Source organism: Apium graveolens, unplaced genomic scaffold (assembly GCF_009905375.1).
Source record: "Apium graveolens cultivar Ventura unplaced genomic scaffold, ASM990537v1 ctg7954, whole genome shotgun sequence".
Lineage (NCBI taxonomy): Eukaryota > Viridiplantae > Streptophyta > Magnoliopsida > Apiales > Apiaceae > Apium > Apium graveolens.
In genome coordinates this window covers 1,993-74,081 of record NW_027420769.1, presented here as the reverse complement: position 1 = coordinate 74,081, position 72,089 = coordinate 1,993, and the positions used below count along the sequence as shown (strand labels likewise).

At 34.2% G+C, this 72,089-nt stretch overlaps 2 protein-coding genes and 1 long non-coding RNA gene across 3 annotated transcripts; all 3 read right to left on the bottom strand.

Moving 5' to 3' along the window:
* Positions 1–14,770: 14,770 nt before the first annotated feature.
* Positions 14,771–21,861, bottom strand: LOC141704541 (RNA pseudouridine synthase 5-like). The gene is made up of 7 exons (XM_074507772.1): positions 21,783–21,861; positions 21,636–21,692; positions 16,258–16,286; positions 16,126–16,172; positions 15,963–16,053; positions 15,422–15,587; positions 14,771–15,012 (listed from the first exon to the last, which is right to left on the bottom strand). The coding sequence occupies exons 1-7, from the start codon at positions 21,859–21,861 to the stop codon at positions 14,870–14,872; spliced, it is 612 nt and encodes a 203-aa protein (XP_074363873.1). The 3' UTR covers positions 14,771–14,869.
* A 23,577-nt stretch (positions 21,862–45,438) lies between these two features.
* On the bottom strand, positions 45,439–52,536 carry LOC141704540 (RNA pseudouridine synthase 5-like). The gene is made up of 7 exons (XM_074507771.1): positions 52,458–52,536; positions 52,309–52,365; positions 46,926–46,954; positions 46,794–46,840; positions 46,631–46,721; positions 46,090–46,255; positions 45,439–45,680 (listed from the first exon to the last, which is right to left on the bottom strand). Exons 1-7 carry the CDS (start codon positions 52,534–52,536, stop codon positions 45,538–45,540), a joined length of 612 nt encoding a protein of 203 aa, XP_074363872.1. The 3' UTR covers positions 45,439–45,537.
* A 15,286-nt stretch (positions 52,537–67,822) lies between these two features.
* On the bottom strand, positions 67,823–69,466 carry LOC141704538 (uncharacterized). Its single transcript, XR_012567999.1, has 5 exons — positions 69,310–69,466; positions 69,178–69,224; positions 69,015–69,094; positions 68,474–68,639; positions 67,823–68,064 (listed from the first exon to the last, which is right to left on the bottom strand). It is a non-coding gene; the product is annotated as an uncharacterized LOC141704538 (long non-coding RNA).
* Between the last annotated feature and the right edge of the window lie 2,623 nt (positions 69,467–72,089).

Below are 72,089 nucleotides of genomic sequence, written 5' to 3'. Positions count from 1 at the left end.
TCCTCATTGGATTGAATAGTCACAAATCATTCAAAACACTATCAGAGTTTAAAGATCCACATCAGATAACAATCAGTATTTAATGAATTTTAATAAAAGAACAGATTTCATGAAGATAAGACAATCTGTAAACACTGATAATAAAGTCTGATGCATGAGAACAAAAACTAAGCAGATTTAGAGAAAGAACCTGAAACCATATCAAGTTCATTTACCAGTCTTGTAAAAGTAGCTTCACATAGTGGTTTGGTGAAGATATCTGCTAGTTGTTGATCTGTTGGAACAAAATACAATTCCATTGTACCTTCCATCACATGTTCCCTTATGAAATGGTACCTAATTCTGATGTGCTTTATCATTGAGTGTTGAACTGGATTACCTGTCATAGCAATAACACTTTGATTATCACAGTAAATAGGAATTTTAGAAAATTCTAACCCATAATCCAGTATCTGATTCTTCATCCAAAGAATCTGTGCACAACATCTTCCTGCAGCAATATAATCTGCTTCTGCAGTTGATGTGGAAATTGACTTCTGTTTCTTGCTAAACCAAGAAACCAATCTGCCTCCATGAAATTGGCAGCTTCCACTAGTATTTTTCCTGTCTATTTTGTATCATGCAAAATCTGCATCTGAGTAACCTATTAGCTTAAAATCTGATTCTCTTGGATACCACAATCCCAGATCAGCTATACCCTTAAGGTACTTGAAAATTCTTTTCACAACTATCAAGTGAGGTTCTCTTGGATCAACCTGAAATCTTGCACAAAGATAGGTAGCGTACATGATATCAGGTCTATTTGCAGTTAAATAGAGTAAAGAACCAATCATACCTCTATAGTTAGTAATATCTACTGGTGAGCCAGTATCTTTTATCTAACTTGGTTGCAGTGGCCATGGGAGTGGATGTAGTTGAAGAATCTTGCATTCCAAATTTCTTCAAAAAATTTCTGGTGTACTTGGATTGACATATAAAAGTACCTTCTTCTTTTTGCTTGACTTGAAGGCCCAGAAAAAAACTAAGTTCTCCCATCATACTCATTTGATATCTTGACTGCATTAGCTTTGCAAACCTCTCACAGAGTTTGGCATTTGTAGAACCAAATATGATATCATCAACATATATCTGTACCAAAAGTAAGTCCTTCCAAGATAGTTGCGGTATCCAACTGGGAAAGACCAACTACCCCAACATAGGTTATGAGCTTTGTGGGTTTAGCAGGATATTACCAGAGATTCTTGCAAGACTTTTCTAAGATAGCCGACCCATTGACTAGACTTACCCGGAAGATAGAAAAGTTTGTATGGACAGAGAAATGTGAGGAAAGCTTTCAGGAACTGAAAATGAGACTGGTGTCAGCACCAGTGCTCGCTCTTTCCGATGGAAAGGGTGAGTTTGTGATATACAGTGACATATCACATAAAGGATTAGGATGTGTGCTTATGCAGCACGGAAAAGTTATAGCGTATGCCTCTCGACAATTGAAGGAGTATGAGAGCAGATACCCGACGCATGATCTAGAATTAACAGCCATAGTGTTTGCCCTGAAAATTTGGAGACACTACCTATACGGTGAGAAATGCGAGATTTACACAGACCATAAGAGCCTCAAATATATTTCTACTCAGAAAGAACTGAACATGAGACAGAGGAGGTGGTTAGAGTTGATTAAGGACTACGATTGTGAAATTTTGTATCACCCGGGTAAAGCCAATGTGGTGGCTGACGCCCTTAGTAGGAAGGAAAGACTCAAAATGATAATGACATCTGAGGAATTAATTAAAGAATTTGAGAAAATGGAAATTGACGTGAGAGTAACCGGTAAAGGGACATAAGGATTATTTGAGATTAAGCTAGTGCCGGAACTGACGAAAAAGATATGAGTATGTCAGGAAAAGAAGATGAGTGAAGAAAGAGGAACATTGACTGGTGAGGAAGTGAGATGGGAGAAGGAAGAGAAAGGGATTATGAGGTATGCGTCCCAAATTTGGATTCCAAATGTGCAAGAGTTAAAGGACGAGCTGCTGTACGAAGGGCACAACTCCAGATATTCAATCCACCCAGGAAGTACGAAGATGTACCGTGATCTTAAGGAATATTATTGGTGGCCTAACATGAAGAGAGAAGTAGCAGAGTGGGTCAGCAAGTGCTTGATGTGCCATAGAGTGAAGGCTGAACACCAGTGACCTAGTGGACTATTACGGCCCCTGAAAATTTCGGAATGGAAATGGGAGCATGTAGCCATGGATTTTGTGACAGGCCTACCAAGGACAAAGACCAATCACGACGCCATATGGGTTATCATAGATAGACTGACCAAGTCCGCACACTTCCTACCAATCAACGAAAGGTACACCATAGACAAGTTGGTGGATATTTACTTGAAGGAAATTGTAGTGAAACACGGCGTTCCTGTAGCTATAGTGTCAGATCGAGACCCACACGTTAATTCCCGATTTTGGAGAAGCTTCCAAGAATGTGTAGGCACCAGACTAAACATGAGTACCGCTTACCACCCCCAGACTGATGGGCAAAGCGAAAGGACTATTCAGACCCTAGAAGATATGCTACGAGTGTGTGCCATCGACTTTAAAAGAAATTGGAATGACCACTTACCCCTGATCGAATTTGCTTACAACAATAGCTATCACGCTAGCATAGGAATGCCTCCGTATAAAGTTCTTTACGGAAGGAGATGTCGCTCTCCCCTATTTTGGGATGAAGTTGGAGAACACAAGATAATAGGACCCGAGTTAGTCCAGTAAACCAGAGAAATGGTGGAACTCAACAGGAAGAGACTGGTAGCAACTCAAGACAGACAAAAGAAGTACGCTGACCAGACCAAAAAAGATAGAGTGTATGAAGTAGGGGATTCAGTGCTGTTGAAGGTATCTCCGTGGAAAGGAGTAATGAGATTTGGAAAGAAAGGGAAGCTGAGTCCCAGATTCATAGGCCCCTTTTAAATTTTAAGGAGAATAGGACCTCTAGCTTACGAGCTCGCCTTGCCTCCTAATCTGCAACAAGTGCACAACGTGTTCCACATGTCCATGTTAAGGAAGTACCATGCAGATGTGTGACATGTAATAGAATACGAGCAGGTAGATTTACAACCAGACCTGACCTACATTGATCAGCCAGTAAGGATAATGGACCAAAAAGAACAAGTGCTGAGGAACAAGACTGTGAAGCTGGTTAGAATCTTGTGGAGGAATCAAAATGTCGAAGAGTTAACTTAGGAACTTGAAGACGCAATGAGGAATAGATATCCCCACTAATTTTCTAATTGATTCCGGGACGGAATCCTTGTTAGAGGGGAAGACTGTAATAACTCAAATTTTTGAGACATTGTAAAAATATTTAATGAATAGTAACCCTGACTGACGGGAAAAACGTTTTTGGCCCACACAATGTTGTGCATGAGAAAATGAGTTTTGGAGTTGATATTATAATTATGCGTACCAAATGAGTGTATATAAACGCTATTAGTTTTCAAAGAAAACGTACTTTGAAAAACAACCATATTTATGAATCATCGAGGATTACGGGAATCACAATATAATTACGAATTTAAAACCCTACGGATTTATGGCCAAGTATTATAATTCAAACCATAAGGAATAAATATGAAATGATTTACGTCGCGAACCGTTTACGAGAAATTATTACAAAAACGTTTAAGCGACCGAGCGAACGCGTAAACGATTAAATAAATGTAATGCACTAACTAACCATGGTAGAAAAGTAACCATGGTTACTTTATCAAATAGTGAGCTAAGGTATAGGATGATCAACCAAGGGCTAGAAAATAGTAAGCTAAAGGGGCTAAGCTAATTAGCTTAGCTTGTAAACTACAAAGGCTAGCTAGTATTTGTCCAAGGATTAGGCAACAAGAATAAAATCCTAGGATCTAAAATAGAGAATAACAATCAAATAAAATATATCACAAGCATTATTTTCAAGAAGCTCCCAAGAAGCAACACAAAAACACACACTCTCTCTCCCTAAACTCTCCATTCGGCTTCTTCCAAAAAGAAGAAGAAATCAATTTCAAATCTTCAAGCTCTAGCCATGGATATATCCTCCCATTAATTCTCAAGCTTTATACCAACCAAACTAAGGTCAGATAAATCTTTGAGCTCTTTTTATCAAGGTTTGATGGGTAAAATAAATTCAACAAAGATGATAATGAATAGTGTGAATAGTAACTCTTCTTTGGTTTCTTGATTTTAATGGTTGTTTTAGGTTCCAAAAACCATACTAGGCACTCCCAAGACTTCACCATCATCAATAACACATCTCAAGCTCTCAATAAAGGTATAAATCTTTAACCCAAACTTATTTAAGATTTAAGTTCATGATCCTTTTAGAACATAGTTGTAAACCTAGTTTTGGTGGAAGTATTGTTGTAATCTTGATGTTTAGCAAAGTAGATTTAAGGTTGATTGTTGCTGCCTCAAAAACATGATGTTCTCGAGAGGAGTTAGTGTGGTGATGATATTATGTTGATTGTTGGTGGTAGTATAAAGATTTAAGGCATAAACGAAACTCCGATCGTAACCGTAATCTCGTTAAAACAAACAAAACGTAACTTTAAGTTTCTGCAGAAAGTCCCGAAGATGTAAACTATAGTTTCTTCCAAAATAACCCTTGATTATGATATACAATGTTATAAGGATCGTTTAGGCGCTTGAATCACGTGATTCTGATTTACGGATCAAAAGTTATGGCCGTTTTACTAAAAGTGATTTACGCGACAAAAACTGCTACGAATTTTAAACTTTGAAAATAAAAAGGATCGACTTAAAAATATTTATAAATCATGAAATTTTTATAGAGATTAGTAAATTGAGTTTTCTAACTGTCATAAAAATTTCAAGTGAAAATAATGATTTTTCAATTTTATTAAAATATCGGAGCCGAGACCGCGCAATTAGAAAACCGTATAATCCATAAGCGGAGCCAATGATGAAAATGAAAACGGACTTAAGGTACCCCGGGAAAGGAAGTGACCATAATGTAAATAAGGACTTAAAGAGATAATAAGGGTAATATAAGTTGAGAGGGTGTATAATAAGTAGTGCATGAGTGCGAGTCACCGTAGATTAGAACGGGACCTAAGGAAACGAATTTTGTTTATGATTATAGATTTCCGAGAAGAACCTAGAGCATCCTTCAGCTCGAGATACCTAGGCAAGTTTAGGGACTCAACTCCATTTACTGTTGTGTTGTGAAATAATTGTTTTATTATCATTGCATAAATACCATGTTTGCTATGATACGTAATAATTGAATTTTTCGCATAATGTAGTGATGTTGTACGATAAGTATGTATCGTAAAATGTTTAATTCCGCTTTAAGCGTGACGTATAAGTATAAGACCGAGAGTCGGTCGGGATTTTAAGATAAAAACCCGATGATCATCCCGGTGATATTATAGGACGATTAATAGTCCATAGTAGTATGTTTTAAAAGGACTCAACGTCCACTTACAAAATATTAAACACCTCGAACTTTTATTAAAACGATTTCCAAAAATCGTATTCCCTCAACTATAATTTATCGTTCGAACAAGAAATATTTATCTACTATTCATTATTTATGGAGAAGTATTCTCCAGTGAATATTTATTTCAAACTCGATTAAATATTAAATATTATTAAATTATTTAAACATAAATTAGTTGAATAATATTATTTCAAATATTCTTTTAAAAAGTTTAATTATTCGAGGTTTAATTATTTAACTATTAATATTTAATTATTTAATTATTTAATTGTTTAATTATGATTTAAAAATTATAGAACCTGATTCAAAAAACTTTCTGATTTTCGGAAAATCATTCGAATAATTTCAGATCGTCGGAGAATATTATCTCGACTTATTTTAAATATTTTGATTATAGTTTCAAAAGAAACTCCCCCTTATATAACAAATATGTTGACAACAGTCAACGAATTGTATTCAAAAAAAATTCGTAAAATTTGGCGCACATCCTTAGTAGTTCCTCCGAAAATTCTCGAAAGTATATATATATACGTACATAACCAGGTGTACCTATCAACAAGTAATATGCTTGGGGAACAATACAAGTTCCAGATATATGATGAGATTCTTACAAGGACAAGGAGGAGTAGACTCTAGTACTTCGTGGACTGGGGAGACTACCAATTTACTACCACATGAGAAGGTATCTTATATATAGGGCTGAGCATTCGGTTGGTTCGGTCCAAAACCGGACCGAACCGAATATACCGAAAAACCGAATAGTCATTTTTTCTTGGACCGAACCGGACCGAAGTTATATTATGGACCGGACCGAACCGAACCAAAATAATTCGGTTCTGTCCGGTTTTGGACCGAATAGACCGATTTTTTTTTCAAAAATAAAATTGCATTAAAAATTAAATCACAAATTATAAATTTTAAAATATAATTAAAGTAATGTGATATGTGGAGTTCTAATACTCCATAAATATAATTACAAATTAAAAATTTTGATTATAATTTTTAAGATATATGTAAAATATATATAATACAAAATTATAGTATCTATGATTTGGTCTATTCGGTCCGGACCGAAATATTTGTGAAAAAAACCGAACCGAACCGAATTTTATTTCGGTCTATTCGGTCCGGACCGAATAGGATCAAACCGAACCGAATTTAGGACCAAACCGAACCGAATTAGCACGGTTCGGTTCAGTTTTTCGGTTTCGGTTCGGTTTTGCTCAGCCCTACTTATATATTGATAAATATGTGGAGTATGCGTACTTGAGAGGGATGGGCGCAAAACCGTGTCTTGAGAGGGATAGACGCGAAGTGTGTACCTGAGAGGGATGGAAACAGAAAGGCCCAAATGTGGCCAGGGTGATAACCAATAATAAAAATGGAATCTTCCATCTACATGTAGAAAATGTTACTATTCCGTAGTACGACTGATCATCATATGCGGTGGCTCCAGTGAATGTCATATTCTTCCAATTGGAATTGTGATGCAATACCGTAACCCAAGCCTAGGTGCTGGGTTTACCATTAAGGTATTTGCATGATAATAAATCCCCTAAAGAATTATTTTCAAAAGAAGGTGTGTATCACCACTGATAACTATTTTTGAATAAAATATAAATATCATATATAATGTTTTTACTTGAGTTTATCATATAGTCATTTCATACTGTACATTATTATGCTGGGCATTATAGCTCACACTTGTTTTCTTAAATTGATACAACACAACAGTGAATCAAGATACCTATCATGAGACACACATCCATGAAACGGGTACGAAATGGCCAGCTATTTCATAGGTTGTTTGGTGTTGTACCACAGGTAGACCGAATAAGCTGAATTGGTTTTCAGTTATTTTTAGTTCAGATTATTTATACGTATGACTTATATAAGGTAATAAATAAGCAACATATATTTGGCCGACGGACTAGCCTTACTTAAAGGTTATTCCCCGGTAAGACTTAATTACTTTTGGGTTGTACTAATTATCACTCTGTGGTTTGATTTACTCTAGTAATGAATGGCTCGTTTCCAAGACAATAACCTGTAAGTGTGTGTGATAAGTGTGGGGTCATTAAGTGTGAGTATTTATATATTGTGATGCGATGTATGTAGTTTATAGTGATTGAGATGGCGTGGCCTCCGAGATCCCTGACCCCGGATTTTGGGGCGCCACAAATATACATATAGGTGTATAACTTAGTGATACTACAGTTTAAAAAAAATAATGTAATGATTGAAATTTATATTTTTATTGTTATTTATGGGTGTGTTTACGAAAGATTACTATATTTAATTAAAAGGTAAATTTTAGCTGAGATCAATAATATACGAATTGTCATTAGTCCTTGAACTGACCAAATTCAACTATATATTTTTTTAGAGCCACAACTAACTATATTCAAATTTATATTAGTTTAATATATTTAAACCCGAATCAATGGTAAAATTTTATGTGTCAATGACAAAAAATTTATGTTAGCTTAAGGCCCTTTATATCAACCAAATCCAGCAAATTATACTTACTATTTTGTTTAATTTTATTTTAGCCTGGGGTGATTATTATTTTATTTTAGACCGAATGGATAATATATATTATTTTATTTTAGTTTGATAACATAATATCGACACCACAAATTTCCTTACAAATTTTTATTTTGTTATAATTCGTTTCATTAATATAATATTTTTAACGGGATCAATAATATTTATTATTTGATTTTAACCCGATTCTTCAAATACAACTAAATGTATGTATTTTTTTTAAAAAAAATTATTTAAAATCGGATCAATAGTATAATTTTGTTTAGCCCGATCGGCAGAAATTTATATATTATTTTTCTTTTAACGAAAACATATTATAATTATGTTATGAATATTTATCTATTTATGAAAGTATTTTATTTTAAATAATACTATAATTACGGTGACCAGACGAACTACCAACCAAACTTTCATTATTTCATCTTTAATGCTGAATCGGGTTAGAAACAAAATCAAAATTTGAAAGGTAATTCGTTGATCGATATAATGCCAATATGCTAAAACAAAATAAAATATATTATTTATTCGATTTAAAACATAATAATATTCACCAAGCTAAAATAAAATTAAAAAAAGTTAGATGTAATTAGCTGGATTTGGTAGATAAAGGGCATGTGGCTAAAAAAAATAATGTATATTATCGATTTACACTAAAATTAAATTCAAATTAAAGATAATTATTATATTAAGGGTAGTGGCTGCGGGTTACCTACGATAAATAAAATTAAAAAAAAATTAACATGTATCTAATTCATTAGTATGTATAATATAAGTTTAGAAGAGTGGGATAAGAAGGATCCGACCCTTATAGTAAAAATACGGAAGTTTGATAGTTTACTTGTGTGTACAATGTTTATAATTATACTTACAATTTTGTTTAATTTTATTTTAGTCCGTGGTGATTATTATTTTATTTTAGACCGGATGGATAATATTGATTATTTTGGTTTAGTTTTATGACATTATATCGACCCCAAAAATTTTCTTTTGTTATAGTCCGGTCCAATAATATAATATTTTTAGCGGGAACAATAATTTTTATTATTTAATTTTAGCCCGATTCTTTAAATCCAACTAACTATATGTAATTTTTTTAATTTTTTATTTAAAATTGGATCAATAGTATAATTTTGTTTAGTCCAGCAGGGTGAATTTTATATTTTATTTTATTTTAACAAAAACTATTAGTCATATTATAATTCTGTTATGAATATTTATCTATTTATGAGAGTGTTTTATTTTAAATATTATTATAATTATGGTGACCAAACCTACTATCCACCAAACTTTCATGGTTTCATCTTTAATATAATAGTATAGATAAGAAAAACACGGATAAAATCCGGCCCAATCTGCTCACAGACCTAAAATAGATCTCATATTTAATAGGAAGTCGACCCGACACTATTTTAAAAAAGTCTGACCCTATTTATTTTAAAAATTGGACTTTTTAAAAATTGAATAAAACCTGAACCGATAAGACTTTTGCGCATTTTTAATATCAAATACAAATTTACGATTTTTTCTTCAACTAAATTATTTCTTTGCTCTGAGTTCAAATTAAAATTTTATTATTTGTCGTCCCAAATTCTGGATACGACTGTCGTTTTGCCAAAAATTTTGATTTTTTTTAAGAACGGTTACTCATTTGTAAGGTTATAATTCATATTTGTCAAAAATAATTATTTCTTAGCATATTTTGAATTGTAGTCGATTGCTTTATTCATGTTCATCCCTAAATAAAACACTTATATATTAGCCTAATTATTCAAAAAAAAAGTTACAACCTTGAAAAAAAAGGAAATTATTTTTACAAAATTGTTTATAATTTTTTTTGAAACTATTTTTAAAAAAAATACATTATTCTTATAAAATAGTAATTAAAATTTATTTAAATGTAACATAATATTTTATTTTATATGTAATCCATGATTTTTATGTATTGGTTTTTATCTATTGATATAAAGTATAAGATCAAAACTTTGATTCCTAAAGGTAACTTACCAAAAAAGCATTCTATTATGTCATTATAAATTGAAACTTTAACTAATATTAAATAAATTTAACAAACTTCTCCTACTATATATTATATGTCAATTAAGGGTAAAAAGAGCCATTTTAATGGCCGTGAAATCACAATTTTGCCCTTTTGTTTTGAGAAATTATAAAAATGTAAATCAATTTTGCCCTTTTGTTTTGAGAAATATTTGTCTGAATTTTAATTTATCATATTTTTATATTGTAAATCAATTTTAATATGATTTGATTTTAAAAATATGAGATATTACTAATATTTTTGTATAATACGAATTAGTAGATTTTTTTTAAAAAAATAAAAATAAAAATACATGATTATTATTTTTAATTATATCAAGAATTCTCGCAGGATTCCCCATTCGAGTCGAGTGAGGACTGGAAAGGAATAGAATATTCATTCGGGGTGTAGGGTGAGTCTGGGGATCAAATAACACTTCCTGATCACGATGTGGCCCAATGCATATCCGTATAAACAAACTTCAAGTATTTTTGTGATAATAGTATAGTTTTAATTTTATTAGTAATTATGTTTATCTGCCTTAAACTAAGTATCTAATATTAAAATTATCGGGGGTGAGCCAGAATCAAACTGTACGACAAAAATAAATTTTCACCACTTAAGTTGTCTATACGTTTGAAACGAAAAAAAATTAAGAAAATACAGTTATGACCTTTATGTCATCTCATTTTAATTGCATATTTATTTATTTAAATTTTTATGAAATGTAATTAAATTTATAAAAATATATCATTCATTATTACGTAATTGATGTATGAATATAAAATAAAGTTAAAATAATCATTTCTTGTATTCGAAAATTAATTTCTCATAGACGTAAATTCGTTCGAAATAATATTTCGATAAAAATAGAGACCCGTGCCTAGCATGGCTTTTTACTTTAGTTAAATGTTAAATCCAAACCATAGATCGATCGGTAAACACAGGACAGGAGGAGCCTGATTCCTAAGCATAGTCGGACTATTAAAAGTCTCTATAAATATATATTGTATGAAGCCTTTATCGAACATCATCAAGTAAATTCTGAGCATCTATCGAGTTCATTCTAGATGGATTACGTAGCTCCTGCCATCGCAGCTTTCGAAAAACTCACAATAACAGATTCTTTTAGCCATCCCATCAATGCCTTAATGAACCTCACTATAAGCGAGAGCACCAACACTTCGAAACCTGTCATGCCAAGCCCAAAAATAACCCCAGAAGAATCATGCAGCCTTGTCAATTTACGCACTCTTCTCGGACACTACTATGGAACATGCTGTAAGCCTTCCATCTGCTTTCGCTTTCAAGACCCGTCTTCCATCCTTACTCCAGCGGTAAGAATTAGCCAGTATCGATTTCGTTATGCTTTGGTTAAATCGGGCATGCGAGAAAACTTAAAGATTACAAAAAAGAAGGGTAATGCTGTTGAATATGAGTTTAACACAGTACGCTCGCCATATATACGGGAAAAGATAAATCGCCTGCTAAGCAACATGGCCGAGAAAAAACCCGAGTACAGGGATAGGTTAGAGCTGGCTAAACTTTATATTCAGCAGGGTGAGAATCAAGAAGAAGTTCTTAGTATTGTTAAATCGCTGTACTAATTACTGTGCGATAGGGAAATTTGTTGGGATTTGATTTTATTACGATGAAATTAGGAACTCTTACATGTACTTTATGGCTGTTTTTATATTATATTAACATTGTGTTAATTACTGGGCAAAAAAAAAACTTTGTCTTAGTTACTTGACCTGGATTTATTAGTATTTACCTATTAATACGGGTTCATGTAATTCTCGACATGTCTTTAGTTTTTTAATCTATTAGCATTATACTTATTGGTTATCATTATCAATATGTTGAAATAGTTTATATAATTAATTGAGTTGCTATCAATTAAACGTAGGATGACATATCTTGAAAGGTATTATCAATTTTCAAAGTAATTGCAACTTGTTTACAAGTAAATTTGCTAATATTGCTTAGTAACATGCTTAAATCTTTTCACGAATGTACTTTGTAATTAAAAATATTGACTGTTGAATAATTACAAATAAGGAAGCACAATTATATGTGCATCCGACATAGGAAATTGCATTTGTCATCTTTTAATGTATCTACAATTGCTATTTCTTTATGTATACTAATTACATGTGTATTAGTCATAATTGCAAAGAGGGACAGGATATCTGCAATAAAATTTGCATATGTAGCAACAAGAGATCAAAAATACCTGTATGTATACATGTGCAGATTATACTTAAACTGTTTACAAAATTTTTATGTTCAACAAGAAATTTGGGAACTTTATCAGCGAAATATGTTTGGAAGAATAGCAGTGATGTCAATATCAGCAATTGAGGTTGGTGTTAAACATTATTGTCTTTTACAATTTGAAGTACTATACAGCAAACATTGTTAACTATATCATGGAATGAGCAGATCCACTTCAAGTTCGAGCTGATGCAGGAGACCCTGTACTTGACACTGTGAATCTAATTGATAGGTTCTTGGCCATTCACCCTGTGGTACGTAAAAAGCTCCAGCTAGTTGGGATCACAGCTCTGCTTATGGCATGTAAGTATGAAGAAGTTGCAGTCCCAGTTGTCGAAAATCTCATTAGTGATTTCTGACAGGGCGTACACTAGAAGAAATATGTTATCAAGGGAAGTGCGTTTAGTCCAAGAAGCATTGGAGGAAGAATTGGATACCGCTCCCTCAAAGTCTTTCTCCACCTAGAATTTTTTTTTGATGTATCATAAACAATCCTCTTTGATCTACCCAAATTTTGAGGGATAAATAGTGTTTAAGATTACTGGATGCATGATTTTTGAGCGTACTTTGAATATTCAACAGTAAACTTGTAGAAGGATATGGAAAGTTCACCGAAAAAATTAAAGAGATGTGTTAAATGGGAAGTAGGGGGAGAGAAAAAGAGTTAAAATACAAGTTCTACACGAGGATAACAAGATGAGTAATTTATAGGAGTAACATGAGTTGTGCTTGACAAAAATCAACCAACGGTTAAGATCAGAATTGAACGTGTATCACGAATATGGATCGCTTGATATGCAAGATGCAAAAGCGATCCGCACAAAACAATTTTGACCAATAAAAGATTATCACGCGGATCGCTGTCCACGAATATATGGACCACATGATAAGCAATTTTAATGAATGACTCAGATATGATGCAAGAGCAATCCGCACAAAATACTTTTGACCAATTAAAACTTATCACGTGGATCGCCAATATGAACCGCATGATAAATACTTTCAACGACTCAAATATGAAGTTGAAGCGATATGAACGAAATGATTTTGACCAATATAGATTACAAGATATGCATTTATAACTAGCTACTCATATTTTATAAAATGATTTCAACCAATAATTTTGATTCATACGATTTTCAACTTATAAACTAAATTAGTTGTTAACAAATAAATTGTTTTGTAAGTTTAATATATAATATGTCCAAGATTTTATCTTGCAAATAATTTATTAATTTGATAATATATTTATTTTTAAAAAATATAATTTTGATACTCTTAATAATATATAATTTTGATACTCTTAATAACTAGTATATGAATTATTTAATGAATCATATTTAACGCATATGATGAAATTACTAACATGAAACTACAGGAGTAATTAAAAATGTATATAAAAAATGTAATAGATTATATAACATTTTGAAATATAAATTCTAATTAGATTCAATAAGTTATGTTTAATCTTTAGTAAAACTTTTCTGTTTAATCTTAATCACCTACTTTTATGGGAAAAAAAGAAAGAAGGAAGAAATATGAGGATGTTCCAAGCTTCCCGGTTACTCGAAATAATTAAAAATGTTTGTTCCCAAGATACAAATAAAATCCAGCTTGGTCCTCCCACTAGTGTTTTAAAACTTCGCGATATGAATGTTTATATTTATGGCTTACTATAATAATTAGAATGGAGTATAATTTATAATTTGGTTAAACACTACTTTTTCCGAACCCCAACAACAGTTGTTATATTATTAATAAATTTGCTTTTAAAGGTTATATAATAAACTGTTAAAACTTAAAAGGTATATTGTTAAAATACTCATCTATACTATTATCTATACTACGTGGTTGCCACATACTGAAAGAAAAGATTCAGTATTTAAACTTATATAATAACAGATGAACTTAACTCCAAAGGGTTCACAACTATAGGAAGATTTGTTGTCAACACCACCAACAAAAACAACTTCATACAGTTATTTTTTTTTAGCTAAGCATGCCATGCACCTAAATATTTTGGACCTGAGCTACATCAGTTTCGCAAAAAATATCGATTCAGAATATATTTTAATGATCTTCTAAAGTCTGTTTAATTTGGCTAAAACAAATTTATGATTAGCCATTTGTTTGGTCTAAGACAAACAGAATCCTGATTTCTGTGTAGTTCAAATATAATAAAATGTATTTCTAAGGAGGATATTCGGAAACTGTTATCATATTAGGGTAAACAATTTCAAGATTCTTGGAACAGTTCATTAAAATAATGATTTAGAACTTTACAAAGGAATCTAAATTATTTTTCAGAAAATCTTGTGGGATCTTAGAAAATAATATTCCAAAAACTTATTTTCCAAACTCAGGTTATTTTCCTGTAAACAAATGGAGCCAATAAATAAATAAATCAGTAATATATTTTTCTAAATCAAACAACTGATCGAAAATAAGAAAATACTATCATTTGACTATTTTCTAGAGGTAAGACATAATTGCACTTGGACATCAATCACAAATAAGCATTTTTAAGTGCACGAAAATAGTATAGCATGTCTCTGACCAAGTACTCCCAAGAGTTGAGGTTCCATCTGCAAAATATGCGGATATACGAGCTTTTGCAAGCTTTGTCTTTGCACAAAGCAATATTCCTAAGACAAAAAAAGGGGGAGGGGGAAGACAATTGCAGGATTACCATTTTTTATTTTACATAAAAAGATTAAAAATTAGTTAAATTCACCACAAGTAAAGATTTAGTATGAATATTATCCACAAATAAGTCACAATAGTCTAACAGCCTCCATAGGTTATGAGGCAAGAAATAAAAGAAATTCTTGCCGTCCTCCAACTATAAAGTAATGTATCCAAAATCCAAATACATGAATGCATTTCTTAAAAGCACAATGGTACCTTTTAACCATTATTATCTCCGGCCATATACTTCGGAAAATCATCAATATTATTTCATACTATTTATTTTATTAATTAAATACAAAATTTCAACTATAATCTTAATTGTGCTTAATTTGGTCAGATACAGATATGATACTGAGAACATACCTGATGTACCTCTTCCAAGACGATGAACAGGGACAGGGTTTGTCTGTTGACATGCAAATATAGAACTTTGTTTGATTGCGTGCCACTGTAATTGAGTCAAAACAGTCCGGTGCTGGAATAGTCCTCCCGGTAAAACTTGGAGACCGGATGGCTTGTCTAGTGCAATCTGCATACAATATATACACCTCAACATTAAACAAGAAACCATCAAATAAGTGAACCTGACATCTATATATCTTATGTTTACACACAAATCATCTCATTAGAGCCACATTTGTAAGATAGCTTGCAAAGGGTTTTTCTTTTCGTCATACTTGTGGACCCTAAAGTAAAATAGAAGATTACAATACAACTTCTTCTGGGAAACAGAAGGAGAACCAAAGAAAGGCCATAAAACAATAAATTCAGATAAATATCTGATAAGACTTAAATGCACCCTATTTAACTTCCTATTAATCTGCATACATAGACTTTAAACTTTAAAAAATATGCAACTATATATATTATACTCTGGACGATGAGACTGAAGTTTGTTATATACCAAATGATCATCTTCAAATAGAACTCCAAGCAAGTATGGTGCATCAGGTTCTCTCCAAGGAATTCGATGATATTGCAATTCTGAAGCAGCACTAGTATCAAGCTTATCAAAAAACAGTACAAAGATGTACTAACTACTAAATCAAACCAATATACCACAATACCTTAGAACTTTGATAGGGTCTGTAACAATCGTGCCATCAACGGTTATCTGCAAGGGAATTCGCACTTTGAAAAACACTAGTTTCTACAACCCCAGACAATCAAAAGACATTTATGTCAATTTGAAAACTAACCTGTCCATTCTCGATTCTCTGCAACCATCTGTCAGTCATTCATTAAAAAAGAGAAAAATTAGAGTTTGCACACTAACATTAACATGCACTCAGGAGTGGGCAAAGTGTAGGTCCATAAAGCTATTATTGGAAACAAATAAGCTGAAACTATGCAGATACAATTGTTTGAACGTAAACTGAAAAAAAACAAAAGAGACTTGCATGAAGCTGTGTTCATATTTCTTATTTCATGAAGTACTCTATATAGAATATGCAGATAAAGAAAATGGCTACAAACAAGGAACTACTAAAACAAACTACTCCTACATGATCTCTAAGTCTATCCTGCTTCTCCTGGAAACTCTCCGCACAATTACGACTAAATCAAACTAGCATGCAAGTTACTGAATAATGAAAACAAATAAATAAAAAAACAAGTTTTATATTAAAATAAATCCAACAATCTCTCCCTTAATTTGAAACTTGTTTCTCCAGCTCTTTGACACCCAACAACTTTCTCATTCTTTCAAACTTAACAGTACTGAGTGCCTTTGTTAGAATGTCTGCACACTGCAAATTTGAGCTCACGTGCCTGATAACAATCCCTACGCTCAACGCATTCACGGATGAAGTGATAGCGTATATCTATATGCTTGCTTCTTCCATGGAAGACCGGGTTCTTAGCTAGATCAATAGCAGACTTGTTATCGATATACAGAATGACTGGACCAACATTTTCTCCTGTTATTTTACTCAGCAAATTTCTCAGCCAGATGGCCTGACAAGTAGCAGCAGTGGCTGCCATGAATTTAGCCTCACATGAGGACAAAGCAACACATCTTTGCTTTTGTGACACCAAGGTGATCAAGCTATTATTCAGATAAAAAGCCACGCCCCCTGTACTTTCCTGTCGTCCGTTTGCCCAGCTAAGTCACTATCTGAATAGCCCACGAGCATATTGTTGCCGCTGTTTTTCGAATATACCAGACCAAAATCCAAGGTCCCCTTCACATACCTTAGTATACGTTTCACAGCATTTTTGTGCAGCACCGTCGGTTTCTCCATGAATCAACTTACCATTCCCACCGCATACGCTATGTCAGGACGTGTGTGAACAAGATAACGAAGCCCCCAAACCATGCTCTTGTACTCCGTTGAGTCTACCTGAATACCTCCTTCATCCTTAGTAATACGTTCCTTTGGGTCCATTGGAAATTTTGTAGGATTACACTCTCCCAGTCCTGTTCTTTCCAACACCTTTTTGGCATACCCTGTCTGCTTCAACTCAATATATCCTTCTCCTTGTTTTACCTCTATTCCCAAGTAGTAAGACAGTTTACCCAGGTTGTTCATTTCGAATTTGCTGTTCATTTGCTGTTTAAACTCATTGATAGCAGTAACACTCGTCCCTGTGATCAAAAGATCATCTACGTATACACCAACGACAAAAACTTCTCCCCCTTTGCATTTTGTATAACTGCATGCTCGTGTGGACACCTTGTGAAGCCCATACATTCGAGACTTTTGTTCAGTTTAGCGTACCAAGCACGCGGTGCCTGACGTAGACCATAAAGGGCTTTTATCAATTTATATACCAGATGCTCTTGCCCACTTTTAACAAACCCTTCTGGCTGTGTTACATAGACTTCGTATTTCACCATTCAAAAAAGCAGTCTTCACATCTAAATGATGTACCTGCCAGCCACACTTTGCTGCTAGTGCTAACAACAAGCGAACGGTTTCAAGTCTGGTAACTGGGGCAAAAATTTCATCGAAGTCTACCCCTTGTTCCTGCACATACCCCTTGGCCACGAGTCGTGCTTTATACTTTATAATTTCCCCATCCTCACCTCTCTTTATTTTGTAAATCCACTTGAGCCCTATCACTTTTCGATCAACCGGTAGCTCTGTCAGCTTCCAAGTATTATTTTGTTCGATCGAATCCATCTCTTGTTGCATTGCCTGCCTCCAGTTACGTTCTTTAGCAGCCTGACTATAATTTCTCGGCTCATCAATGCCCATGAGAAGTAATTCATCATCCAATTCGATTTCTTCTGTTTCATTGTATATGTCAACCATGGACTTGAACCTCCTTGGCTCACTGCTATTTTCTGCATCTTCATTTTTGGATCCATGTGTGAATATTTGTGACTGGGGCGTTGTTGCATCACCATCAGAGTCTGCATCCGTCTGATGTGCATCTGCTTCAACCATTTCATCCTGTGTAAAACCATCAACAACAGTGAAAGTGTGTTGATGTTCCATCAATTCAGTTTGCTGGCCTTGATTCCATGTCCACGTTTTTCCTCCTCAAAAACTACGTCTCTGCTCACCAGTATGTTGTTATTCTTGGGATCGTATAAGCGATATGCTTTGGTTCTAGGTTCATTACCTAAATGCACAATCACTTTACTTCTGTCATCCAATTTTTTTAAGTGATTCCCAGAAACTTTCATGTGAGCTAAACAACCAACACCCTTACATGCCCAATGCCTGGTTTTGTTCCCTTCCATGCCTCATATATATGGGGTTCGTTCATTCATTGAGCGAGTAGATAATCTGTTGAGTAGATAAACCGAGTGCCTTATAGCCTCTCCCCACAAAATTAATGGTAACCCCATTTGTTTCAACAGACTTCGTGCCATGGCGACAACAGTGCGGTTCCTGCGCTCCACTACTCCATTCTGTTGGGGGGAGTACGGAGCCGTGTAATGCCGTGTTATACCACTTTCCTCGCAGAACACTTTTAAAATCTTGAGAACAAAACTCTCCCCCACGGTCTGTTCTGAACACTTTTATTCTTTTGGTTGTTCCATTTTCCACATGTGCCTTGAATTTCTTAAATATAGCCAATGCCTCATCTTTACTCTTAAGCATATAAACCCACATCCAACGACTGAAATCATCAACAAGAAGTAAGAATATTTGTTACCTTTGGACGTGGTTGGGGATATAGGACCGCATAAATCACCATGCACCATTTCCAATCCCATTTTTGCATGATAGTTGGCCTTTGGTGGGAAAGACTTTCTTGCTTGTTTTGACATTAAGCACCCTGTGCACACGCCCTTCGGCGGAGAAAATTTTGGCATACCATATACCATTTGGTTTGAGTGCATTAGAGACAAGGCTGGAAAGTTTACATGACCCAGCCGAGAGTGCCACAACCACGACAATTCCTCAGCTTTCAGCTTCAAGCACACTGCCTTCTCTGTTTCAATGATCATTTTATACAACCTGTTTGGTGACCTCTTTACTTTCATGAGGAGTTTTCCTTGAACATCATGTACCCACAAAAACTCTCCACTCAGAACAACCCTATTTCCATCCTCAGACAGTTGCCCGAGACTAATTATATTACTACGAAGTAAAGGAATATAATATACCTCATGCAATGTACGTCTTTCTCCATTTTTGCACACGAAGCTAATAGAGCCTTTTCCTTTGATATCTACCGTTGATCCGTCACCAAACTTCACCTGTCCAGTTATATTTTCATCCAACTCCCTGAATTTTGAACGAAGTCCTGGTCATATGATTGCTCGCCCCATTATCCAAGTACCACAGATTTGATTCCACACGATCATCACCTTGACCCAATTTTGGGACCACCTTTTCTTCGTTCAACAACATCATATCGTCCCTCTTCCCGCTGTGTTCTGTCAGTAATAGTGCAGGTTCATCTTCATTGATCTGGGCCATGTTCACTTCCTGTTTTTGATCCCGTTCTCGTCGTGGTTTTTTTGCATTCAGCGGCATAGTGCCCATATGCACTACAGTTGTAACACCGTATTCTGCTCTTATCACGCCCCCAACGAGTGCTTTCCTTTCCTCGAAACCTCTGGTTTGAAGATCCCTCAGCTGCCCCTTTATTGCCATTTCTTTTAATCCATTCCTCTCTAGTTAGTAACAGTTTTCCTTCGGCATTTTCCCTCTTAGACCACTCTTCTTCTGTGAGTAGGAGTTGTCCATCACTTTCACCTGCTTGCCCTTTCACTCGCTCCTCATGAGCTTTTTACGATCCTATGGCCTCCTCTACAGACATCGTTTCCAGATCAGCAATTGTTCTATGGTGGAAACAATTTGCAGAAACTTTGATGGCACCGCACGGAGCAGCTTTTTAACCACATAACTCTCCTTGATTTCTTCCCCTAGTGCACGTATGTTTGTCACCATTCCGTTCAGTTTCAAATATAAGTCATCTAGTATTTCACCGTCTTTCATGCACAGCGACTCAAATTCACTCTTAACGTCTGAACCTTGGCTTTTTTCACACGCTCCGCACCTTGACACATAGTCTGAATGGCCTCTCAGGCTTCCTTTGCTGTTTCCTTATCAGCCAGAGACAACAAGACATCTTCAGGAATTCCCTGATATATTGTGGCCAGGGCGATCTTGTCTTGTCTGTCATCAACCACACCTCCTTTCTCTTTCTTCTCCACTGCATTCCACACCCCCTGTGCTTTCATGAACACCTTCATCTTAAGTGCCCAGGCTGTGTAGTTACTTCTTGCCAGCATTGGATAGTTTAAACCATCGCACCCTCTTTGAGCTTATTTGTCTCTGTTGTCATCTTTGGCATATACTTGGGCATACAATGAGACCTAAGCTCTGATACCAAATATTGGAAACAAATAAGCTGAAACTATGCAGATACAATTGTTTGAACGTAAACTGAAAAAAAAACAAAAGAGACTTGCGTGAAGCTGTGTTCATATTTCTTATTTCATGAAGTACACTATATAGAATATGCAGATAAAGAAAAATGGCTACAAACAAGGAACTACTAAAACAAACTACTCCTACATGATCTCTAAGTCTATCCTGCTTCTCCTGGAAACTCTCCGCACAGTTACGACTAAATCAAACTAGCATGCAAGTTACTGAATAATGAAAACAAATAAATAAAGAAACAAGTTTCATATTAAAATAAATCCAACAGCTATATACCCTAATGCATTAGTATTATTCAACATATTTCTGTAGTTGATAAAGTTTCAATCATAGGGGAGATAAGAGTTACGAATTGAACTCTATCGTAGCAGAAGGCAGGAGCACCTTTGCAACAGTTAACAGAACTAATTATAAATAAAGCAAACCAGACGCTTAAATTTCAAACAAAATTCGCAACATCTAGACAACTTATAAATTACGCGAGATACTACTAACTATAAAGCTACAACAATTCCAAAACTCATACAATATCAATATATGGAACAACAACTTTAATTGCAAAATCTGAAGCTTATAAACACTACTTTCTGTGGGTCAATTCGTAAGGGTTTCTCTATTGTTGTCACAATGTCACTAGTTCTGGTTTCGACTCTCGTTCACCCGAGAAAATAAACTCAATTGTAATTTTAAAAAAGAAGATAAGTATAGTGATAAAGTGGATTATCCTTGCAAAGGAGCTGAACTCTTGTACTTGGTGGAGTAAAAATGAATAAGTGTGAGACCTGTTTATATATGTAGTGAGTTAGAATAATGATTACACAAATTTATTTTGTGTAAGAGAAAATAGAAATAGTTACATAGATATAAAATACCAGAATCAGAGGGTCGGACGCGATCGGAATAGAAGAGGCCGTCGTTTAATTCCGGCCAGGGTTCTCCGATTGTCCGCATTTCACTGTTGTTCCGGAATAGAGGACCAAAATTCCGGCCGATACGGAAAAAAACTACAAAAAAAGCCCATCAAGAAAAAAGTCCAGCCCGGCGAGGGCCTTAATTATTTTTTCTCAGTGTGAAATTCGAAAAATCCCAGATAAAGTTTAGTTTAGACCTGGATAAAAGTTTAGCATTTTAAGAAGTCTAAATAAAAATCTGATTTTTATATAAAATATATAATATTTTAAATATTCTTTATTAAAATTATATTGAACTATTAGAAGTAAAATAAGTTATATTTGATTGATTTATCAATTTGTTATTGTAAATAATAATTGTTAATTTTAAGTAATAATTAAGAATATTTGAATGCAATATAAAAAATAATTGCAATAATGCCGAAGTGAAGTGCGTTCAGCTAAATTGGAAGAAGGAAGGAGAAAAGATGAAACGATGGACTGAAATTGCACATTAAATATCTTTTATTAAAATTATATTACACTATTAGATGTAAAATAAGTTATATTTGATTGATTTATCGATTTGATATTGTAAATAATAATCGTTAAATTTTAAGTAATAATTTAAAATATTTGAATGTAATATAAAAATAAAGGAAATTTGTGTAATATGTCCCAAATTTAGGGGTCACTTTATAAATATATCCCATTTTATTTCAAAACTATTTATATGTCCTATAGTTAAATTTTACCTCAAATATAACTCATATATGTATATTTAAGTTGTAAAAATAATAAATATGTGCTAAAAATTACTAGAATACCCTATAAATTAGGTTTTAATTGATCACTATAAATATAGTCACTAGCTGCGTCCAAGAGTATTATTTTTTTTTTCTTTTTGAACACTTTGGATTAACTACAAATGATAATTCCTTTGATGCAACTCGTTGAAGAACTCTATAGACTCCGGATGTCTAATGACATTCCAGAAGAAATGCTAGAATAATCTGAAGGATGTAAATACCCGGGTTCAGATGAGGATGACGGCGGTTGGAGCATACATCCCGGTAGTTGACGCAGAGCTGATGTTGGCAGGAGTGATGATGAGGGTGTGTGACCTCACGCGCAGTGACAGTGACTGAGGGACTAGTGACTATTTATGGATCTTGAAGAAGGCTGGGTGACTTGTCACCAATTTTGATAGGATAGCTGGTAGTAGATAGCGTTCCTAGCCCTTCAGGGTGCACGCCTTATGTAGTTGTATTTTCAGTATTCAGAATAAGTAATGATGCATTATAATCATGCCCATGTATGAACTCGATAGTCGTTTTGTCCCCAAAATATAATTGGGAGACCCTATGGTATATATCTAGCAGTTATTAAGAAATTAATTTTCATATTATTGCACTTGATAAAAACATGCTAGATAATAAATGACATGCTTACATATGAATAAATTAATCCAATGGTAAAATTATTGCAACTATATTGATACATTTTCATTATCAGAACAATGTCACTTCGTAGAAGAGGACCAGGGCATAGCCCGCATCAATCTGTTAACCAACAACAGAATGAACCTGACCCTGTAGTAAATGAGGAAAGTGAAGAAGACCTAGACTATACTGAATATGATGAGGAAGAATATGTAGAAGAAGAGGCTGAGGATACCCATCAGGGAGGGAACCCCATGAATGATTTTATGGAACTTTTAAGAGCAAACCTGAACCAACAGCCCATTCCGCCACAGCCGCATGCTGCCCAACAGACTGCAGCCACTGCCTTCAGGGCATTCAAATCCCTCAAACCTCCAGAGTTTCTAGGTTCTGCCGACCTCGTTGAAGCACGGGCCTGGCTCAAGGAAATAGAAAAGTCCTTCGAGATACTAAGTGTGGAAGAACGATACATGACCATTTTGCTTCTTACATGCTGAAAGGAGAAGCTAATTACTGGTGGGAGTCCAAACGAAACTTCGAGACTGATGTTGTGATTCCATGGGATAGATTTACCCGACTGTTCTTAGACAAGTATTTCCCTAGGTTTATGGAAACTCATATGGAGATTAAGTTTCTAGAGTTGAAACAGGATAAGATTATTGTGGCATAGTATGAGGCCAAGTTCACCGAGCTGTCAAGATTCGTGCCTGAGTTTCCTGAATACCGAAGAGAAGAAAGCGTGAAGGTTTCAGCTTGGTCTAAAACAGTGGATCCAGAACCGAGTGGCAGTACTAGAGCTGACAGATTATGCCACCTTAGTGCAGAAAGCCTCGATTATTGAAGCTGGCAGTGAACAAAGTTTGAAGGAAAAGGAAAATAGAAAGAGGAAGATAGGAAGCCAAGGAGGAGGAACCGGGAACAGGATCCTTCCAAGCAGGTTCGTCAGGGGAGTGGTGTCCCAACCTGTGCACGACCCCGGATTCAGAAAGGCCCCAAGTGAGAGTGTTGGCCAGGGCGACGGACAATCTAGGGCAACATTTCATAGCCAACCCCGCGCCCCAATACCGGAGTATCAAACCTGTAAGAGGCGACACCTTAGAGTGTGCAGCCAGGCGAGAGCCCCTTTGAAATGCTATAAGTGTGGTCAAATCGGATACCTTTCTAACAACTACAACCAACCCAGCGTGACATATTTCCAATATGGGAAAGTAGGACACATGAGGAAGGATTGCCTGACATTGAAGCCCCCAGCCTCAGGGATGAGCAGAGCTGTATCCAACCGACCCCCAGCTACTAGGACCTTTAACATGACCGTTCAGGATGCTGTCCGAAACACGGACGTGATAGCAGGTACCCTTCTGTTAAATTCCGAACATGCAAATGTCCTATTTGATTCTGGAGCAACTAAGTCATTTATATCTCAAGATTTTGCTAAAAAATTAAACTTAACGCCATACCCTTACGTGAGGTATTACAAGTGGAAATAACAAACAAAGAAATAATTCATGTGAATCAAGTACACCCCAAATGTGAGTTGAAATTAGAAGGGAAGGTCTTTGAGGTTGACCTAATCCCATTTGTGTTAGGAGAATTTGATGTAATCTTAGGAATGGATTGGTTATCCAGTAATGGAGCGCAAATAAATTATGAGCGGAAGAGGGTGAAGATAAGAGTGCAAAATGGAAAAGAAGTAGTGTTTAGAGGTCAACGACAAACCCAGAAATTTTTGACCATACTACAGGCAAAAAGATTGTTAAGAAAGGTAACGAGGCCTATTTGGCTTATGTGATGGATACTAAGAAGGAAGTTCCTAACATACAGGACATACCCATAGTGAATGAATTCGAGGATGTGTTTCCAGAGAACTTACCAGGATTTCCACTCGACAGAGAAATAGAATTTGCCATAGAATTAGCACTAGGGACAAAACCAGTGTCCACGGCCCCTTATAGGCTAGCCCCGGTTGAGATGAAGGAATTAACTTCTTAACTGCAAGAATTATCAGATAATGGAATGATAAGACCCAGTGTGTCGCCATGGGGAGCGCCAGTACTGTTTGTAAAGAAAAAGGGCGACCGTATGTTAGGTCACACAACACTGTAGAAGGGGTTGAATACAGTGTAGAATACAATCAAATCGATTTCGAACACAAGTAACAGTAAACAAATATATTCAATATAATAAACTCTATTACAATGGAACTGTTCTCTCTTAGTGATGAACAAATATCACGAGAGCTGCTAGGTTACAATGTATGATCTTCTCGATAATGATAACACATATAGTGTAAACCTATGTCTGTGTTTATATGGTACACAGTTACAAGATAACTTCTAACTGATATGGAATATTATTCTGTCTCCCAAATATATCAGTCAGATATCTTATACAATTCTTTCAGTCCTCTAACTCTTTCCATGCATATCTTCTTTTTGTATTAGTCTTGATCTTCTTTCCTGTAAATCAGCTTCCTTCCTTAACTGTTAGTCCTACCGTACTTAAGTTCTGATATTCATCTTCTGATATTTATCTTCTGATAATCTAAGTTCTGATATCCTTAAGTTCTGACTTCCAGTAAATACTGATTCCAGTAAGTACTGATATTTCCTGTTTGTTAAGATCTGAAAAACTAAACATGAAATATATTAGACATGACATCTCAAAATATCTAACAATCTCCCCCAACTTATAAATTGTACAAAATATACAAGTTAATAGATTTGATGATGTCAAAAACATTTAAGTTCAAATGCAATAAGAGTTTAATAAGACTATTAACTACAACTTACAGTCCTTATAGCTTTACCAACTTCACTGGAACAATTTGAATCCATAATGATTCTTAACAAAATCTCTTACTAGCTTATCTTCTGCTTTCCTAAAAAATTCAACTAACTGTGCTTAACCTGCATCAGTTCTTTCATCTTTACTATCACCAATTTGACAATGGCTGTTCTGAGAGCTGAATTGATGTTCTTTCAAGTCCATCACCAAGTCTGATAACTCTAGGATGTGAAGAGTTTTCATTATAACATAAAGCATTTTCCTTTCAGAATAAACTTCTACCTTAGCAGAATTCTTCAGCATAGGAATTTCTCTTCCATCACCTTCAGTAATCATTGGTACATACTGAGAAGTCTTTGTTCCAGATATTCTGAATAGATCTCTTATAGCCTTCAAAATGTATTCTGACCATCTTCTTGTAACATCAGATTTTACTTCCAGAAGATAGTGAATATGTTGAAGTTCTCTGACAGACTTCTTTAGCACATCAGTATCAACTAGTCTGTAAGTTAATCCATCATAGAGAAATAAAATCAATTTCTCCTTTAGATTATCCTTATCATGAGCATCTATCACGATTGAGCAGACAACACTTGTCAAGGGTGCTTTTGTTTGATTTGTTCATATGGTTTGTCTATCAACATGAAAGGATCTGTTAGAGTAACTTCTACTCCTGCTTGTATCTTCTCTTCATCAGAACCTAATCCAGCTTTTTCTCTAGGTTGCTTGGATCTCAATCCAAATTTTGCAAGTTGATTCATCAAGAGATTGGATTTTGGTTCAACTGGAGTAGCTTTCTTCCATAACAACTTCTTCTTATCAGCAATTGTCATCTTTTCCAAATTAACTTGATCAGAATTTGTTATTTCTTCTGTAGCTTGCTGGTTCTTCATTCTGAACAACTTGAGCAGTGTCAGAGGTTATTTTAGATTCTTCAATTATCTTTCTTCTCTTCAGAATTTGAACAGTTTCATCTTCTATCAAATTATCATCATGCATTGTAGTTTGATAGACTGGAATGGAAGACCTTATCTTTTTCTTAATCTTTAAAGGTTCACTAACCTTTTCTTTTCCTTTTTGACTTAGGATCAATCTCAGTTTGTGATCTAGTATTGGACTTTGAAGTCTTAGAATTTGACTTTTCCCTGACCACAATGCCTTTTTCCTTAGGCCTTGGAGGTTTCTTTGTATCAGACGCTTTAGACTTAAGATTTGTCTCTCTCAGCTGCAAATCTAGCTTCTTCCTCCTTGAGAGTTTCCAAATCCAATTCTGGATTTTGTTTCAGAAATAATCTTCTAGCTATCTCCTCATCAAGTGTCTGGGATTTTAGGATTTTTGTAATAAACAGTAGTCTGCTTCCCCTTTAGCTTCAGAGTTTGTAAAAACTTCTGAGAGTCTTTAGATCCTGACTGAATCAGAATATCAGAACTTGACATCAGACTTTGTTTATCAGAACTTGACTTCAGACTTTTAGCATTCACAGCATCAGAACTTGACTTGTTCTGTGTAGAAGATTTTCCTTGAACTTTTCCTTGACCTTTACTCTTATCAGAGTTCCCTGGTCATCACCTTTATCATCCTTTTTCTTCAGTATTTCAGTAGGTTAGCATTTGGACTTAACTACCTTCTCCCCCTTTTGGCATCATCAGAAAGTAAGAGAGAAAGAAGAAGTTCAACTGAAGATTGGATTTCTTCCAATTGAGCTTTCTGGAAACTTGGTTAGCCAGGACCTCATCAATTTGGGCATGTTGCTTCTCTTGAATCTTCTCAATGGCTGCAATTTCTCAAGAGTAGGTTTGATATAATCTATTCTTGTCAAGCTGAAGCTGTAGATCTAGCTTATCAGCATGTTCCTTTAGTGTATCAACCTTCTCATGAGTAGAAGAATGTAGACCTTGAAGATGTTTGGTAGATAGAACAGTGATCTTGAGTGTGTCTTCAAATCAGCATTTGTGAGCAACTCATCAGCTTTAGCAATATGCTCTGTCAGAATGTTAGAACTTGGAATAAAATCAGTGTCATTCCACTTCTTGGTCCACTCCACACCTCTGTGAGTATCCTCCCAAGGAATAGGTGCTTCCTTTTCAACAAATTTCTTCACCAATTCTTCCTTTCCCAGAATGGGAACTGGAGTCTCAACAGAAACATTGTCTTCAGAACTTGAGGAAGACTCATTATGTTCTGAAAGCACAACAGTATGTGAAGCAACTGGAGATTCAGGAACAGCTTCATTTAAATTCTGAACATCAGAATTATCTCCAGAGCTGGTGTGGTTGATGTAGATGGTATCTCAGCATTTAAAATTGCAAAATGAGTTGGAGATTGCTGAGCTTCTGTAGATGGAGCTTCCAGATAAAGAACATTTGGTATATTCAAATTGTGAATATCTATCTCAGAGTTTTTAGTTTGTTCTTTAGCATCATCTGTAGCTTTAATAGGAGAGACATGAGGGGTTATAACTATATCAGTAGCAGTGTCTTTGGCTTGAGCTGGATGGGCTTCAATGATAATTGGTTCTTGTGAGATCAGAGATTGCCTGATTCCCTTCCTCAGCTTCAGTTGAATCCTAAGATATAGCTTGGCCTTGTACCTTTCTGCCCTCATTTTCTTTAGTCTCCTTGAGAGTGAAGGAGTTTGCTTTAGCACCTTCAGAACTTACAGATTGCTTTTTCAAAGTATCAGAACTTTGAGCTGCAGTTTCTTTTCTGAGAGGTAACATTCTCAGCTCCAACTATCACAGGTTCTGATGCATGAATCCGTGCTTCAACTATTTCTCCAAATCATCACAATTTATTATGACCATAATTTTAATCAAACATTCATCAAAGGATAAAGTTCAAATAGATGAAGTAAAGATTAACAAATTATAATTAGAAACATGCACGTCACATAATATGAGAGAAACAGAGACTAAATCTTGCAATTAAGGGAAATTTCATTAATATATCAAACGAGTACATATCATGAAATTTATAGATTACATGCAAAAATTACAAGATAGTCCTAGTCTAAGAATCTTAACATCAACAACCTTAGTCCTAGTCTAAGAAAACCTATCGACTAGTTCCTCCTGCTGTTGGCAAAGAGCCCTGTAAGACGGATGATCCGTTCTTGCTGAAGGAGAGCCTCTCTCCTTTCTTCTTCCAATTGATCAAGATGAAGCTGGTAGTCCATCGAAAGAACAAAAGGTTTGTGTGAACCTTTATGGAACAGAGTTCCAGAGCTCTTTAGAATGGCGGTGACATGCCACTCCTGTTGCCAGTCATCATAACTTAACTCTATATTAAAAGTTTCATAGTTCATGAACAAATTGAAAAGAACCATTTTGTTTATGAAGAAGAAAAATGATGAGAATTAAAAGAGAGAGTGAGTTTGTGAGAAAATAGAAGATGATTTGGCTGAGATGAATTGTCGATTTAAATAGCCAATGGAATACCAAGGGACGCGAGGACTGTTTAACGATTAAGAGTAAAACATAATGATGCCTCATCTCCCTAGACCAATGTGTAATAATAACAGTCAGTAAAAAGTAAAAGCAGGAGTTAATGGGCATAAGAAATAAACAATAATTACTGCGCACATGCAGTTTTTCAAGACAAACACGTTTACCACTAACCCATAATGATTATGACTGTTTTTATCTTACCCACATATATTCTGATTTAAATATGACTGTTTCAGTTTTTACCACAAATAAGTCAAGTAAAGAATAATGCCACGTAAGCATCAAAGATTCCATCAGGATTTAATATCAGAACTTAAACTTATATCAGATTTTAATAGTCATCAGAATATGGCTTCTGAACTCAAAAAGTGAATATCTTTTTTCTGTGATTCTTCATACAAATACTGACTTGTTTTCTCCAGAGTTTAATCATCAGAACTTCCATCAGAACTTGTCCTTAGAATTTATGCAAGTGACACTTAACTGTTTTTTCAAAAACAACTTAATCACCACAGTAATTTTCATCATTCATATGGAGTGAAAGTGTGTGCATTCAGCAGAATATCAGATAAAGATTAAAGTCTGATAAACTTCAGTACATCTTAGAAATAAGGCATAACTAAGAAAAGTGCTTAAAATCTGTCAACAATCATGAAGTCTACTATAGAACAAATTTATGCAAGAGTCCACCTCAACTATTTTTGCTCATTTTATGCATCTTTTGAAATTCCTTTTTACAGTGACTTCTCAGTGTAAGTGAGTCACGATTGCTTATCAGAATTTATGCTGTTGTCATAGTATTTCTCCAGTAATCAGAGAATGTGAAAAGTCACCAAGAAAATTTATTTGCTTTTCTAATGCATATTACTTAATACCAGCAATGCACTTGGGTCTTCCCTCCCACATATTTACTCTAGATCTCAAGGAGTACCTGACTTTTATTTTCTTTCTTTTCTTTTCTTTTGATAAGTGAGGCTTATCAACATTTAGTTCATCCTTAAGATTATTGACATCAGAATTTGACATATAAGAAGCAAGAATCTAGTTTTTGACTTAGTAATAAGATACACAAAGTAAACTTGACTAAGCTCAAAATCAGAATTTGCTTCTGTTATGAGTTTCCACATAAATAACTAATTCAAACATGGGATTTCTAGTATGTTAAAGACTACTAGGTCAGCGTCTAGCACAATTATCCTCATTGGATTGAATAGTCACAAATCATTCAAAACACTATCAGAGTTTAAAGATCCACATCAGATAACAATCAGTATTTAATGAATTTTAATAAAAGAACAGATTTCATGAAGATAAGACAATCTGTAAACACTGATAATAAAGTCTGATGCATGAGAACAAAAACTAAGCAGATTTAGAGAAAGAACCTGAAACCATATCAAGTTCATTTACCAGTCTTGTAAAAGTAGCTTCACATAGTGGTTTGGTGAAGATATCTGCTAGTTGTTGATCTGTTGGAACAAAATACAATTCCATTGTACCTTCCATCACATGTTCCCTTATGAAATGGTACCTAATTCTGATGTGCTTTATCATTGAGTGTTGAACTGGATTACCTGTCATAGCAATAACACTTTGATTATCACAGTAAATAGGAATTTTAGAAAATTCTAACCCATAATCCAGTATCTGATTCTTCATCCAAAGAATCTGTGCACAACATCTTCCTGCAGCAATATAATCTGCTTCTGCAGTTGATGTGGAAATTGACTTCTGTTTCTTGCTAAACCAAGAAACCAATCTGCCTCCATGAAATTGGCAGCTTCCACTAGTATTTTTCCTGTCTATTTTGTATCATGCAAAATCTGCATCTGAGTAACCTATTAGCTTAAAATCTGATTCTCTTGGATACCACAATCCCAGATCAGCTATACCCTTAAGGTACTTGAAAATTCTTTTCACAACTATCAAGTGAGGTTCTCTTGGATCAACCTGAAATCTTGCACAAAGATAGGTAGCGTACATGATATCAGGTCTATTTGCAGTTAAATAGAGTAAAGAACCAATCATACCTCTATAGTTAGTAATATCTACTGGTGAGCCAGTATCTTTTATCTAACTTGGTTGCAGTGGCCATGGGAGTGGATGTAGTTGAAGAATCTTGCATTCCAAATTTCTTCAAAAAATTTCTGGTGTACTTGGATTGACATATAAAAGTACCTTCTTCTTTTTGCTTGACTTGAAGGCCCAGAAAAAAACTAAGTTCTCCCATCATACTCATTTGATATCTTGACTGCATTAGCTTTGCAAACCTCTCACAGAGTTTGGCATTTGTAGAACCAAATATGATATCATCAACATATATCTGTACCAAAAGTAAGTCCTTCCAAGATAGTTGCGGTATCCAACTGGGAAAGACCAACTACCCCAACATAGGTTATGAGCTTTGTGGGTTTAGCAGGATATTACCAGAGATTCTTGCAAGACTTTTCTAAGATAGCCGACCCATTGACTAGACTTACCCGGAAGATAGAAAAGTTTGTATGGACAGAGAAATGTGAGGAAAGCTTTCAGGAACTGAAAATGAGACTGGTGTCAGCACCAGTGCTCGCTCTTTCCGATGGAAAGGGTGAGTTTGTGATATACAGTGACATATCACATAAAGGATTAGGATGTGTGCTTATGCAGCACGGAAAAGTTATAGCGTATGCCTCTCGACAATTGAAGGAGTATGAGAGCAGATACCCGACGCATGATCTAGAATTAACAGCCATAGTGTTTGCCCTGAAAATTTGGAGACACTACCTATACGGTGAGAAATGCGAGATTTACACAGACCATAAGAGCCTCAAATATATTTCTACTCAGAAAGAACTGAACATGAGACAGAGGAGGTGGTTAGAGTTGATTAAGGACTACGATTGTGAAATTTTGTATCACCCGGGTAAAGCCAATGTGGTGGCTGACGCCCTTAGTAGGAAGGAAAGACTCAAATGATAATGACATCTGAGGAATTAATTAAAGAATTTGAGAAAATGGAAATTGACGTGAGAGTAACCGGTAAAGGGACATAAGGATTATTTGAGATTAAGCTAGTGCCGGAACTGACGAAAAAGATATGAGTATGTCAGGAAAAGAAGATGAGTGAAGAAAGAGGAACATTGACTGGTGAGGAAGTGAGATGGGAGAAGGAAGAGAAAGGGATTATGAGGTATGCGTCCCAAATTTGGATTCCAAATGTGCAAGAGTTAAAGGACGAGCTGCTGTACGAAGGGCACAACTCCAGATATTCAATCCACCCAGGAAGTACGAAGATGTACCGTGATCTTAAGGAATATTATTGGTGGCCTAACATGAAGAGAGAAGTAGCAGAGTGGGTCAGCAAGTGCTTGATGTGCCATAGAGTGAAGGCTGAACACCAGTGACCTAGTGGACTATTACGGCCCCTGAAAATTTCGGAATGGAAATGGGAGCATGTAGCCATGGATTTTGTGACAGGCCTACCAAGGACAAAGACCAATCACGACGCCATATGGGTTATCATAGATAGACTGACCAAGTCCGCACACTTCCTACCAATCAACGAAAGGTACACCATAGACAAGTTGGTGGATATTTACTTGAAGGAAATTGTAGTGAAACACGGCGTTCCTGTAGCTATAGTGTCAGATCGAGACCCACACGTTAATTCCCGATTTTGGAGAAGCTTCCAAGAATGTGTAGGCACCAGACTAAACATGAGTACCGCTTACCACCCCCAGACTGATGGGCAAAGCGAAAGGACTATTCAGACCCTAGAAGATATGCTACGAGTGTGTGCCATCGACTTTAAAAGAAATTGGAATGACCACTTACCCCTGATCGAATTTGCTTACAACAATAGCTATCACGCTAGCATAGGAATGCCTCCGTATAAAGTTCTTTACGGAAGGAGATGTCGCTCTCCCCTATTTTGGGATGAAGTTGGAGAACACAAGATAATAGGACCCGAGTTAGTCCAGTAAACCAGAGAAATGGTGGAACTCAACAGGAAGAGACTGGTAGCAACTCAAGACAGACAAAAGAAGTACGCTGACCAGACCAAAAAAGATAGAGTGTATGAAGTAGGGGATTCAGTGCTGTTGAAGGTATCTCCGTGGAAAGGAGTAATGAGATTTGGAAAGAAAGGGAAGCTGAGTCCCAGATTCATAGGCCCCTTTTAAATTTTAAGGAGAATAGGACCTCTAGCTTACGAGCTCGCCTTGCCTCCTAATCTGCAACAAGTGCACAACGTGTTCCACATGTCCATGTTAAGGAAGTACCATGCAGATGTGTGACATGTAATAGAATACGAGCAGGTAGATTTACAACCAGACCTGACCTACATTGATCAGCCAGTAAGGATAATGGACCAAAAAGAACAAGTGCTGAGGAACAAGACTGTGAAGCTGGTTAGAATCTTGTGGAGGAATCAAAATGTCGAAGAGTTAACTTAGGAACTTGAAGACGCAATGAGGAATAGATATCCCCACTAATTTTCTAATTGATTCCGGGACGGAATCCTTGTTAGAGGGGAAGACTGTAATAACTCAAATTTTTGAGACATTGTAAAAATATTTAATGAATAGTAACCCTGACTGACGGGAAAAACGTTTTTGGCCCACACAATGTTGTGCATGAGAAAATGAGTTTTGGAGTTGATATTATAATTATGCGTACCAAATGAGTGTATATAAACGCTATTAGTTTTCAAAGAAAACGTACTTTGAAAAACAACCATATTTATGAATCATCGAGGATTACGGGAATCACAATATAATTACGAATTTAAAACCCTACGGATTTATGGCCAAGTATTATAATTCAAACCATAAGGAATAAATATGAAATGATTTACGTCGCGAACCGTTTACGAGAAATTATTACAAAAACGTTTAAGCGACCGAGCGAACGCGTAAACGATTAAATAAATGTAATGCACTAACTAACCATGGTAGAAAAGTAACCATGGTTACTTTATCAAATAGTGAGCTAAGGTATAGGATGATCAACCAAGGGCTAGAAAATAGTAAGCTAAAGGGGCTAAGCTAATTAGCTTAGCTTGTAAACTACAAAGGCTAGCTAGTATTTGTCCAAGGATTAGGCAACAAGAATAAAATCCTAGGATCTAAAATAGAGAATAACAATCAAATAAAATATATCACAAGCATTATTTTCAAGAAGCTCCCAAGAAGCAACACAAAAACACACACTCTCTCTCCCTAAACTCTCCATTCGGCTTCTTCCAAAAAGAAGAAGAAATCAATTTCAAATCTTCAAGCTCTAGCCATGGATATATCCTCCCATTAATTCTCAAGCTTTATACCAACCAAACTAAGGTCAGATAAATCTTTGAGCTCTTTTTATCAAGGTTTGATGGGTAAAATAAATTCAACAAAGATGATAATGAATAGTGTGAATAGTAACTCTTCTTTGGTTTCTTGATTTTAATGGTTGTTTTAGGTTCCAAAAACCATACTAGGCACTCCCAAGACTTCACCATCATCAATAACACATCTCAAGCTCTCAATAAAGGTATAAATCTTTAACCCAAACTTATTTAAGATTTAAGTTCATGATCCTTTTAGAACATAGTTGTAAACCTAGTTTTGGTGGAAGTATTGTTGTAATCTTGATGTTTAGCAAAGTAGATTTAAGGTTGATTGTTGCTGCCTCAAAAACATGATGTTCTCGAGAGGAGTTAGTGTGGTGATGATATTATGTTGATTGTTGGTGGTAGTATAAAGATTTAAGGCATAAACGAAACTCCGATCGTAACCGTAATCTCGTTAAAACAAACAAAACGTAACTTTAAGTTTCTGCAGAAAGTCCCGAAGATGTAAACTATAGTTTCTTCCAAAATAACCCTTGATTATGATATACAATGTTATAAGGATCGTTTAGGCGCTTGAATCACGTGATTCTGATTTACGGATCAAAAGTTATGGCCGTTTTACTAAAAGTGATTTACGCGACAAAAACTGCTACGAATTTTAAACTTTGAAAATAAAAAGGATCGACTTAAAAATATTTATAAATCATGAAATTTTTATAGAGATTAGTAAATTGAGTTTTCTAACTGTCATAAAAATTTCAAGTGAAAATAATGATTTTTCAATTTTATTAAAATATCGGAGCCGAGACCGCGCAATTAGAAAACCGTATAATCCATAAGCGGAGCCAATGATGAAAATGAAAACGGACTTAAGGTACCCCGGGAAAGGAAGTGACCATAATGTAAATAAGGACTTAAAGAGATAATAAGGGTAATATAAGTTGAGAGGGTGTATAATAAGTAGTGCATGAGTGCGAGTCACCGTAGATTAGAACGGGACCTAAGGAAACGAATTTTGTTTATGATTATAGATTTCCGAGAAGAACCTAGAGCATCCTTCAGCTCGAGATACCTAGGCAAGTTTAGGGACTCAACTCCATTTACTGTTGTGTTGTGAAATAATTGTTTTATTATCATTGCATAAATACCATGTTTGCTATGATACGTAATAATTGAATTTTTCGCATAATGTAGTGATGTTGTACGATAAGTATGTATCGTAAAATGTTTAATTCCGCTTTAAGCGTGACGTATAAGTATAAGACCGAGAGTCGGTCGGGATTTTAAGATAAAAACCCGATGATCATCCCGGTGATATTATAGGACGATTAATAGTCCATAGTAGTATGTTTTAAAAGGACTCAACGTCCACTTACAAAATATTAAACACCTCGAACTTTTATTAAAACGATTTCCAAAAATCGTATTCCCTCAACTATAATTTATCGTTCGAACAAGAAATATTTATCTACTATTCATTATTTATGGAGAAGTATTCTCCAGTGAATATTTATTTCAAACTCGATTAAATATTAAATATTATTAAATTATTTAAACATAAATTAGTTGAATAATATTATTTCAAATATTCTTTTAAAAAGTTTAATTATTCGAGGTTTAATTATTTAACTATTAATATTTAATTATTTAATTATTTAATTGTTTAATTATGATTTAAAAATTATAGAACCTGATTCAAAAAACTTTCTGATTTTCGGAAAATCATTCGAATAATTTCAGATCGTCGGAGAATATTATCTCGACTTATTTTAAATATTTTGATTATAGTTTCAAAAGAAACTCCCCCTTATATAACAAATATGTTGACAACAGTCAACGAATTGTATTCAAAAAAAATTCGTAAAATTTGGCGCACATCCTTAGTAGTTCCTCCGAAAATTCTCGAAAGTATATATATATACGTACATAACCAGGTGTACCTATCAACAAGTAATATGCTTGGGGAACAATACAAGTTCCAGATATATGATGAGATTCTTACAAGGACAAGGAGGAGTAGACTCTAGTACTTCGTGGACTGGGGAGACTACCAATTTACTACCACATGAGAAGGTATCTTATATATAGGGCTGAGCATTCGGTTGGTTCGGTCCAAAACCGGACCGAACCGAATATACCGAAAAACCGAATAGTCATTTTTTCTTGGACCGAACCGGACCGAAGTTATATTATGGACCGGACCGAACCGAACCAAAATAATTCGGTTCTGTCCGGTTTTGGACCGAATAGACCGATTTTTTTTTCAAAAATAAAATTGCATTAAAAATTAAATCACAAATTATAAATTTTAAAATATAATTAAAGTAATGTGATATGTGGAGTTCTAATACTCCATAAATATAATTACAAATTAAAAATTTTGATTATAATTTTTAAGATATATGTAAAATATATATAATACAAAATTATAGTATCTATGATTTGGTCTATTCGGTCCGGACCGAAATATTTGTGAAAAAAAACCGAACCGAACCGAATTTTATTTCGGTCTATTCGGTCCGGACCGAATAGGATCAAACCGAACCGAATTTAGGACCAAACCGAACCGAATTAGCACGGTTCGGTTCAGTTTTTCGGTTTCGGTTCGGTTTTGCTCAGCCCTACTTATATATTGATAAATATGTGGAGTATGCGTACTTGAGAGGGATGGGCGCAAAACCGTGTCTTGAGAGGGATAGACGCGAAGTGTGTACCTGAGAGGGATGGAAACAGAAAGGCCCAAATGTGGCCAGGGTGATAACCAATAATAAAAATGGAATCTTCCATCTACATGTAGAAAATGTTACTATTCCGTAGTACGACTGATCATCATATGCGGTGGCTCCAGTGAATGTCATATTCTTCCAATTGGAATTGTGATGCAATACCGTAACCCAAGCCTAGGTGCTGGGTTTACCATTAAGGTATTTGCATGATAATAAATCCCCTAAAGAATTATTTTCAAAAGAAGGTGTGTATCACCACTGATAACTATTTTTGAATAAAATATAAATATCATATATAATGTTTTTACTTGAGTTTATCATATAGTCATTTCATACTGTACATTATTATGCTGGGCATTATAGCTCACACTTGTTTTCTTAAATTGATACAACACAACAGTGAATCAAGATACCTATCATGAGACACACATCCATGAAACGGGTACGAAATGGCCAGCTATTTCATAGGTTGTTTGGTGTTGTACCACAGGTAGACCGAATAAGCTGAATTGGTTTTCAGTTATTTTTAGTTCAGATTATTTATACGTATGACTTATATAAGGTAATAAATAAGCAACATATATTTGGCCGACGGACTAGCCTTACTTAAAGGTTATTCCCCGGTAAGACTTAATTACTTTTGGGTTGTACTAATTATCACTCTGTGGTTTGATTTACTCTAGTAATGAATGGCTCGTTTCCAAGACAATAACCTGTAAGTGTGTGTGATAAGTGTGGGGTCATTAAGTGTGAGTATTTATATATTGTGATGCGATGTATGTAGTTTATAGTGATTGAGATGGCGTGGCCTCCGAGATCCCTGACCCCGGATTTTGGGGCGCCACAAATATACATATAGGTGTATAACTTAGTGATACTACAGTTTAAAAAAAATAATGTAATGATTGAAATTTATATTTTTATTGTTATTTATGGGTGTGTTTACGAAAGATTACTATATTTAATTAAAAGGTAAATTTTAGCTGAGATCAATAATATACGAATTGTCATTAGTCCTTGAACTGACCAAATTCAACTATATATTTTTTTAGAGCCACAACTAACTATATTCAAATTTATATTAGTTTAATATATTTAAACCCGAATCAATGGTAAAATTTTATGTGTCAATGACAAAAAATTTATGTTAGCTTAAGGCCCTTTATATCAACCAAATCCAGCAAATTATACTTACTATTTTGTTTAATTTTATTTTAGCCTGGGGTGATTATTATTTTATTTTAGACCGAATGGATAATATATATTATTTTATTTTAGTTTGATAACATAATATCGACACCACAAATTTCCTTACAAATTTTTATTTTGTTATAATTCGTTTCATTAATATAATATTTTTAACGGGATCAATAATATTTATTATTTGATTTTAACCCGATTCTTCAAATACAACTAAATGTATGTATTTTTTTTAAAAAAAATTATTTAAAATCGGATCAATAGTATAATTTTGTTTAGCCCGATCGGCAGAAATTTATATATTATTTTTCTTTTAACGAAAACATATTATAATTATGTTATGAATATTTATCTATTTATGAAAGTATTTTATTTTAAATAATACTATAATTACGGTGACCAGACGAACTACCAACCAAACTTTCATTATTTCATCTTTAATGCTGAATCGGGTTAGAAACAAAATCAAAATTTGAAAGGTAATTCGTTGATCGATATAATGCCAATATGCTAAAACAAAATAAAATATATTATTTATTCGATTTAAAACATAATAATATTCACCAAGCTAAAATAAAATTAAAAAAAGTTAGATGTAATTAGCTGGATTTGGTAGATAAAGGGCATGTGGCTAAAAAAAATAATGTATATTATCGATTTACACTAAAATTAAATTCAAATTAAAGATAATTATTATATTAAGGGTAGTGGCTGCGGGTTACCTACGATAAATAAAATTAAAAAAAAATTAACATGTATCTAATTCATTAGTATGTATAATATAAGTTTAGAAGAGTGGGATAAGAAGGATCCGACCCTTATAGTAAAAATACGGAAGTTTGATAGTTTACTTGTGTGTACAATGTTTATAATTATACTTACAATTTTGTTTAATTTTATTTTAGTCCGTGGTGATTATTATTTTATTTTAGACCGGATGGATAATATTGATTATTTTGGTTTAGTTTTATGACATTATATCGACCCCAAAAATTTTCTTTTGTTATAGTCCGGTCCAATAATATAATATTTTTAGCGGGAACAATAATTTTTATTATTTAATTTTAGCCCGATTCTTTAAATCCAACTAACTATATGTAATTTTTTTAATTTTTTATTTAAAATTGGATCAATAGTATAATTTTGTTTAGTCCAGCAGGGTGAATTTTATATTTTATTTTATTTTAACAAAAACTATTAGTCATATTATAATTCTGTTATGAATATTTATCTATTTATGAGAGTGTTTTATTTTAAATATTATTATAATTATGGTGACCAAACCTACTATCCACCAAACTTTCATGGTTTCATCTTTAATATAATAGTATAGATAAGAAAAACACGGATAAAATCCGGCCCAATCTGCTCACAGACCTAAAATAGATCTCATATTTAATAGGAAGTCGACCCGACACTATTTTAAAAAAGTCTGACCCTATTTATTTTAAAAATTGGACTTTTTAAAAATTGAATAAAACCTGAACCGATAAGACTTTTGCGCATTTTTAATATCAAATACAAATTTACGATTTTTTCTTCAACTAAATTATTTCTTTGCTCTGAGTTCAAATTAAAATTTTATTATTTGTCGTCCCAAATTCTGGATACGACTGTCGTTTTGCCAAAAATTTTGATTTTTTTTAAGAACGGTTACTCATTTGTAAGGTTATAATTCATATTTGTCAAAAATAATTATTTCTTAGCATATTTTGAATTGTAGTCGATTGCTTTATTCATGTTCATCCCTAAATAAAACACTTATATATTAGCCTAATTATTCAAAAAAAAAGTTACAACCTTGAAAAAAAAGGAAATTATTTTTACAAAATTGTTTATAATTTTTTTTGAAACTATTTTTAAAAAAAAATACATTATTCTTATAAAATAGTAATTAAAATTTATTTAAATGTAACATAATATTTTATTTTATATGTAATCCATGATTTTTATGTATTGGTTTTTATCTATTGATATAAAGTATAAGATCAAAACTTTGATTCCTAAAGGTAACTTACCAAAAAAGCATTCTATTATGTCATTATAAATTGAAACTTTAACTAATATTAAATAAATTTAACAAACTTCTCCTACTATATATTATATGTCAATTAAGGGTAAAAAGAGCCATTTTAATGGCCGTGAAATCACAATTTTGCCCTTTTGTTTTGAGAAATTATAAAAATGTAAATCAATTTTGCCCTTTTGTTTTGAGAAATATTTGTCTGAATTTTAATTTATCATATTTTTATATTGTAAATCAATTTTAATATGATTTGATTTTAAAAATATGAGATATTACTAATATTTTTGTATAATACGAATTAGTAGATTTTTTTTAAAAAAATAAAAATAAAAATACATGATTATTATTTTTAATTATATCAAGAATTCTCGCAGGATTCCCCATTCGAGTCGAGTGAGGACTGGAAAGGAATAGAATATTCATTCGGGGTGTAGGGTGAGTCTGGGGATCAAATAACACTTCCTGATCACGATGTGGCCCAATGCATATCCGTATAAACAAACTTCAAGTATTTTTGTGATAATAGTATAGTTTTAATTTTATTAGTAATTATGTTTATCTGCCTTAAACTAAGTATCTAATATTAAAATTATCGGGGGTGAGCCAGAATCAAACTGTACGACAAAAATAAATTTTCACCACTTAAGTTGTCTATACGTTTGAAACGAAAAAAAATTAAGAAAATACAGTTATGACCTTTATGTCATCTCATTTTAATTGCATATTTATTTATTTAAATTTTTATGAAATGTAATTAAATTTATAAAAATATATCATTCATTATTACGTAATTGATGTATGAATATAAAATAAAGTTAAAATAATCATTTCTTGTATTCGAAAATTAATTTCTCATAGACGTAAATTCGTTCGAAATAATATTTCGATAAAAATAGAGACCCGTGCCTAGCATGGCTTTTTACTTTAGTTAAATGTTAAATCCAAACCATAGATCGATCGGTAAACACAGGACAGGAGGAGCCTGATTCCTAAGCATAGTCGGACTATTAAAAGTCTCTATAAATATATATTGTATGAAGCCTTTATCGAACATCATCAAGTAAATTCTGAGCATCTATCGAGTTCATTCTAGATGGATTACGTAGCTCCTGCCATCGCAGCTTTCGAAAAACTCACAATAACAGATTCTTTTAGCCATCCCATCAATGCCTTAATGAACCTCACTATAAGCGAGAGCACCAACACTTCGAAACCTGTCATGCCAAGCCCAAAAATAACCCCAGAAGAATCATGCAGCCTTGTCAATTTACGCACTCTTCTCGGACACTACTATGGAACATGCTGTAAGCCTTCCATCTGCTTTCGCTTTCAAGACCCGTCTTCCATCCTTACTCCAGCGGTAAGAATTAGCCAGTATCGATTTCGTTATGCTTTGGTTAAATCGGGCATGCGAGAAAACTTAAAGATTACAAAAAAGAAGGGTAATGCTGTTGAATATGAGTTTAACACAGTACGCTCGCCATATATACGGGAAAAGATAAATCGCCTGCTAAGCAACATGGCCGAGAAAAAACCCGAGTACAGGGATAGGTTAGAGCTGGCTAAACTTTATATTCAGCAGGGTGAGAATCAAGAAGAAGTTCTTAGTATTGTTAAATCGCTGTACTAATTACTGTGCGATAGGGAAATTTGTTGGGATTTGATTTTATTACGATGAAATTAGGAACTCTTACATGTACTTTATGGCTGTTTTTATATTATATTAACATTGTGTTAATTACTGGGCAAAAAAAAAACTTTGTCTTAGTTACTTGACCTGGATTTATTAGTATTTACCTATTAATACGGGTTCATGTAATTCTCGACATGTCTTTAGTTTTTTAATCTATTAGCATTATACTTATTGGTTATCATTATCAATATGTTGAAATAGTTTATATAATTAATTGAGTTGCTATCAATTAAACGTAGGATGACATATCTTGAAAGGTATTATCAATTTTCAAAGTAATTGCAACTTGTTTACAAGTAAATTTGCTAATATTGCTTAGTAACATGCTTAAATCTTTTCACGAATGTACTTTGTAATTAAAAATATTGACTGTTGAATAATTACAAATAAGGAAGCACAATTATATGTGCATCCGACATAGGAAATTGCATTTGTCATCTTTTAATGTATCTACAATTGCTATTTCTTTATGTATACTAATTACATGTGTATTAGTCATAATTGCAAAGAGGGACAGGATATCTGCAATAAAATTTGCATATGTAGCAACAAGAGATCAAAAATACCTGTATGTATACATGTGCAGATTATACTTAAACTGTTTACAAAATTTTTATGTTCAACAAGAAATTTGGGAACTTTATCAGCGAAATATGTTTGGAAGAATAGCAGTGATGTCAATATCAGCAATTGAGGTTGGTGTTAAACATTATTGTCTTTTACAATTTGAAGTACTATACAGCAAACATTGTTAACTATATCATGGAATGAGCAGATCCACTTCAAGTTCGAGCTGATGCAGGAGACCCTGTACTTGACACTGTGAATCTAATTGATAGGTTCTTGGCCATTCACCCTGTGGTACGTAAAAAGCTCCAGCTAGTTGGGATCACAGCTCTGCTTATGGCATGTAAGTATGAAGAAGTTGCAGTCCCAGTTGTCGAAAATCTCATTAGTGATTTCTGACAGGGCGTACACTAGAAGAAATATGTTATCAAGGGAAGTGCGTTTAGTCCAAGAAGCATTGGAGGAAGAATTGGATACCGCTCCCTCAAAGTCTTTCTCCACCTAGAATTTTTTTTGATGTATCATAAACAATCCTCTTTGATCTACCCAAATTTTGAGGGATAAATAGTGTTTAAGATTACTGGATGCATGATTTTTGAGCGTACTTTGAATATTCAACAGTAAACTTGTAGAAGGATATGGAAAGTTCACCGAAAAAATTAAAGAGATGTGTTAAATGGGAAGTAGGGGGAGAGAAAAAGAGTTAAAATACAAGTTCTACACGAGGATAACAAGATGAGTAATTTATAGGAGTAACATGAGTTGTGCTTGACAAAAATCAACCAACGGTTAAGATCAGAATTGAACGTGTATCACGAATATGGATCGCTTGATATGCAAGATGCAAAAGCGATCCGCACAAAACAATTTTGACCAATAAAAGATTATCACGCGGATCGCTGTCCACGAATATATGGACCACATGATAAGCAATTTTAATGAATGACTCAGATATGATGCAAGAGCAATCCGCACAAAATACTTTTGACCAATTAAAACTTATCACGTGGATCGCCAATATGAACCGCATGATAAATACTTTCAACGACTCAAATATGAAGTTGAAGCGATATGAACGAAATGATTTTGACCAATATAGATTACAAGATATGCATTTATAACTAGCTACTCATATTTTATAAAATGATTTCAACCAATAATTTTGATTCATACGATTTTCAACTTATAAACTAAATTAGTTGTTAACAAATAAATTGTTTTGTAAGTTTAATATATAATATGTCCAAGATTTTATCTTGCAAATAATTTATTAATTTGATAATATATTTATTTTTAAAAAATATAATTTTGATACTCTTAATAATATATAATTTTGATACTCTTAATAACTAGTATATGAATTATTTAATGAATCATATTTAACGCATATGATGAAATTACTAACATGAAACTACAGGAGTAATTAAAAATGTATATAAAAAATGTAATAGATTATATAACATTTTGAAATATAAATTCTAATTAGATTCAATAAGTTATGTTTAATCTTTAGTAAAACTTTTCTGTTTAATCTTAATCACCTACTTTTATGGGAAAAAAAGAAAGAAGGAAGAAATATGAGGATGTTCCAAGCTTCCCGGTTACTCGAAATAATTAAAAATGTTTGTTCCCAAGATACAAATAAAATCCAGCTTGGTCCTCCCACTAGTGTTTTAAAACTTCGCGATATGAATGTTTATATTTATGGCTTACTATAATAATTAGAATGGAGTATAATTTATAATTTGGTTAAACACTACTTTTTCCGAACCCCCAACAACAGTTGTTATATTATTAATAAATTTGCTTTTAAAGGTTATATAATAAACTGTTAAAACTTAAAAGGTATATTGTTAAAATACTCATCTATACTATTATCTATACTACGTGGTTGCCACATACTGAAAGAAAAGATTCAGTATTTAAACTTATATAATAACAGATGAACTTAACTCCAAAGGGTTCACAACTATAGGAAGATTTGTTGTCAACACCACCAACAAAAACAACTTCATACAGTTATTTTTTTTTAGCTAAGCATGCCATGCACCTAAATATTTTGGACCTGAGCTACATCAGTTTCGCAAAAAATATCGATTCAGAATATATTTTAATGATCTTCTAAAGTCTGTTTAATTTGGCTAAAACAAATTTATGATTAGCCATTTGTTTGGTCTAAGACAAACAGAATCCTGATTTCTGTGTAGTTCAAATATAATAAAATGTATTTCTAAGGAGGATATTCGGAAACTGTTATCATATTAGGGTAAACAATTTCAAGATTCTTGGAACAGTTCATTAAAATAATGATTTAGAACTTTACAAAGGAATCTAAATTATTTTTCAGAAAATCTTGTGGGATCTTAGAAAATAATATTCCAAAAACTTATTTTCCAAACTCAGGTTATTTTCCTGTAAACAAATGGAGCCAATAAATAAATAAATCAGTAATATATTTTTCTAAATCAAACAACTGATCGAAAATAAGAAAATACTATCATTTGACTATTTTCTAGAGGTAAGACATAATTGCACTTGGACATCAATCACAAATAAGCATTTTTAAGTGCACGAAAATAGTATAGCATGTCTCTGACCAAGTACTCCCAAGAGTTGAGGTTCCATCTGCAAAATATGCGGATATACGAGCTTTTGCAAGCTTTGTCTTTGCACAAAGCAATATTCCTAAGACAAAAAAAGGGGGAGGGGGAAGACAATTGCAGGATTACCATTTTTTATTTTACATAAAAAGATTAAAAATTAGTTAAATTCACCACAAGTAAAGATTTAGTATGAATATTATCCACAAATAAGTCACAATAGTCTAACAGCCTCCATAGGTTATGAGGCAAGAAATAAAAGAAATTCTTGCCGTCCTCCAACTATAAAGTAATGTATCCAAAATCCAAATACATGAATGCATTTCTTAAAAGCACAATGGTACCTTTTAACCATTATTATCTCCGGCCATATACTTCGGAAAATCATCAATATTATTTCATACTATTTATTTTATTAATTAAATACAAAATTTCAACTATAATCTTAATTGTGCTTAATTTGGTCAGATACAGATATGATACTGAGAACATACCTGATGTACCTCTTCCAAGACGATGAACAGGGACAGGGTTTGTCTGTTGACATGCAAATATAGAACTTTGTTTGATTGCGTGCCACTGTAATTGAGTCAAAACAGTCCGGTGCTGGAATAGTCCTCCCGGTAAAACTTGGAGACCGGATGGCTTGTCTAGTGCAATCTGCATACAATATATACACCTCAACATTAAACAAGAAACCATCAAATAAGTGAACCTGACATCTATATATCTTATGTTTACACACAAATCATCTCATTAGAGCCACATTTGTAAGATAGCTTGCAAAGGGTTTTTCTTTTCGTCATACTTGTGGACCCTAAAGTAAAATAGAAGATTACAATACAACTTCTTCTGGGAAACAGAAGGAGAACCAAAGAAAGGCCATAAAACAATAAATTCAGATAAATATCTGATAAGACTTAAATGCACCCTATTTAACTTCCTATTAATCTGCATACATAGACTTTAAACTTTAAAAAATATGCAACTATATATATTATACTCTGGACGATGAGACTGAAGTTTGTTATATACCAAATGATCATCTTCAAATAGAACTCCAAGCAAGTATGGTGCATCAGGTTCTCTCCAAGGAATTCGATGATATTGCAATTCTGAAGCAGCACTAGTATCAAGCTTATCAAAAAACAGTACAAAGATGTACTAACTACTAAATCAAACCAATATACCACAATACCTTAGAACTTTGATAGGGTCTGTAACAATCGTGCCATCAACGGTTATCTGCAAGGGAATTCGCACTTTGAAAAACACTAGTTTCTACAACCCCAGACAATCAAAAGACATTTATGTCAATTTGAAAACTAACCTGTCCATTCTCGATTCTCTGCAACCATCTGTCAGTCATTCATTAAAAAAGAGAAAAATTAGAGTTTGCACACTAACATTAACATGCACTCAGGAGTGGGCAAAGTGTAGGTCCATAAAGCTATTATTGGAAACAAATAAGCTGAAACTATGCAGATACAATTGTTTGAACGTAAACTGAAAAAAAACAAAAGAGACTTGCATGAAGCTGTGTTCATATTTCTTATTTCATGAAGTACTCTATATAGAATATGCAGATAAAGAAAAATGGCTACAAACAAGGAACTACTAAAACAAACTACTCCTACATGATCTCTAAGTCTATCCTGCTTCTCCTGGAAACTCTCCGCACAATTACGACTAAATCAAACTAGCATGCAAGTTACTGAATAATGAAAACAAATAAATAAAAAAACAAGTTTTATATTAAAATAAATCCAACAATCTCTCCCTTAATTTGAAACTTGTTTCTCCAGCTCTTTGACACCCAACAACTTTCTCATTCTTTCAAACTTAACAGTACTGAGTGCCTTTGTTAGAATGTCTGCACACTGCAAATTTGAGCTCACGTGCCTGATAACAATTCCCTACGCTCAACGCATTCACGGATGAAGTGATAGCGTATATCTATATGCTTGCTTCTTCCATGGAAGACCGGGTTCTTAGCTAGATCAATAGCAGACTTGTTATCGATATACAGAATGACTGGACCAACATTTTCTCCTGTTATTTTACTCAGCAAATTTCTCAGCCAGATGGCCTGACAAGTAGCAGCAGTGGCTGCCATGAATTTAGCCTCACATGAGGACAAAGCAACACATCTTTGCTTTTGTGACACCAAGGTGATCAAGCTATTATTCAGATAAAAAGCCACGCCCCCTGTACTTTTCCTGTCGTCCGTTTGCCCAGCTAAGTCACTATCTGAATAGCCCACGAGCATATTGTTGCCGCTGTTTTTCGAATATACCAGACCAAAATCCAAGGTCCCCTTCACATACCTTAGTATACGTTTCACAGCATTTTTGTGCAGCACCGTCGGTTTCTCCATGAATCAACTTACCATTCCCACCGCATACGCTATGTCAGGACGTGTGTGAACAAGATAACGAAGCCCCCAAACCATGCTCTTGTACTCCGTTGAGTCTACCTGAATACCTCCTTCATCCTTAGTAATACGTTCCTTTGGGTCCATTGGAAATTTTGTAGGATTACACTCTCCCAGTCCTGTTCTTTCCAACACCTTTTTGGCATACCCTGTCTGCTTCAACTCAATATATCCTTCTCCTTGTTTTACCTCTATTCCCAAGTAGTAAGACAGTTTACCCAGGTTGTTCATTTCGAATTTGCTGTTCATTTGCTGTTTAAACTCATTGATAGCAGTAACACTCGTCCCTGTGATCAAAAGATCATCTACGTATACACCAACGACAAAAACTTCTCCCCCTTTGCATTTTGTATAAACTGCATGCTCGTGTGGACACCTTGTGAAGCCCATACATTCGAGACTTTTGTTCAGTTTAGCGTACCAAGCACGCGGTGCCTGACGTAGACCATAAAGGGCTTTTATCAATTTATATACCAGATGCTCTTGCCCACTTTTAACAAACCCTTCTGGCTGTGTTACATAGACTTCGTATTTCACCATTCAAAAAAGCAGTCTTCACATCTAAATGATGTACCTGCCAGCCACACTTTGCTGCTAGTGCTAACAACAAGCGAACGGTTTCAAGTCTGGTAACTGGGGCAAAAATTTCATCGAAGTCTACCCCTTGTTCCTGCACATACCCCTTGGCCACGAGTCGTGCTTTATACTTTATAATTTCCCCATCCTCACCTCTCTTTATTTTGTAAATCCACTTGAGCCCTATCACTTTTCGATCAACCGGTAGCTCTGTCAGCTTCCAAGTATTATTTTGTTCGATCGAATCCATCTCTTGTTGCATTGCCTGCCTCCAGTTACGTTCTTTAGCAGCCTGACTATAATTTCTCGGCTCATCAATGCCCATGAGAAGTAATTCATCATCCAATTCGATTTCTTCTGTTTCATTGTATATGTCAACCATGGACTTGAACCTCCTTGGCTCACTGCTATTTTCTGCATCTTCATTTTTGGATCCATGTGTGAATATTTGTGACTGGGGCGTTGTTGCATCACCATCAGAGTCTGCATCCGTCTGATGTGCATCTGCTTCAACCATTTCATCCTGTGTAAAACCATCAACAACAGTGAAAGTGTGTTGATGTTCCATCAATTCAGTTTGCTGGCCTTGATTCCATGTCCACGTTTTTTCCTCCTCAAAAACTACGTCTCTGCTCACCAGTATGTTGTTATTCTTGGGATCGTATAAGCGATATGCTTTGGTTCTAGGTTCATTACCTAAATGCACAATCACTTTACTTCTGTCATCCAATTTTTTTAAGTGATTCCCAGAAACTTTCATGTGAGCTAAACAACCAAACACCCTTACATGCCCAATGCCTGGTTTTGTTCCCTTCCATGCCTCATATATATGGGGTTCGTTCATTCATTGAGCGAGTAGATAATCTGTTGAGTAGATAAACCGAGTGCCTTATAGCCTCTCCCCACAAAATTAATGGTAACCCCATTTGTTTCAACAGACTTCGTGCCATGGCGACAACAGTGCGGTTCCTGCGCTCCACTACTCCATTCTGTTGGGGGGAGTACGGAGCCGTGTAATGCCGTGTTATACCACTTTCCTCGCAGAACACTTTAAAATCTTGAGAACAAAACTCTCCCCCACGGTCTGTTCTGAACACTTTTATTCTTTTGGTTGTTCCATTTTCCACATGTGCCTTGAATTTCTTAAATATAGCCAATGCCTCATCTTTACTCTTAAGCATATAAACCCACATCCAACGACTGAAATCATCAACAAGAAGTAAGAAATATTTGTTACCTTTGGACGTGGTTGGGGATATAGGACCGCATAAATCACCATGCACCATTTCCAATCCCATTTTTGCATGATAGTTGGCCTTTGGTGGGAAAGACTTTCTTGCTTGTTTTGACATTAAGCACCCTGTGCACACGCCCTTCGGCGGAGAAAATTTTGGCATACCATATACCATTTGGTTTGAGTGCATTAGAGACAAGGCTGGAAAGTTTACATGACCCAGCCGAGAGTGCCACAACCACGACAATTCCTCAGCTTTCAGCTTCAAGCACACTGCCTTCTCTGTTTCAATGATCATTTTATACAACCTGTTTGGTGACCTCTTTACTTTCATGAGGAGTTTTCCTTGAACATCATGTACCCACAAAAACTCTCCACTCAGAACAACCCTATTTCCATCCTCAGACAGTTGCCCGAGACTAATTATATTACTACGAAGTAAAGGAATATAATATACCTCATGCAATGTACGTCTTTCTCCATTTTTGCACACGAAGCTAATAGAGCCTTTTCCTTTGATATCTACCGTTGATCCGTCACCAAACTTCACCTGTCCAGTTATATTTTCATCCAACTCCCTGAATTTTGAACGAAGTCTGGTCATATGATTGCTCGCCCCATTATCCAAGTACCACAGATTTGATTCCACACGATCATCACCTTGACCCAATTTTGGGACCACCTTTTCTTCGTTCAACAACATCATATCGTCCCTCTTCCCGCTGTGTTCTGTCAGTAATAGTGCAGGTTCATCTTCATTGATCTGGGCCATGTTCACTTCCTGTTTTTGATCCCGTTCTCGTCGTGGTTTTTTGCATTCAGCGGCATAGTGCCCATATGCACTACAGTTGTAACACCGTATTCTGCTCTTATCACGCCCCCAACGAGTGCTTTCCTTTCCTCGAAACCTCTGGTTTGAAGATCCCTCAGCTGCCCCTTTATTGCCATTTCTTTTAATCCATTCCTCTCTAGTTAGTAACAGTTTTCCTTCGGCATTTTCCCTCTTAGACCACTCTTCTTCTGTGAGTAGGAGTTGTCCATCACTTTCACCTGCTTGCCCTTTCACTCGCTCCTCATGAGCTTTTACGATCCTATGGCCTCCTCTACAGACATCGTTTCCAGATCAGCAAATTGTTCTATGGTGGAAACAATTTGCAGAAACTTTGATGGCACCGCACGGAGCAGCTTTTTAACCACATAACTCTCCTTGATTTCTTCCCCTAGTGCACGTATGTTTGTCACCATTCCGTTCAGTTTCAAATATAAGTCATCTAGTATTTCACCGTCTTTCATGCACAGCGACTCAAATTCACTCTTTAACGTCTGAACCTTGGCTTTTTTCACACGCTCCGCACCTTGACACATAGTCTGAATGGCCTCTCAGGCTTCCTTTGCTGTTTCCTTATCAGCCAGAGACAACAAGACATCTTCAGGAATTCCCTGATATATTGTGGCCAGGGCGATCTTGTCTTGTCTGTCATCAACCACACCTCCTTTCTCTTTCTTCTCCACTGCATTCCACACCCCCTGTGCTTTCATGAACACCTTCATCTTAAGTGCCCAGGCTGTGTAGTTACTTCTTGCCAGCATTGGATAGTTTAAACCAATCGCACCCTCTTTGAGCTTATTTGTCTCTGTTGTCATCTTTGGCATATACTTGGGCATACAATGAGACCTAAGCTCTGATACCAAATATTGGAAACAAATAAGCTGAAACTATGCAGATACAATTGTTTGAACGTAAACTGAAAAAAAACAAAAGAGACTTGCGTTAAGCTGTGTTCATATTTCTTATTTCATGAAGTACACTATATAGAATATGCAGATAAAGAAAAATGGCTACAAACAAGGAACTACTAAAACAAACTACTCCTACATGATCTCTAAGTCTATCCTGCTTCTCCTGGAAACTCTCCGCACAGTTACGACTAAATCAAACTAGCATGCAAGTTACTGAATAATGAAAACAAATAAATAAAGAAACAAGTTTCATATTAAAATAAATCCAACAGCTATATACCCTAATGCATTAGTATTATTCAACATATTTCTGTAGTTGATAAAGTTTCAATCATAGGGGAGATAAGAGTTACGAATTGAACTCTATCGTAGCAGAAGGCAGGAGCACCTTTGCAACAGTTAACAGAACTAATTATAAATAAAGCAAACCAGACGCTTAAATTTCAAACAAAATTCGCAACATCTAGACAACTTATAAATTACGCGAGATACTACTAACTATAAAGCTACAACAATTCCAAAACTCATACAATATCAATATATGGAACAACAACTTTAATTGCAAAATCTGAAGCTTATAAACACTACTTTCTGTGGGTCAATTCGTAAGGGTTTCTCTATTGTTGTCACAATGTCACTAGTTCTGGTTTCGACTCTCGTTCACCCGAGAAAATAAACTCAATTGTAATTTTAAAAAAGAAGATAAGTATAGTGATAAAGTGGATTATCCTTGCAAAGGAGCTGAACTCTTGTACTTGGTGGAGTAAAAATGAATAAGTGTGAGACCTGTTTATATAATGTAGTGAGTTAGAATAATGATTACACAAATTTATTTTGTGTAAGAGAAAATAGAAAATAGTTACATAGATATAAAATACCAGAATCAGAGGGTCGGACGCGATCGGAATAGAAGAGGCCGTCGTTTAATTCCGGCCAGGGTTCTCCGATTGTCCGCATTTCACTGTTGTTCCGGAATAGAGGACCAAAATTCCGGCCGATACGGAAAAAAAACTACAAAAAAAGCCCATCAAGAAAAAAGTCCAGCCCGGCGAGGGCCTTAATTATTTTTTCTCAGTGTGAAATTCGAAAAATCCCAGATAAAGTTTAGTTTAGACCTGGATAAAAGTTTAGCATTTTAAGAAGTCTAAATAAAAATCTGATTTTTATATAAAATATATAATATTTTAAATATTCTTTATTAAAAATTATATTGAACTATTAGAAGTAAAATAAGTTATATTTGATTGATTTATCAATTTGTTATTGTAAATAATAATTGTTAAATTTTAAGTAATAATTAAGAATATTTGAATGCAATATAAAAAATAATTGCAATAATGCCGAAGTGAAGTGCGTTCAGCTAAATTGGAAGAAGGAAGGAGAAAAGATGAAACGATGGACTGAAATTGCACATTAAATATCTTTTATTAAAATTATATTACACTATTAGATGTAAAATAAGTTATATTTGATTGATTTATCGATTTGATATTGTAAATAATAATCGTTAAATTTTAAGTAATAATTTAAAATATTTGAATGTAATATAAAAATAAAGGAAATTTGTGTAATATGTCCCAAATTTAGGGGTCACTTTATAAATATATCCCATTTTATTTCAAAACTATTTATATGTCCTATAGTTAAATTTTACCTCAAATATAACTCATATATGTATATTTAAGTTGTAAAAATAATAAATATGTGCTAAAAATTACTAGAATACCCTATAAATTAGGTTTTAATTGATCACTATAAATATAGTCACTAGCTGCGTCCAAGAGTATTATTTTTTTTTTCTTTTTGAACACTTTGGATTAACTACAAATGATAATTCCTTTGATGCAACTCATTGAAGAACTCTTTAGACTCCGGATGTCTAATGACATTCTAGAAGAAATGCTAGAATAATCTGAAGGATGTAAATAGCATGTCTGGCCATACAAGATTTAGTTATGCAAATTTATACAAGCCTGTATTTGATTTTCTGTTATCAAATAATTTGGTTCATCCTCTAACCCAGCCACGGGTTTGGGTTTTGAAAGTATCGGCTATCATGCGCATATAAACAGACACAAATGGAGGTATATACTGTTTCAGAGCTTTGCTACGAATTTGGTCGTACACCTTCAAGGTAGTCCAAGCATGAAGCATAATGACTTGAATAAAAATCATGAATAAGTTCCCTCACTTCAGTAACCAACTCTAGAAAGTTGCCAAAATTAATATTGTCGATGACCTTGGCCTTCTGCTCGGTTCCGTCAAAACTTGCAAGTGCATAGAGGCCATCATATATTGCAACACCTTGATAAAAAAATATTACTACTGATATAAATCAATCAGCAAATGAGTATAATATTTTCAATTCTTTTAAATGTCCTGATTTGTACACGATATTTGACAATTTATATATAAGAAAAAACATTAATGAATCCTGGAAGGTATGGATTGTGTAGTAGTAATAACCCGCATCTACAAGGGTAAAATCTAAAACTGTTAGCTAAAATATGATTAGCTAAAATTTTATTGAACCTGTAATCATTTTTGCTCCAATGGCATTAGTTATAGTTATTAGCTATATTCATAATATTACTCTTTTTATTAATTTTATATATAAATGAAAAAGTTTAGTTATTTCTTTTTTTTGAAAAGAAGTTTAATTACCCCAACAGAGGTTATGAGCTTTGTGGGTTTAGCAGGATATTACCGGAGATTCGTGCAAGACTTTGCTAAGATAGCCGACCCATTGACTAGACTTACCCGGAAGATAGAAAAGTTTGTATGAACAGAGAAATGTGAGGAAAGCTTTCAGGAACTGAAAAGGAGACTGGTGTCAGCACCAGTGCTCGCTCTTCCCGATGGAAAGGGTGAGTTTGTGATATACAGTGACATATCGCATAAAGGATTAGGATGTGTGCTTATGCAGCACGGAAAAGTTATAGCGTATGCCTCTCGACAATTGAAGGAGTATGAGAGCAGATACCCGACGCATGATCTAGAATTAGCAGCCATAGTGTTTGCCCTGAAAATTTGGAGACACTACCTATACGGTGAGAAATGCGAGATTTACACAGACCATAAGAGCCTCAAATATATTTTTACTCAGAAAGAACTGAACATGAGACAGAGGAGGTGGTTATAGTTGATTAAGGACTACGATTGTGAAATTTTGTATCACCCGGGTAAAGCCAATGTGGTGGCTGACGCCCTTAGTAGGAAGGAAAGACTCAAAATGATAATGACATCTGAGGAATTAATTAAAGAATTTGAGAAAATGGAAATTGACGTGAGAGTGACCGGTAAAGGGACAGAAGGATTATTTGAGGTTAAGCTAGTGCCGGAACTGACGGAAAAGATATGAGTATGTCAGGAAAAGAAGATGAGTGAAGAAAGAGGAACATTGACTGGTGAGGAAGTGAGATGCGAGAAGGAAGAGAAAGGGATTATGAAGTATGCGTCCCAAATTTGGATTCCAAATGTGCAAAGTTAAAGGACGAGCTGCTGCACGAAGGGCACAACTCCAGATATTCAATCCACCCAGGAAGTACGAAGATGTACCGTGACCTTAAGGAATATTATTGGTGGCCTAACATGAAGAGAGAAGTAGCAGAGTGGGTCAGCAAGTGCTTGACGTGCCATAGAGTGAAGGCTGAACACCAGCGACCTAGTGGACTATTACGGCCCCTGGAAATTCCGGAATGGAAATGGGAGCTTATAGCCATGGATTTTGTGACAGGCCTACCAAGGACAAAGACCAATCACGACGCCATATGGGTTATCATAGATAGACTGACCAAGTCTGCACACTTCCTACCAATCAACGAAAGGTACACCATAGACAAGTTGGTGGATATTTACTTAAAGGAAATTGTAGTGAAACACGGCGTTCCTGTAGCTATAGTGTCAGATCGAGACCCACACGTTAATTCCCGATTTTGGAGAAGCTTCCAAGAATGTGTAGGCACCAGACTAAACATGAGTACCGCTTACCACCCCCAGACTGATGGGCAAAGCGAAAGGACTATTCAGACCCTAGAAGATATGCTACGAGTGTGTGCCATCGACTTTAAAAGAAATTGGAATGACCACTTACCCCTGATCGAATTTGCTTACAACAATAGCTATCACGCTAGCATAGGAATGCCTCCGTATAAAGTTCTTTACGGAAGGAGATGTCGCTCTCCCCTATTTTGGGATGAAGTTGGAGAACACAAGATAATAGGACCCGAGTTAGTCCAGTAAACCAGAGAAATGGTGGAACTCAACAGGAAGAGACTGGTAGCAACTCAAGACAGACAATAGAAGTACGCTGACCAGACCAAAAAAGATAGAGTGTATGAAGTAGGGGATTCAGTGCTGTTGAAGGTATCTCCGTGGAAAGGAGTAATGAGATTTGGAAAGAAAGGGAAGCTGAGTCCCAGATTCATAGGCCCCTTTTAAATTTTAAGGAGAATAGGACCTCTAGCTTACGAGCTCGCCTTGCCTCCTAATCTGCAACAAGTGCACAACGTGTTCCACGTGTCCATGTTAAGGAAGTACCATGCAGATGTGTGACATGTAATAGAATACGAGCAGGTAGATTTACAACCAGACCTGACCTACATTGATCAGCCAGTAAGGATAATGGACCAAAAAGAACAAGTGCTGAGGAACAAGACTGTGAAGCTGGTTAGAATCTTGTGGAGGAATCAAAATGTCGAAGAGTTAACTTAGGAACTTGAAGACGCAATGAGGAATAGATATCCCCACTAATTTTCTAATTGATTCCGGGACGGAATCCTTGTTAGAGGGGAAGACTGTAATAACTCAAATTTTTGAGACATTGTAAAAATATTTAATGAATAGTAACCCTGACTGACGGGAAAAACGTTTTTGGCCCACACAATGTTGTGCATGAGAAAATGAGTTTTGGAGTTGATATTATAATTATGCGTACCAAATGAGTGTATATAAACGCTATTAGTTTTCGAAGAAAACGTACTTTGAAAAACAACCATATTTATGAATCATCGAGGATTACGGGAATCACAATATAATTACGAATTTAAAACCCTACGGATTTATGGCCAAGTATTATAATTCAAACCATAAGGAATAAATATGAAATGATTTACGTCGCGAACCGTTTACGAGAAATTATTACAAAAACGTTTAAGCGACCGAGCGAACGCGTAAACGATTAAATAAATGTAATGCACTAACTAACCATGGTAGAAAAGTAACCATGGTTACTTTATCAAATAGTGAGCTAAGGTATAGGATGATCAACCAAGGGCTAGAAAATAGTAAGCTAAAGGGGCTAAGCTAATTAGCTTAGCTTGTAAACTACAAAGGCTAGCTAGTATTTGTCCAAGGATTAGGCAACAAGAATAAAATCCTAGGATCTAAAATAGAGAATAACAATCAAATAAAATATATCACAAGCATTATTTTCAAGAAGCTCCCAAGAAGCAACACAAAAACACACACTCTCTCTCCCTAAACTCTCCATTCGGCTTCTTCCAAAAAGAAGAAGAAATCAATTTCAAATCTTCAAGCTCTAGCCATGGATATATCCTCCCATTAATTCTCAAGCTTTATACCAACCAAACTAAGGTCAGATAAATCTTTGAGCTCTTTTTATCAAGGTTTGATGGGTAAAATAAATTCAACAAAGATGATAATGAATAGTGTGAATAGTAACTCTTCTTTGGTTTCTTGATTTTAATGGTTGTTTTAGGTTCCAAAAACCATACTAGGCACTCCCAAGACTTCACCATCATCAATAACACATCTCAAGCTCTCAATAAAGGTATAAATCTTTAACCCAAACTTATTTAAGATTTAAGTTCATGATCCTTTTAGAACATAGTTGTAAACCTAGTTTTGGTGGAAGTATTGTTGTAATCTTGATGTTTAGCAAAGTAGATTTAAGGTTGATTGTTGCTGCCTCAAAAACATGATGTTCTCGAGAGGAGTTAGTGTGGTGATGATATTATGTTGATTGTTGGTGGTAGTATAAAGATTTAAGGCATAAACGAAACTCCGATCGTAACCGTAATCTCGTTAAAACGAACAAAACGTAACTTTAAGTTTCTGCAGAAAGTCCCGAAGATGTAAACTATAGTTTCTTCCAAAATAACCCTTGATTATGATATACAATGTTATAAGGATCGTTTAGGCGCTTGAATCACGTGATTCTGATTTACGGATCAAAAGTTATGGCCGTTTTACTAAAAGTGATTTACGCGACAAAAACTGCTACGAATTTATAAACTTTGAAAATAAAAAGGATCGACTTAAAATATTTATAAATCATGAAATTTTTATAGAGATTAGTAAATTGAGTTTTCTAACTGTCATAAAAATTTCAAGTGAAAATAATGATTTTTCAATTTTATTAAAATATCGGAGCCGAGACCGCGCAATTAGAAAACCGTATAATCCATAAGCGGAGCCAATGATGAAAATGAAAACGGACTTAAGGTACCCCGGGAAAGGAAGTGACCATAATGTAAATAAGGACTTAAAGAGATAATAAGGGTAATATAAGTTGAGAGGGTGTATAATAAGTAGTGCATGAGTGCGAGTCACCGTAGATTAGAACGGGACCTAAGGAAACGAATTTTGTTTATGATTATAGATTTCCGAGAAGAACCTAGAGCATCCTTCACCTCGAGATACCTAGGCAAGTTTAGGGACTCAACTCCATTTACTGTTGTGTTGTGAAATAATTGTTTTATTATCATTGCATAAATACCATGTTTGCTATGATACGTAATAATTGAATTTTTCGCATAATGTAGTGATGTTGTACGATAAGTATGTATCGTAAAATGTTTAATTCCGCTTTAAGCGTGACGTATAAGTATAAGACCGAGAGTCGGTCGGGATTTTAAGATAAAAACCCGATGATCATCCCGGTGATATTATAGGACGATTAATAGTCCATAGTAGTATGTTTTAAAAGGACTCAACGTCCACTTACAAAATATTAAACACCTCGAACTTTTATTAAAACGATTTCCAAAAATCGTATTCCCTCAACTATAATTTATCGTTCGAACAAGAAATATTTATCTACTATTCATTATTTATGGAGAAGTATTCTCCAGTGAATATTTATTTCAAACTCGATTAAATATTAAATATTATTAAATTATTTAAACATAAATTAGTTGAATAATATTATTTCAAATATTCTTTTAAAAAGTATAATTATTCGAGGTTTAATTATTTAACTATTAATATTTAATTATTTATTATTTAATTGTTTAATTATGATTTAAAAATTATAGAACCTGATTCAAAAAACTTTCTGATTTTCGGAAAATCATTCGAATAATTTCAGATCGTCGGAGAATATTATCTCGACTTATTTTAAATATTTTGATTATAGTTTCAAAAGAAACTCCCCCTTATATAACAAATATGTTGACAACAGTCAACGAATTGTATTCAAAAAAAAATTCGTAAAATTTGGCGCACATCCTTAGTAGTTCCTCCGAAAATTCTCGAAAGTATATATATATACGTACATAACCAGGTGTACCTATCAACAAGTAATATGCTTGGGGAACAATACAAGTTCCAGATATATGATGAGATTCTTACAAGGACAAGGAGGAGTAGACTCTAGTACTTCGTGGACTGGGGAGACTACCAATTTACTACCACATGAGAAGGTATCTTATATATAGGGCTGAGCATTCGGTTGGTTCGGTCCAAAACCGGACCGAACCGAATATACCGAAAAACCGAATAGTCATTTTTTCTTGGACCGAACCGGACCGAAGTTATATTATGGACCGGACCGAACCGAACCAAAATAATTCGGTTCTGTCCGGTTTTGGACCGAATAGACCGATTTTTTTTTTCAAAAATAAAATTGCATTAAAAATTAAATCACAAATTATAAATTTTAAAATATAATTAAAGTAATGTGATATGTGGAGTTCTAATACTCCATAAATATAATTACAAATTAAAAATTTTGATTATAATTTTTAAGATATATGTAAAATATATATAATACAAAATTATAGTATCTATGATTTGGTCTATTCGGTCCGGACCGAAATATTTGTGAAAAAAACCGAACCGAACCGAATTTTATTTCGGTCTATTCGGTCCGGACCGAATAGGATAAAACCGAACCGAATTTAGGACCAAACCGAACCGAATTAGCACGGTTCGGTTCAGTTTTTCGGTTTCGGTTCGGTTTTGCTCAGCCCTACTTATATATTGATAAATATGTGGAGTATGCGTACTTGAGAGGGATGGGCGCAAAACCGTGTCTTGAGAGGGATAGACGCGAAGTGTGTACCTGAGAGGGATGGAAACAGAAAGGCCCAAATGTGGCCAGGGTGATAACCAATAATAAAAATGGAATCTTCCATCTACATGTAGAAAATGTTACTATTCCGTAGTACGACTGATCATCATATGCGGTGGCTCCAGTGAATGTCATATTCTTCCAATTGGAATTGTGATGCAATACCGTAACCCAAGCCTAGGTGCTGGGTTTACCATTAAGGTATTTGCATGATAATAAATCCCCTAAAGAATTATTTTCAAAAGAAGGTGTGTATCACCACTGATAACTATTTTTGAATAAAATATAAATATCATATATAATGTTTTTACTTGAGTTTATCATATAGTCATTTCATACTGTACATTATTATGCTGGGCATTATAGCTCACACTTGTTTTCTTAAATTGATACAACACAACAGTGAATCAAGATACCTATCATGAGACACACATCCATGAAACGGGTACGAAATGGCCAGCTATTTCATAGGTTGTTTGGTGTTGTACCACAGGTAGACCGAATAAGCTGAATTGGTTTTCAGTTATTTTTAGTTCAGATTATTTATACGTATGACTTATATAAGGTAATAAATAAGCAACATATATTTGGCCGACGGACTAGCCTTACTTAAAGGTTATTCCCCGGTAAGACTTAATTACTTTTGGGTTGTACTAATTATCACTCTGTGGTTTGATTTACTCTAGTAATGAATGGCTCGTTTCCAAGACAATAACCTGTAAGTGTGTGTGATAAGTGTGGGGTCATTAAGTGTGAGTATTTATATATTGTGATGCGATGTATGTAGTTTATAGTGATTGAGATGGCGTGGCCTCCGAGATCCCTGACCCCGGATTTTGGGGCGCCACAAATATACATATAGGTGTATAACTTAGTGATACTACAGTTTAAAAAAATAATGTAATGATTGAAATTTATATTTTATTGTTATTTATGGGTGTGTTTACGAAAGATTACTATATTTAATTAAAAGGTAAATTTTAGCTGAGATCAATAATATACGAATTGTCATTAGTCCTTGAACTGACCAAATTCAACTATATATTTTTTTAGAGCCACAACTAACTATATTCAAATTTATATTAGTTTAATATATTTAAACCCGAATCAATGGTAAAATTTTATGTGTCAATGACAAAAAATTTATGTTAGCTTAAGGCCCTTTATATCAACCAAATCCAGCAATTATACTTACTATTTTGTTTAATTTTATTTTAGCCTGGGGTGATTATTATTTTATTTTAGACCGAATGGATAATATATATTATTTTATTTTAGTTTGATAACATAATATCGACACCACAAATTTCCTTACAAATTTTTATTTTGTTATAATTCGTTTCATTAATATAATATTTTTAACGGGATCAATAATATTTATTATTTGATTTTAACCCGATTCTTCAAATACAACTAAATGTATGTATTTTTTTTAAAAAAATTATTTAAAATCGGATCAATAGTATAATTTTGTTTAGCCCGATCGGCAGAAATTTATATATTATTTTTCTTTTAACGAAAACATATTATAATTATGTTATGAATATTTATCTATTTATGAAAGTATTTTATTTTAAATAATACTATAATTACGGTGACCAGACGAACTACCAACCAAACTTTCATTATTTCATCTTTAATGCTGAATCGGGTTAGAAACAAAATCAAAATTTGAAAGGTAATTCGTTGATCGATATAATGCCAATATGCTAAAACAAAATAAAATATATTATTTATTCGATTTAAAACATAATAATATTCACCAAGCTAAAATAAAATTAAAAAAAGTTAGATGTAATTAGCTGGATTTGGTAGATAAAGGGCATGTGGCTAAAAAAAATAATGTATATTATCGATTTACACTAAAATTAAATTCAAATTAAAGATAATTATTATATTAAGGGTAGTGGCTGCGGGTTACCTACGATAAATAAAATTAAAAAAAAATTAACATGTATCTAATTCATTAGTATGTATAATATAAGTTTAGAAGAGTGGGATAAGAAGGATCCGACCCTTATAGTAAAAATACGGAAGTTTGATAGTTTACTTGTGTGTACAATGTTTATAATTATACTTACAATTTTGTTTAATTTTATTTTAGTCCGTGGTGATTATTATTTTATTTTAGACCGGATGGATAATATTGATTATTTTGGTTTAGTTTTATGACATTATATCGACCCCAAAAATTTTCTTTTGTTATAGTCCGGTCCAATAATATAATATTTTTAGCGGGAACAATAATTTTTATTATTTAATTTTAGCCCGATTCTTTAAATCCAACTAACTATATGTAATTTTTTTAATTTTTTATTTAAAATTGGATCAATAGTATAATTTTGTTTAGTCCAGCAGGGTGAATTTTATATTTTATTTTATTTTAACAAAAACTATTAGTCATATTATAATTCTGTTATGAATATTTATCTATTTATGAGAGTGTTTTATTTTAAATATTATTATAATTATGGTGACCAAACCTACTATCCACCAAACTTTCATGGTTTCATCTTTAATATAATAGTATAGATAAGAAAAACACGGATAAAATCCGGCCCAATCTGCTCACAGACCTAAAATAGATCTCATATTTAATAGGAAGTCGACCCGACACTATTTTAAAAATGTCTGACCCTATTTATTTTAAAAATTGGACTTTTTAAAAATTGAATAAAACCTGAACCGATAAGACTTTTGCGCATTTTTAATATCAAATACAAATTTACGATTTTTTCTTCAACTAAATTATTTCTTTGCTCTGAGTTCAAATTAAAATTTTATTATTTGTCGTCCCAAATTCTGGATACGACTGTCGTTTTGCCAAAAATTTTGATTTTTTTTAAGAACGGTTACTCATTTGTAAGGTTATAATTCATATTTGTCAAAAATAATTATTTCTTAGCATATTTTGAATTGTAGTCGATTGCTTTATTCATGTTCATCCCTAAATAAAACACTTATATATTAGCCTAATTATTCAAAAAAAAAGTTACAACCTTGAAAAAAAAGGAAATTATTTTTACAAAATTGTTTATAATTTTTTTTGAAACTATTTTTAAAAAAAAATACATTATTCTTATAAAATAGTAATTAAAATTTATTTAAATGTAACATAATATTTTATTTTATATGTAATCCATGATTTTTATGTATTGGTTTTTATCTATTGATATAAAGTATAAGATCAAAACTTTGATTCCTAAAGGTAACTTACCAAAAAAGCATTCTATTATGTCATTATAAATTGAAACTTTAACTAATATTAAATAAATTTAACAAACTTCTCCTACTATATATTATATGTCAATTAAGGGTAAAAAGAGCCATTTTAATGGCCGTGAAATCACAATTTTGCCCTTTTGTTTTGAGAAATTATAAAAATGTAAATCAATTTTGCCCTTTTGTTTTGAGAAATATTTGTCTGAATTTTAATTTATCATATTTTTATATTGTAAATCAATTTTAATATGATTTGATTTTAAAAATATGAGATATTACTAATATTTTTGTATAATACGAATTAGTAGATTTTTTTTAAAAAAATAAAAATAAAAATACATGATTATTATTTTTAATTATATCAAGAATTCTCGCAGGATTCCCCATTCGAGTCGAGTGAGGACTGGAAAGGAATAGAATATTCATTCGGGGTGTAGGGTGAGTCTGGGGATCAAATAACACTTCCTGATCACGATGTGGCCCAATGCATATCCGTATAAACAAACTTCAAGTATTTTTGTGATAATAGTATAGTTTTAATTTTATTAGTAATTATGTTTATCTGCCTTAAACTAAGTATCTAATATTAAAATTATCGGGGGTGAGCCAGAATCAAACTGTACGACAAAAATAAATTTTCACCACTTAAGTTGTCTATACGTTTGAAACGAAAAAAAATTAAGAAAATACAGTTATGACCTTTATGTCATCTCATTTTAATTGCATATTTATTTATTTAAATTTTTATGAAATGTAATTAAATTTATAAAAATATATCATTCATTATTACGTAATTGATGTATGAATATAAAATAAAGTTAAAATAATCATTTCTTGTATTCGAAAATTAATTTCTCATAGACGTAAATTCGTTCGAAATAATATTTCGATAAAAATAGAGACCCGTGCCTAGCATGGCTTTTTACTTTAGTTAAATGTTAAATCCAAACCATAGATCGATCGGTAAACACAGGACAGGAGGAGCCTGATTCCTAAGCATAGTCGGACTATTAAAAGTCTCTATAAATATATATTGTATGAAGCCTTTATCGAACATCATCAAGTAAATTCTGAGCATCTATCGAGTTCATTCTAGATGGATTACGTAGCTCCTGCCATCGCAGCTTTCGAAAAACTCACAATAACAGATTCTTTTAGCCATCCCATCAATGCCTTAATGAACCTCACTATAAGCGAGAGCACCAACACTTCGAAACCTGTCATGCCAAGCCCAAAAATAACCCCAGAAGAATCATGCAGCCTTGTCAATTTACGCACTCTTCTCGGACACTACTATGGAACATGCTGTAAGCCTTCCATCTGCTTTCGCTTTCAAGACCCGTCTTCCATCCTTACTCCAGCGGTAAGAATTAGCCAGTATCGATTTCGTTATGCTTTGGTTAAATCGGGCATGCGAGAAAACTTAAAGATTACAAAAAAGAAGGGTAATGCTGTTGAATATGAGTTTAACACAGTACGCTCGCCATATATACGGGAAAAGATAAATCGCCTGCTAAGCAACATGGCCGAGAAAAAACCCGAGTACAGGGATAGGTTAGAGCTGGCTAAACTTTATATTCAGCAGGGTGAGAATCAAGAAGAAGTTCTTAGTATTGTTAAATCGCTGTACTAATTACTGTGCGATAGGGAAATTTGTTGGGATTTGATTTTATTACGATGAAATTAGGAACTCTTACATGTACTTTATGGCTGTTTTTATATTATATTAACATTGTGTTAATTACTGGGCAAAAAAAAAACTTTGTCTTAGTTACTTGACCTGGATTTATTAGTATTTACCTATTAATACGGGTTCATGTAATTCTCGACATGTCTTTAGTTTTTTAATCTATTAGCATTATACTTATTGGTTATCATTATCAATACGTTGAAATAGTTTATATAATTAATTGAGTTGCTATCAATTAAACGTAGGATGACATATCTTGAAAGGTATTATCAATTTTCAAAGTAATTGCAACTTGTTTACAAGTAAATTTGCTAATATTGCTTAGTAACATGCTTAAATCTTTTCACGAATGTACTTTGTAATTAAAAATATTGACTGTTGAATAATTACAAATAAGGAAGCACAATTATATTTGCATCCGACATAGGAAATTGCATTTGTCATCTTTTAATGTATCTACAATTGTTATTTCTTTATGTATACTAATTACATGTGTATTAGTCATAATTGCAAAGAGGGACAGGATATCTGCAATAAAATTTGCATATGTAGCAACAAGAGATCAAAAATACCTGTATGTATACATGTGCAGATTATACTTAAACTGTTTACAAAATTTTTATGTTCAACAAGAAATTTGGGAACTTTATCAGCGAAATATGTTTGGAAGAATAGCAGTGATGTCAATATCAGCAATTGAGGTTGGTGTTAAACATTATTGTCTTTTACAATTTGAAGTACTATACAGCAAACATTGTTAACTATATCATGGAATGAGCAGATCCACTTCAAGTTCGAGCTGATGCAGGAGACCCTGTACTTGACACTGTGAATCTAATTGATAGGTTCTTGGCCATTCACCCTGTGGTACGTAAAAAGCTCCAGCTAGTTGGGATCACAGCTCTGCTTATGGCATGTAAGTATGAAGAAGTTGCAGTCCCAGTTGTCGAAAATCTCATTAGTGATTTCTGACAGGGCGTACACTAGAAGAAATATGTTATCAAGGGAAGTGCGTTTAGTCCAAGAAGCATTGGAGGAAGAATTGGATACCGCTCCCTCAAAGTCTTTCTCCACCTAGAATTTTTTTTTGATGTATCATAAACAATCCTCTTTGATCTACCCAAATTTTGAGGGATAAATAGTGTTTAAGATTACTGGATGCATGATTTTTGAGCGTACTTTGAATATTCAACAGTAAACTTGTAGAAGGATATGGAAAGTTCACCGAAAAAATTAAAGAGATGTGTTAAATGGGAAGTAGGGGGAGAGAAAAAGAGTTAAAATACAAGTTCTACACGAGGATAACAAGATGAGTAATTTATAGGAGTAACATGAGTTGTGCTTGACAAAAATCAACCAACGGTTAAGATCAGAATTGAACGTGTATCACGAATATGGATCGCTTGATATGCAAGATGCAAAAGCGATCCGCACAAAACAATTTTGACCAATAAAAGATTATCACGCGGATCGCTGTCCACGAATATATGGACCACATGATAAGCAATTTTAATGAATGACTCAGATATGATGCAAGAGCAATCCGCACAAAATACTTTTGACCAATTAAAACTTATCACGTGGATCGCCAATATGAACCGCATGATAAATACTTTCAACGACTCAAATATGAAGTTGAAGCGATATGAACGAAATGATTTTGACCAATATAGATTACAAGATATGCATTTATAACTAGCTACTCATATTTTATAAAATGATTTCAACCAATAATTTTGATTCATACGATTTTCAACTTATAAACTAAATTAGTTGTTAACAAATAAATTGTTTTGTAAGTTTAATATATAATATGTCCAAGATTTTATCTTGCAAATAATTTATTAATTTGATAATATATTTATTTTTAAAAAATATAATTTTGATACTCTTAATAATATATAATTTTGATACTCTTAATAACTAGTATATGAATTATTTAATGAATCATATTTAACGCATATGATGAAATTACTAACATGAAACTACAGGAGTAATTAAAAATGTATATAAAAAATGTAATAGATTATATAACATTTTGAAATATAAATTCTAATTAGATTCAATAAGTTATGTTTAATCTTTAGTAAAACTTTTCTGTTTAATCTTAATCACCTACTTTTATGGGAAAAAAAGAAAGAAGGAAGAAATATGAGGATGTTCCAAGCTTCCCGGTTACTCGAAATAATTAAAAATGTTTGTTCCCAAGATACAAATAAAATCCAGCTTGGTCCTCCCACTAGTGTTTTAAAACTTCGCGATATGAATGTTTATATTTATGGCTTACTATAATAATTAGAATGGAGTATAATTTATAATTTGGTTAAACACTACTTTTTCCGAACCCCCAACAACAGTTGTTATATTATTAATAAATTTGCTTTTAAAGGTTATATAATAAACTGTTAAAACTTAAAAGGTATATTGTTAAAATACTCATCTATACTATTATCTATACTACGTGGTTGCCACATACTGAAAGAAAAGATTCAGTATTTAAACTTATATAATAACAGATGAACTTAACTCCAAAGGGTTCACAACTATAGGAAGATTTGTTGTCAACACCACCAACAAAAACAACTTCATACAGTTATTTTTTTTTAGCTAAGCATGCCATGCACCTAAATATTTTGGACCTGAGCTACATCAGTTTCGCAAAAAATATCGATTCAGAATATATTTTAATGATCTTCTAAAGTCTGTTTAATTTGGCTAAAACAAATTTCTGATTAGCCATTTGTTTGGTCTAAGACAAACAGAATCCTGATTTCTGTGTAGTTCAAATATAATAAAATGTATTTCTAAGGAGGATATTCGGAAACTGTTATCATATTAGGGTAAACAATTTCCAGATTCTTGGAACAGTTCATTAAAATAATGATTTAGAACTTTACAAAGGAATCTAAATTATTTTTCAGAAAATCTTGTGGGATCTTAGAAAATAATATTCCAAAAACTTATTTTCCAAACTCAGGTTATTTTCCTGTAAACAAATGGAGCCAATAAATAAATAAATCAGTAATATATTTTTCTAAATCAAACAACTGATCGAAAATAAGAAAATACTATCATTTGACTATTTTCTAGAGGTAAGACATAATTGCACTTGGACATCAATCACAAATAAGCATTTTTAAGTGCACGAAAATAGTATAGCATGTCTCTGACCAAGTACTCCCAAGAGTTGAGGTTCCATCTGCAAAATATGCGGATATACGAGCTTTTGCAAGCTTTGTCTTTGCACAAAGCAATATTCCTAAGACAAAAAAAGGGGGAGGGGGAAGACAATTGCAGGATTACCATTTTTTATTTTACATAAAAAGATTAAAAATTAGTTAAATTCACCACAAGTAAAGATTTAGTATGAATATTATCCACAAATAAGTCACAATAGTCTAACAGCCTCCATAGGTTATGAGGCAAGAAATAAAAGAAATTCTTGCCGTCCTCCAACTATAAAGTAATGTATCCAAAATCCAAATACATGAATGCATTTCTTAAAAGCACAATGGTACCTTTTAACCATTATTATCTCCGGCCATATACTTCGGAAAATCATCAATATTATTTCATACTATTTATTTTATTAATTAAATACAAAATTTCAACTATAATCTTAATTGTGCTTAATTTGGTCAGATACAGATATGATACTGAGAACATACCTGATGTACCTCTTCCAAGACGATGAACAGGGACAGGGTTTGTCTGTTGACATGCAAATATAGAACTTTGTTTGATTGCGTGCCACTGTAATTGAGTCAAAACAGTCCGGTGCTGGAATAGTCCTCCCGGTAAAACTTGGAGACCGGATGGCTTGTCTAGTGCAATCTGCATACAATATATACACCTCAACATTAAACAAGAAACCATCAAATAAGTGAACCTGACATCTATATATCTTATGTTTACACACAAATCATCTCATTAGAGCCACATTTGTAAGATAGCTTGCAAAGGGTTTTTCTTTTCGTCATACTTGTGGACCCTAAAGTAAAATAGAAGATTACAATACAACTTCTTCTGGGAAACAGAAGGAGAACCAAAGAAAGGCCATAAAACAATAAATTCAGATAAATATCTGATAAGACTTAAATGCACCCTATTTAACTTCCTATTAATCTGCATACATAGACTTTAAACTTTAAAAAATATGCAACTATATATATTATACTCTGGACGATGAGACTGAAGTTTGTTATATACCAAATGATCATCTTCAAATAGAACTCCAAGCAAGTATGGTGCATCAGGTTCTCTCCAAGGAATTCGATGATATTGCAATTCTGAAGCAGCACTAGTATCAAGCTTATCAAAAAACAGTACAAAGATGTACTAACTACTAAATCAAACCAATATACCACAATACCTTAGAACTTTGATAGGGTCTGTAACAATCGTGCCATCAACGGTTATCTGCAAGGGAATTCGCACTTTGAAAAACACTAGTTTCTACAACCCCAGACAATCAAAAGACATTTATGTCAATTTGAAAACTAACCTGTCCATTCTCGATTCTCTGCAACCATCTGTCAGTCATTCATTAAAAAAGAGAAAAATTAGAGTTTGCACACTAACATTAACATGCACTCAGGAGTGGGCAAAGTGTAGGTCCATAAAGCTATTATTGGAAACAAATAAGCTGAAACTATGCAGATACAATTGTTTGAACGTAAACTGAAAAAAAACAAAAGAGACTTGCATGAAGCTGTGTTCATATTTCTTATTTCATGAAGTACTCTATATAGAATATGCAGATAAAGAAAAATGGCTACAAACAAGGAACTACTAAAACAAACTACTCCTACATGATCTCTAAGTCTATCCTGCTTCTCCTGGAAACTCTCCGCACAATTACGACTAAATCAACTAGCATGCAAGTTACTGAATAATGAAAACAAATAAATAAAAAAACAAGTTTTATATTAAAATAAATCCAACAATCTCTCCCTTAATTTGAAACTTGTTTCTCCAGCTCTTTGACACCCAACAACTTTCTCATTCTTTCAAACTTAACAGTACTGAGTGCCTTTGTTAGAATGTCTGCACACTGCAAATTTGAGCTCACGTGCCTGATAACAATCCCTACGCTCAACGCATTCACGGATGAAGTGATAGCGTATATCTATATGCTTGCTTCTTCCATGGAAGACCGGGTTCTTAGCTAGATCAATAGCAGACTTGTTATCGATATACAGAATGACTGGACCAACATTTTCTCCTGTTATTTTACTCAGCAAATTTCTCAGCCAGATGGCCTGACAAGTAGCAGCAGTGGCTGCCATGAATTTAGCCTCACATGAGGACAAAGCAACACATCTTTGCTTTTGTGACACCAAGGTGATCAAGCTATTATTCAGATAAAAAGCCACGCCCCCTGTACTTTTCCTGTCGTCCGTTTGCCCAGCTAAGTCACTATCTGAATAGCCCACGAGCATATTGTTGCCGCTGTTTTTCGAATATACCAGACCAAAATCCAAGGTCCCCTTCACATACCTTAGTATACGTTTCACAGCATTTTTGTGCAGCACCGTCGGTTTCTCCATGAATCAACTTACCATTCCCACCGCATACGCTATGTCAGGACGTGTGTGAACAAGATAACGAAGCCCCCAAACCATGCTCTTGTACTCCGTTGAGTCTACCTGAATACCTCCTTCATCCTTAGTAATACGTTCCTTTGGGTCCATTGGAAATTTTGTAGGATTACACTCTCCCAGTCCTGCTCTTTCCAACACCTTTTTGGCATACCCTGTCTGCTTCAACTCAATATATCCTTCTCCTTGTTTTACCTCTATTCCCAAGTAGTAAGACAGTTTACCCAGGTTGTTCATTTCGAATTTGCTGTTCATTTGCTGTTTAAACTCATTGATAGCAGTAACACTCGTCCCTGTGATCAAAAGATCATCTACGTATACACCAACGACAAAAACTTCTCCCCCTTTGCATTTTGTATAAACTGCATGCTCGTGTGGACACCTTGTGAAGCCCATACATTCGAGACTTTTGTTCAGTTTAGCGTACCAAGCACGCGGTGCCTGACGTAGACCATAAAGGGCTTTTATCAATTTATATACCAGATGCTCTTGCCCACTTTTAACAAACCCTTCTGGCTGTGTTACATAGACTTCGTATTTCACCATTCAAAAAAGCAGTCTTCACATCTAAATGATGTACCTGCCAGCCACACTTTGCTGCTAGTGCTAACAACAAGCGAACGGTTTCAAGTCTGGTAACTGGGGCAAAAATTTCATCGAAGTCTACCCCTTGTTCCTGCACATACCCCTTGGCCACGAGTCGTGCTTTATACTTTATAATTTCCCCATCCTCACCTCTCTTATTTTGTAAATCCACTTGAGCCCTATCACTTTTTGATCAACCGGTAGCTCTGTCAGCTTCCAAGTATTATTTTGTTCGATCGAATCCATCTCTTGTTGCATTGCCTGCCTCCAGTTACGTTCTTTAGCAGCCTGACTATAATTTCTCGGCTCATCAATGCCCATGAGAAGTAATTCATCATCCAATTCGATTTCTTCTGTTTCATTGTATATGTCAACAATGGACTTGAACCTCCTTGGCTCACTGCTATTTTCTGCATCTTCATTTTTGGATCCATGTGTGAATATTTGTGACTGGGGCGTTGTTGCATCACCATCAGAGTCTGCATCCGTCTGATGTGCATCTGCTTCAACCAATTTCATCCTGTGTAAAACCATCAACAACAGTGAAAGTGTGTTGATGTTCCATCAATTCAGTTTGCTGGCCTTGATTCCATGTCCACGTTTTTCCTCCTCAAAAACTACGTCCTCTGCTCACCAGTATGTTGTTATTCTTGGGATCGTATAAGCGATATGCTTTGGTTCTAGGTTCATTACCTAAATGCACAATCACTTTACTTCTGTCATCCAATTTTTTAAGTGATTCCCAGAAACTTTCATGTGAGCTAAACAACCAAACACCCTTACATGCCCAATGCCTGGTTTTGTTCCCTTCCATGCCTTATATATATGGGGTTTCGTTCATTCATTGAGCGAGTAGATAATCTGTTGAGTAGATAAACCGAGGTGCCTTATAGCCTCTCCCCACAAAATTAATGGTAACCCCATTGTTTCAACAGACTTCGTGCCATGGCGACAACAGTGCGGTTCCTGCGCTCCACTACTCCATTCTGTTGGGGGGAGTACGGAGCCGTGTAATGCCGTGTTATACCACTTTCCTCGCAGAACACTTTAAAATCTTGAGAACAAAACTCTCCCCCCCACGGGCTGTTCTGAACACTTT

Bases quoted from the DNA above. Each gene is read 5' to 3' on its own strand.
- LOC141704541 (XM_074507772.1), bottom strand. From the start codon at position 21,861: ATGCGGACAATCGGAGAACCCTGGCCGGAATTAAACGACGGCCTCTTC. The intron at 21,693-21,782 runs GTATTTTATATC...ATATATAAACAG, and splicing joins CGTCCGACCCTCTGATTCTG to GTCTCACACTTATTCATTTT. The intron at 15,588-15,962 runs GTATATAACAAA...TATTGTATGCAG, and splicing joins TATTTGAAGATGATCATTTG to ATTGCACTAGACAAGCCATC.
- LOC141704540 (XM_074507771.1), bottom strand. From the start codon at position 52,536: ATGCGGACAATCGGAGAACCCTGGCCGGAATTAAACGACGGCCTCTTC. The intron at 46,722-46,793 runs GTATTGTGGTAT...GCTTGATACTAG, and splicing joins GACCCTATCAAAGTTCTAAG to TGCTGCTTCAGAATTGCAAT. The intron at 45,681-46,089 runs GTATGTTCTCAG...TTTTTGTCTTAG, and splicing joins TCTTGGAAGAGGTACATCAG to GAATATTGCTTTGTGCAAAG.